The sequence below is a fragment of the Pelodiscus sinensis genome, chromosome 12 (assembly GCF_049634645.1).
Source record: "Pelodiscus sinensis isolate JC-2024 chromosome 12, ASM4963464v1, whole genome shotgun sequence".
Classification (NCBI taxonomy): Eukaryota; Metazoa; Chordata; order Testudines; family Trionychidae; genus Pelodiscus; species Pelodiscus sinensis.
Genome location: NC_134722.1, coordinates 212,489 through 282,031, shown reverse-complemented (window position 1 = coordinate 282,031; position 69,543 = coordinate 212,489). Strand labels below are relative to the sequence as shown.

General features: G+C 48.0%; 1 long non-coding RNA gene across 2 annotated transcripts; it reads left to right on the top strand.

Moving 5' to 3' along the window:
• Nucleotides 1–17,348: 17,348 nt before the first annotated feature.
• LOC142831027 (uncharacterized) lies at nucleotides 17,349–58,138 on the top strand. Of its 2 annotated transcripts, XR_012906616.1 has the most exons (5): nucleotides 17,349–17,455; nucleotides 19,771–19,843; nucleotides 22,735–22,883; nucleotides 56,219–56,350; nucleotides 56,733–58,138. It is a non-coding gene; the product is annotated as an uncharacterized LOC142831027 (long non-coding RNA). The 2 variants fall into 2 exon arrangements; XR_012906617.1 differs by lacking the exon at nucleotides 19,771–19,843 and having other exon boundaries at nucleotides 22,738–22,883.
• The last annotated feature ends 11,405 nt before the right edge of the window (nucleotides 58,139–69,543 follow it).

Below are 69,543 nucleotides of genomic sequence, written 5' to 3'. Positions count from 1 at the left end.
ACATTCTGATATCACACCACCTATCTGTATCAGCTTTGACACGTTCCTGCAGCTCCCCCTGACTGCAGTGCATCAGGGTTTGTCCCTGAGAGAGAAGACCCTTCTCATATAAAATGTGGAAGGTGTATATTTTAACAACGTCTCTTCATCCTTGGACTACACGTTGAAGAGGACTTCCTTTCTTTTATGGACACAAATTTCTAAGGAGAAACCTTTTCTGTTACGACCGGAGCAGTTTCTTAGCGACATGCAGGGTTCTCTTAGCACAGTTGTTCCAAAACTTTGCCTGTGTGACCCCATTTTTAGCCTCACTCTCTCCCCTGGATAACAGCCTATTGACCGAGGAATATACATCGAAAGTCCATTATTTAATACTCTTGAATGTGACCCGAATGGGAGACTGTGTTGCAAAACAGCAGCGGGGAGAAATTGCACATCTAATCTCCAATGTGCCATCAATGGCAGATTGATGCCAAGACTTGAAGGACTTAAGTGTGCTGAATCCAGCTTCACACAGATACATGCTCATGGATGGCACCATCATTTTCAAGGCATATGTGAATGTGCAGGCCACTGATTCTTGACAGTGAGCCAGAACTCCAGCAGGGAAAGTTGGGTGCATGTCCCTTGCATGAAATTTTGATGAGCTGTTCAGTTCAGCTGCTGGCAAATCCATGGCATCAGGGTTGCATTGAAAGGGTTTCACGCCCAATCATATGTCGTCATGTCTGAGTCAAGGAAAAGGATACAAGCTGTTCCTCCAGTCAGCTAAAACATTCCACCGTCGCCTGCGTAGGAGGCTGAATAATTCCATTGTCAGCCAGGAACTTGCAAAGCTGCAGGAAGGATGCAGAGTTTGTCTTCAATCGATTATTCTTCCAGAAAACCATTTTCTTTGTGAAGCCTGTGATTTGATCACTTAGCTGAAGGATGTGGATGTTCTTTCCTTTGCATGGATTCGATTCATTTGGTTTCTGATATGTCTGTGACACAAGCAGGAAGGCACATTTTCCATTGGCCACACAGAAAGTCAGTGAGCTCCCTCCTTTGTGGAGGCACACAGCTCATCTTTGTTCAGAAATCTGCCCCGTACCTTTCCTCTCGAGCCAGAGAACTGCAGGTTGGAGCACATCACGCCTTGGTGACACACAGGTTTGCAAACAGACATGCGTGAAAAGGCTGAGTGCAGGTCACAGCAGGCAAGACCCCCTGCAGAACTTCATCCAGATTCAGGCTCTGACCTTGCCATGCCAGCTGTTCTTCGTAAATAGTGGCGGGAGTCCTCATAGTAGGTGAAGCATGCTGATCTGCTTTGCGGCCTAGAGTTCCATCTGTGCAGAAGGCCACCATGTGACCAATGGATTGGTCTTGTATGTAGCACGTTGAACATTCCTTGTGCCTTGTGTTTGGGAAGGAGGCAGAACAGAATTCCTTTGAACATCGCACCTATCTATGCACATTTCACAAAAGCCAAGAAATGGGCATCACATTCTCCACCAGTCATGTGTTTTCCTGTGCTGGTACTGTCACAGCAGCCCTTCACTTCACTGTGCTGTTGCAGAGTGCTGTGCCTTTGAGTTTCTTTGCCCACACATACACACTCCACTAATGCCACATCAGGAATCTGCCATTTGGGTCCACCAATTGGCAGTCTCCACACACTGATCTTGCACGTATTGTGCATGCAAGTCACACTGTGCAAAGGTCACCACTGTACACAGCAAAACACAGCCTGCTGGTGCAGCGTTTGTGGAGCAAGACTAGAGACATTGGCTGTGTAGATGCCATCTGTCCCTTTACACCATCTGACTCTGCAAGCATCCAGCTCGGGAACTTGCATCCAGAAGATTCTTATCTGTAGGCAGAAGCCTTGTCCACAGAGTATCCTCCCTGCTTGGGCTTGTAGGAACCTCTGCTGGCCTTTTCTAAGGCCTGGTCTATACTCACATGGAGATCGATACTCCAGAGATTGCTCTTCCAGGGTTTGAGTTAGCAAATCTAGTAAGGACCCACTAAATCAAATGATGAGGGCAGCCCTATTGACTCCGCTAGTCCACGGGGTTGTGAGGAAAGTTTCTCCTGTTGACCTCCCGCAGTGGGGCTGCCCCAAAAATTCAGTTTAAGGTTTGTCGACTCCAGGATCCCAGGAGATGGGAGTCCAAGACCGTCCAGATAGCAAACTGGGCATCAGTTTGTGACATTCTAGACTTTGGGGGACACTCTGTAACCCCCACATTTCTCATTTTCATATCATTGTGATTTGACACACAAACCATGCCTTGTAAGGTATCAGGGAAAGGTTATGATCTGCTGACAGTAATTCCTCTCTCTAAATATGTCTATCATTAGCGCATATGGATTTATGAGAATGAATGTGTTATATGGTTGTCTCTAAAACTGGGTTTGAGAGATGCCCAGAGACTAGGTCCCCAGAGATAATGCCAAGTGAGGTAACCAGCACTAGGGTGGGTGCTGAACAGAAATCACCAGCCACTGTCCAGAAAGGAAGCTGCAGTTCAATGACTTACCTGCATGAGCCACCCCCTCCGTCTCCAGAAAGGGAATTGCTAGGGCCCTCATCAGTCAGAGCCTAGGACTGGAGTCTTCTTTGGAGTTCAACTTCTAGTGTTGACAACTAATATCAGGTTGGAATTTACTGACTCCTAAGAGTCCTCTGGCCCAGCGTTTGAGATCGGTGGTCACGGACACTACTAGAGTACAAATAATCAACCGAAAATGGAATTTTTCCATAAATGTACATAAAAATGTACTCATGTTTTCACCAGTAGTGTTGAATTTTATTACATTGTAACTATTTATTGTATGATGAAGAAAGTGTTGAAAGAGTTAACATGGTAATCTAATTCTAAATTCCCGAATATAATAGCATACTCTCACTATTTGGCTGTTCTTTTTTTTCCACCAGTAGTTTGCTGTCTAATTATGGGTTGCTACATTTTTTCCATAAACATTAGCTTTATGGACTCTTTATCTAGCACGCATAAGCCAGTAAGTGCTACAAAGTGTGTCACGGGCAAGGTTGGGGGAAAGACTGAAAGGGTGTGTCTAGACTACATCCCTCTTTTGACAGAGGGATGTAAATTAGGCACTTTGAAATTGCAAATGAAGACGGGATTTAAATATCCTGCGCATCATTTGCATAATTGCATCATTTCTAAATTGAAACCAGTCCTAGATGCTGTTCTTTCGAAAAGGGAAGCCTTTTTCAAAAGATCTTGTAAACCTCAAAAAATGAACAACTGTGGCTGTTCACCTTCAGCCAGAGGAGATTGAAGAGGTAGGTGACAGGGGAGGGATTGGGTGAGGATTCCCTGTTGTGATACCTCCTCCTGGGGAAAATCGTATTGGACACTGTCAGCTGAAGTTGTCAACACTTCTCGTGTGTTGTGAGCAAGACACGAGTAGTCATTCTTCCACTCTACTGTCAGAGTGGTTAAACACTGGAATAAATTGCCCAGGGAGGTTGTGGAATCTCCATCTCTGGAGATATTTAAGAGCAGGTTAGATAAATGACGATCAGGGATGGTCTAGACAGTACTTGGTCCTGCCATGAGGGCAGGGGACTGGACTCGATGACCTCTTGAGGTCCCTTCCAGTCCTAGTATTCTATGATTCTATGACCCAGTCTGGCCGTTCTTATGTTCTTAAGTGTTTGCAGTGACAGTGCAACGTGCTTCCTTCTCACAACACTTCTATCTTGCTCTGCCTCACCTTCACCCAGATGTCCTTCATGCAGAAACTGATCTCAGACAAGCACAGGGCCATCTAGGCGGTGAGGGAAAGGTAATATATGGTGAAGAGCAGGTAGACCTGCGTATCTTCTGCATATCATGGACTCTTGAGTCTGCACTGTCTGATCCATTCACCTAGTTTCTGCATGGGGATGTTGACTAGGACTGGCAACAGAATTGATCCTTCTTGGATTCAATAAGTGAGGGGCATAGAAGAAGAAATGGCAATTCCCCAGACTGCTTGTTGGGAGAATCCCTCCTGGAAGGACTCAATTTCAGTGCATTGCCCTGGATCTGTAGAATCATAGAATACTAGGACTGGAAGGGACCTCGAGGGGTCTGTAGAATCATAGAATACTAGGACTGGAAGGCACCTCGAGAGGTCATCGAGTCCAGGCCCCTGCCCTCATGGCAGGACGCAGTACTGTCTAGACCATCCCTGATAGACATTTATCTAACCTCCTCTTAAATATCTCCAGAGGTGGGGAGTCCACAACCGCCGTAGGTAATTTATTCCAGTGTTTAACCACCTTGACAGTTAGGAATTTTTTCCTAATGTCCAACCTAAACCGCCCTTGCTGCAGTTTAAGCCCATTGCTTCTTGTTCTATCCACAGAGGCTGGGAAGAACAAGTTTTCTTCCTCCTCCTTGTGACACCCTTTTAGATACCTGAAAACCACCATCATGTCCCCTCTCAATCTTCTCTTTTCCAAACTAAACAAGCCCAGTTCTTTCAGTCTTCCTTCATAGATTATGTTCTCTAGACCTTTAATCATTCTAGTTGCTCTTCTCTGGACCCTCTCCAATTTCTCAACATCTTTCTTGAAATGTGGTGTCCAGAACTGGACACGATACTCCAACTGAGGCCTAATCAGCACAGAATAGAGTGGAAGAATGACTTCTCGAGTCTTACTCACAACACATCTGTTAATGCATCTTAGAATCATGTTAGCTTTTTTTCCAACAGCGTCACACTGTTGACTCATATTTAGCTTGCGGTCCACTATAACCCTTAGGTCTCTTTCTGCCATACTTCTTCTTAGACAGTCGCTTCCCATTCTGTATGTGTGAAACTGATTATTCCTTCCTAAGTGGAGCACTTTGCATTTGTTCTAATTAAACTTCATTCTGTTTACCTCAGATCATTTCTCCAATTTGTCCAGATCATTTTGAATTATGACCCTATCCTCCAAAGCAGTTGCAACCCCTCCCAGCTTGGTTTCATCTACAAACTTAATAAGTGCACTCTCTATGCCGATATCTAAATCGTCGATGAAGATATTGAACAGAACCGGTCCCAAAACAGACCCCTGCGGAATCCCACTTGTTATGCCTTTCCAGCAAGATTGTGAACCATTAATAAATACTCTCTGGGAATGGTTATCCAGCCAGTTATGCACCCACCTTACAGTAGCCCCATTGAAGTTGTATTTGACTAGTTTATCGATAAAAATATCATGTGAGACCGTATCAAATGCCTTACTAAAGTCTAGGTATATACCATGTCCACTGCTTCTCCCTTATCCACAAGACTTGTTATCATATCAAAGAAAGCTATCACATTGGTTTGACATGATTTGTTCTTTACAAATCCATGCTGGCTGTTACCTATCACCTTGCCACCTTCCAAGTGTTTGCAGATGAATTCCTTAATTACTTGCTCCATTATCTTTCCTGGCACAGAAGTTAAACTGACTGGTCTGTAGTTTCCTGGGTTGTTTTTATTTCTCTTTTTACAGATGGGCACTATATTTGCCCTTTTCCAATCTTCTGGAATCTCTCCTGTCTTCCATGATTTTCCAAAGATGATAGCTAGAGGCTCAGATACCTCCTCTATCAGCTCCTTTGGTATTCTAGGATGCATTTAATCAGACCCTGGTGACTTGCAGACATCTAACTTTTCTAGGTTATTTTTAACTTGTTCTTTTTTTATTTTATCTTCTAAACCTACCCCCTTCCCACTAGCATTCACTATGTTAGGCATTCCTTCAGACTTCTCGGTGAAGACCGAAACAAAGAAGTCATTAAACATCTCTGCCATTTCCAAGTTTCTTGTTACTGTTTCTCCCTTCTCACTAACCAGTGTGCCAACCCTGTCCTTGGTTTTCCTCTTGCTTCTAATGTATTTATTAAAAGTCTTCTTGTTTCCCTTTATTTCCGTAGCTGGTTTGAGTTCATTTTGTGCATTGGCCTTTCTAATCTTGCCCCTGCATTCCTGTATTGTTTGCCTATACAGGCAGTCCCCGACTTACGCGGATCCGACTTATGTCGGATCCGCACTTACGAACGGGGCTTTCTCGCCCCGGAGGTCGGGGCGAGAAAGCCCCGTTCGTAAGCTGCTCTGGTGCCCCTGGTCTGCTGGAGACCGTCTCCAGCAGACCAGGGGCACCGGGCGGGTTCCCGCGCTTCTGAGGCTTTGCCAGAGCAAAGCCTCAGAGGCGCAGGGAACCACCGCTGCTGCGGCTTCAGTCCGGGAGCCTGTGGTCTGCTGGGGACCGTCCCCAGCAGACCACAGGCACCGGGACTGAAGCCGCAGCCGCGGCGGGGTCCCTCGCCTCTGAGGCTTTGCCAGAGCAAAGCCTCAGAGGCGCGGTACCCCGCTACCGCTGCGGCTCTGCTCCCCGTGTCCCTGGTCTGCTGGGGGGGGGGGGGGGGGCGCAGCTAGTGTGCTCCCCCCCCCCAGCAGACCAGGCTTTTGTTTTGGACTCTGGGGCAGAGCAGCTGGGGTGCTGCCGATTGGTCCTGCAGCGCCCGCTCTGGGCACTACTGGACCAACCCGGCAGCACCCCAGCTGCTCTGCCCCAGGTCCTGATTCAGCCGCTGCTGGTCAGTTTCAGCAGCGGCTGAATCAGGACTCCTGGGGCAGAGCAGATGGGGTGCTGCTGGGTTGGTCCAGTAGCACCGAGGAGCGGCGCTACTGGAGCAACCCAGCAGCACCCCAGCTGCTCTGCCCCAGGCGTCCCCAAGTCAGCTTCTGCTGAAACTGACCAGCGCTGACTACAGGAAGCCTCAGGCAGAGTTGCTCTGCCCCGGGCTTCCTGGAATCAGCTGCTGATCAGTTTCAGCAGCAGCTGACTTGGGGACGCCTGGGGTTCTTAAGTTGATTCTGTATGTAAGTCAGAACTGGCGGTCAGTTTCAGCAGTGTCTGAATCTGGACGCCAGTTCCGACTTACATACAGATTCAACTTAAGAACAAACCTACAGTCCCTATCTTGTACGTAACCCGGGGACTGCCTGTATTCATCTTTTGTATTTTGTCCTAGTTTCCATTTTTTATATGACTCCTTTTTTATTTTTAGATCATGCAAGATCTCCTGGTTGATCCAAGGCTGTCTTTTGCCATATTTTCTATCTTTCCTACAAAGCGGAATAGCTTGCTTTTGGGCCCTTAATAATGTCCCTTTGAAAAACTGCCAACTCTCTTCAGTTGTTTTTCCCCCTCAGTCTACTTCTCTGCAGCATTTAATGGTCACCTATGAAATACTGCTGTCCAGGAAGACTATCTTTTCTACAAGCTTGCTCAGGCATGAAAAATGGTGGCTTTCTAACTGGCTGGAATACATACATTAAAGTGTTAGTCCTGAAATCCTACTGGCAAAAAGGATTCCCAGACCCATGCCAGAACACACACCCATGCATTTCTACAAAACCATTTATTGACCTGTTCGTAGCTGGTGCACAATATCGTCCTGTGGCTGGGAATAGGGATCTTGTGCTGCAGAGCTTGTTTAGATAAGGTTTGATGGGTTGATGACTAGGTTCCACTGAACTTGATTTTGTTGCTTGGCCTGGAGATGAACTGCATGAAAGATTTTACATGTTGTCCTTAGTGAGAACGGCACTGTCTGTCATTTCATAAGCTTCTTGTGTGCCTGAGGCTAACTGGATTAGTGAAGGATTGCATGCCTGCATGTACGGTTTATAAAGTGCCTTTGATGACCAAGGCCAACATATTACTTTTTATTATAAAAGAAGTTTGTTTTTCTTAATTTTTATTTAAACAGAAGGCAAGATTCCAGACATTCTCTTGTGCTGTCACACATGCTTCCCAAAGGAGGTGAGTCTCCTCTGCTTTTTCCTTGATTAATTTTGTATCCCTTCATTTTCTTTGTAGTCTGTGCTGCACTTCCTTGCTCACTAACTTCATGAGCCACAGAGAGCCCTTCACACACATGGAGGCCAGCTGGTGCTACCTGTTCTGCAAGATATGTTCACAGACTCACAATCTCCCTGAGGTTTAGTCCTGCTGATTCTCTGAGTCCTTTTTCTCAAGATGCTCTTTCGTGGTTTCCTTAGTAAGACCAAGCACAACTTCATGCTGATCAACCCACTTAACACAACATGGGAGACCACAGAATCCTAGGGCTGGCAGAGACTTCAGGAGGCATTGAGACTAACCCCCGGCCCAAAGCAGGACTGACCCCCAACTCAGTCATCCCAGGCAGGGCTTTGTCAAGCCAGGACACAAAAACCTCTAGGGATGGAGGTTCCACCCCCTCCCGAGGATACCCATCCCAGTGCTTCTCCACTTGCCTAGGGAAATAGTTTTTCCTAGATGGCTGTCAGGAACTTCCAAATTTGTCACCATTTATTTATGCCACTTTGATTTTAAAAAAGAGTTGAGGCCATCTACTTTTCCATATAGCTGGGCTATGCTAACACATATGCTATTGCTGTTTGCCTGTGCTTAACTAGGCATTTTAAGCAGCTGGGATTTGAAAACATATTGCACCCTCTAGGAGAGCTTTTTGTAATGCCAGCAGACCCCAGACGTCTACAGGTGGAATCAAATCTGGGACCTCTAGAACTTAGTGCATGAGCCTCTATCACATGAGTTAAACGTTGCTGGCTCTGAGCTAAGGCTGTAGAGCAGACCCCTTATTCTCTCTGGGCTTATCTAGAATGCTTTCCTCTTCCAAAAGAAGAAATGCAAATGAAGCACTGATTAGCATTTTCTTGCACTTCATTTGCATATCCTTTTTTTGGAAGAGTGTTTTGCGCAAAAACAAGCAGTCTAGATGTGGCTTTTTTGCACAAAACCTCCCTTTTTCGAAAGAACCCTTATTCCTCAAAAAATGAGGCGATCCTGGCAATTACAGACGGGTAAGTCTAACTTCAGTACTGGGCAAATTAGTCGAAACAATAGTAAAGAATAAAATTGTGAAGCATGTAGAAGAACATAATTTGTTGGACAAAAGACAACATGGTTTCTATAAAGGGAAATCCTGTCTTACTAATCTATTAGAGTTCTTTGAAGGGGTTAACAAACAGGCGGACAAAGGGGATCCAGTAGATATAGTATACCTAGATTTTCAGAAAGCCTTTGACAAGGTCCCTCACCAAAGGCTCTTGTGTAAATTACATGGCCATGGGATAAGAGGGAAGGTCCTTTCTTGGATTGACAACTGGTTAAAAGGCAGGAAACAAAGGGTAGGAATAATGGTAAATTTTCAGAATGGAGAGGGATAACTAGTGGTGTCTCCCAAGGGTCAGTCCTGGGACCAATCCTTTTCAACTTATTCATAAATGATCTGGAGAAAGGGGTAAGCAGTGAGGTGGTAAAGTTTGCAGATGATACCAAACTGTTTAGGATAGTCAAGACAGAAGCAGACTGTGAGGGACTCCAAGAAGATCTCACCAAACTGAGTGACTGGGCAACAAAATGGCAAATGAAATTTAATGTGGGTAAGTGTAAAGTAATGCACATTGGGAAAAATAACCCCAACTATACGTACAGTATGATGAGGGCTAATTTGGCTACGACAAATCGGGAAAGAGATCTTGGAGTTATCGTGGACAGTTCTCTGAAAACTTCCACACAGTGTGCAGCTGCGGTCAAAAAGGCAAATAGGATGCTAGGAATTATTATGAAAGGGATAGAAAATAAGACCCAGAATATCTTACTGCCCTTGTATAAAACTATGCTATGCCCACATCTTGAATACTGTGTACAGATGTGGTCTCCTCACCTCAAAAAAGATATTTTGCCTTATTCTGAACCCTTTCCAAGGCCAACTAAAATGATTAGGAGTTTGGAACGGGTCCCATATGAGGAGAGGTTAAAGCAACTGAGACTTTTCAGTTTAGAAAAGAGGAGACTGAGGGGGGATATGACAGAGATCTATAAAATCATGAGTGGTATGGAGAGGGTGGATAAAGAAAAGTTATTTATTAGTTCCCTAAATAGAAGAACTAGAGGACACCAAATGAAATTAATGGGTAGCAGGTTTAAAATTAATAAAAGAAAGTTCTTCTTCACACAGCGTGTAGTCAACCTGTGGAACTCCTTGCCAGAGGAGGCTGTGAAGGCTAGGACTAAAATAGAGTTTAAAGAGAAGCTAGATAATTTCATGGAGGTTAGGTCCATAAAAGGCTATAAGCCAGGGGATAAAATGGTATCCTTGGCTTCTGTTTGTCAGAGGCTGGAGAGGGATGGCAGGAGACAAATTGCTTGACCATTGTCTTTGGTCCACCCTCTCTGGGGCACCTGGCATTGGCCTCTGTCGGCAGACAGGCTACTGGGCTAGATGGACCTTTGGCCTGACCCAGTACGGCCCTTCTTATGTTCTTCCGAAAAAATGGGATTTTGCGCAAAAAAGACGCATCTAGACTACTTGTTTTTGCGCAAAAGCCTCTTCTGAAAAAAGGATATGCAAATGAAATGTGAGAAAATGCTAATAAGCACTTCATTTGCATTTCCTCTTTTGGAAGAGGAAAGCATTCTAGATAAGCCCTCTGTAAGTGGTCTCTGTGCAGCTAGATGGGACAGTGCACCACACCAAACAAGGAGTGCAGGTTACACCTGCATGTGACTATTTCATTAATCCCACTCACATCCCCTCCCACAATGCCCACTCCCTGGCCAACCTGCTCCTGCCTTGTTGGTTGCATTTTTAGCCATGCCTATATGGGTGCATCTACATGGTAAGGCTTAACTCGAAGTAAGCTACGTAAATTGAATTATGTCAATTGTGTAGCTTATTTAGAAATTGGGAGCGTCTACACAGCACTTGTTTCAAAATGAAGTGCTTTTCCTCTGACTTCCCTTACTCCTTGTACAATGAGGGTTACAGGAGTTGGAGTAAGAAGTCCGCCAGCTTGACAGTATTTCGACATTATTTTGAAATAACGTTGCTGTGTGGACATGGACTAAGTTATTTCGGAATACTGCCAGTTATTTCATAGAATCATAGAATAATAGGACTGGAAGGGACCTCGAGAGGTCATTGAGTCCAGCCCCCCGCCCTCAAGGCAGGACCAAGCTCCATCTACACCATCCCTGACAGATGTCTATCCAACCAATGTATTTCAAAACAATGTTGCTGTGTAGATGTACCCTACGAGAGCCAGGGGTCCTGCAGGACCTGTGGAATCCCAGTCTCATTGCAGGGGTCCCGGAGGCAGAGAAGTATTCGTACAGTGCACAGCACTGTGAGATGGATCCCCAAAGGCTGATGAAAACAGTGGGTAAAGCATAAGCCTGTTCCTGATGGAAATGGTTAATACTTCCCTTTTAGAAGGCCTAGTGCCTATCAGTCTGACACAAGCCACAGTTGGACTATTCCTAACATCCTTGCCATTTTCCAACCTCTTGTTTTTGAGAAACTTGGTGGAGAAGGTAGAGGGATGGTGTGTCTCAGCACTAGATCCTTCAGTGTTGCCTGGCCCTAACTAGTCTGCAATGAAATAGTTATGGCACCTAGGTAGCATTAATATCTTCGATGAATCTTCCCAGAGATGGACATAGGCCAGGTGGCCCCTATGCCTGCATTTGTTCTTTAGATGCTTTTGATACAGATGACTCTGGTGAGGTTGACTCAACGAAGAACATGTCAGGACAACTTTGTAGCACCTCCGCTATGGAAAAGTGGAGCATAGTGCAGGACGTTTGCTCTGCGGCTCAGTGTATGTGTGAATGCACTGGGGGAGCATGCATGATGCACTGATATCCACGTAGTCAGCATACTGATGATGTTCAGCTCCATAGTTTTGCTGCATCTCCTAGATCTTGCAGTGTCTCATTTTTTTTTTTGAGGTTTACAGGATCTTTTGAAAAAGCCTGCTGTTTTTAAAAGAACTGCGTCTAGACCGTGGTTTTACTTTCGAAATGGCGCTTGTTTGAAAGAGCGCCATGAAGCGATTATGCAAATGAAGTGCAGGATATTTAAATCCCCACTTCATTTGCACTTTCCAAGTGTCTCATTTACATCTCTTTGTCAACAGAGGAACGTAGCCCAAGGGTCAGAAGTCTCTTACCTTCTGCTGTCTCATAGCTGACAACTTTCCCTCTTAGATGCAGACCTCACTATGGTCATCTGTGCATTTGCCATCACCAGAGTTGATTATTCTAAAGCACCCGGGACTTCTTTTGAAGATGACACGGAAGGTCCTGGTAGTGCAGACTGTTGCTGCCTGCCTTTTAAGCAGGGCACAATGACATAAACACAACACCACGTGCCATGCTTTGTAATGGCCTCCTCTTCGCTGTGGGCTGAAGCAAACTGGGGAGGATTAATTATAACCCCCAAATCACATGGGACCCATTTATTTCCAAGATTGCCTTCACTCTGACCCCATCATGGGGATTATGAATGGTGGAAGGTATCTTCTGTCTGTCCCAAAGGCTGAACCTCAGAGATAGTTGCCAGGACATTTTGATGGAGGATTTCAGAACTGGCCCATTTTGCTGTTTGCTCGGGTGGACTGTGAGTATAGGCCGACTCGGCCGTCGCCTAGGGCGCCGCCTTCAAGCCGATGATAACGTCATTCCATTGACGGCCGTGCAGGCGGGGGCGCCGATCGCGTGTTCCTCCTGGGGTGCCAGTTGCCGCAGCCCGCCTCGGGCCACCCCTGTGTTCACTACTGGGCCTTGGTTCAAGACACATCAGTTTGACTTGGCTTGGTAACTGGCAGGGAATTGCTGTTTCATTTGCTAGCTTGCATTTATAACAGAGAACAAAGCATCTGTGTTGGGCTCTATGCACCTTTGACATAATTTAAAATACAACATAAACTCAGTGCCCTCCCCAAAGCCAGCATAAAAGGAAATAAGTGAAGATACCTATTAAACCCAAGAGTGTCTGGACAGCAATCTCTCATGCCCTCAGACACTTTAGTGTATTTCTCCTTCCTCTAAAGCCATGATAACTAGACAAGTACTGCAAAGAGCCCTAAAGATCAAGAGATTTGGGCTATTTTGGATCAAGGTGGGGTAAGCTGATTTAAAAGCTGATGACTCCTCATGCAGAATGCTCTGCAGACAGCTCCCCTATTTTTATACCAAGGAAATAACTTCAGTTCTTAAACCCAGCAGAAGTTATCTATGGCAGTTCCAATCCACAAGGTGGGTTTGTGGGTCAAAACCAACAGCTGGAAACCAATCAATACCCATTGCAAAGTGGGCGGGATGGTGACCTGACAACTGGGAGGGCTGATGAGAAGAGATGAGAGGGGTGGGAAGGGGTTTCATTTAGTAGTCACTGATAGTGTTTTTATTTTGTGTTGGTTTACATCTATTTATGTAGTGACAGGCAGTCTAATCAGGTAACTATTTCACCTTTACTCCCAAAGATCATTCAAAATTATCCTGGTCAGTTTACATAACAATTTGTTTATATGAGGCAGTTTACAGAATAGGTCCCAAATACCTCCCAAAATTAAATAGAATTTCAGCAAGAAGAGAGGTAGAGGAAAAGGTGAATTCAGCGGAGATGAAGTGAGCTAGAGAGCTTGAGGCAGTCAGATGGGAGTCTGCTCCTATTGGCAGGAACTTCCATTTGAGAGACCCATTCAATCTCCACTAATGAAAACGCAGGAAGGGACAGAGGACAATGCTAGGCAAGAGGAGAGAGGCAAATGGAGGAACAGTGAGATGACAGATTTTGGAGCAAATCCATGGAGAATTTACATGGAGAAAAATTTTGAAGTAGACTCTGAAATGAGTGGGAATCAGCTAGAGAATACTGGGGTTGCATTGGTTGATACCTGTGAGGTGGACAGCAGCATTATGCATGTCCTGGAGTCCTGATGGATGAGAGTTGAGGCGGCCACCTCTTTGAGGGAAATCTCCTTATTTTTCTCCATGGGCCCTCAGTGCGCTAACACTTTGGGGCTGGTAAGTATGAATATTCCTTTTGCTTTATTTATGTGCCAGATAAATAATTGGTGAGACATACTTGTGCAGCACAGCAGTGACATCCAGTGAGGATTTCTGCTCTTCATAAAGGGTTGTTCTCTGAGGCAGCACGGACTCTGTAGGAACCCCCGTGTGACTCATTCTACACAGATTCTTATTTAAAGGAAATAGCCCTAATTTGAATGGTGTAGCCCCTCTCTATCCAGCCCTTTCTGTGGGGAGAGGGCAGCTGTGACTGACTGAGCAGATGCCACAGGTTTCCCGCCGTGCACCTGCCTGCTGGAGAATGCATTACTGAGTTCATTAATGTTTCATACTAATGTATTCTAATGTACTTCAATTTTTGATTTAATGAAAATTCTTACCTTCAGGCTTGGTCCATCAGGAAGAAAGTGTTGCTCTGTCCTAATTGAGCAGTGTACTCACTAGCAGGATGCTTGAATTAGAGCAAAATGTGATCAGGAACAATCTGGCTCTTTCCCAGGGAGAAGCTGAAATGTACCTTCTGTGGGTGTCTTGCTTCCTTCTCCTGTGGCAGAAGGGAGGATATGGATTCTGGCACTTGATGGACTCTGCCCCTATGCTGAATATCCAATAACTGGTAGAGAAATACTTTTACTGTCCCCACCCACCTGACCCTGTGGGTGAATGATAATAAAAGGAAGCCTACCAACTGTGTCCTCTCACCAGCTACTGTTTGGTAGGCGGCTGTATTTGTCAGACCTCTGTTTTCAGGAGAATGCTGTTTCAATAGCTTTTCCTATCCAAATTTTAGCTTTACTCCTTTTCTAGATCTGGTTGAGAACATAAGAATGGCAGTACTGGGTAAGACCAAAGGTCCATCTAGCCCAGTATCCTCTCTGCCCACAGGGACCAGCACCAGGTGCCCCAGAAAGGGTGGACCAAAGACAATGGTCAAGCAATTTGTCTCCTGCCATCCCTCTCCAAACAGAGGCCAGGGACACCAATTTTATCCCCTGGCTAATAGCCTTTTATGGACCTAACCTCCATGAAATTATCTAGCTTCTCTTTAAACTCTGTTATAGTCCTAGCCTTCACAGCCTCCTCTGGCAAGGAGTTCCACAGGTTGACAACACGCTGTGTGAAGAAGAACTTTCTTTTATTAGTTTTAAACCTGCTACCCATTAATTTCATTTGGTGTCCTCTAGTTCTTCTATTATGGGAACTATTAAGTAACTTTTCTTTATCAGCCCTCTCCAGATCACTCGTGATTTTATACACCTCTATCATATCCCCCCTCAGTCTCCTCTTTTCTAAACTGAAAAGTCCCAGTCGCTTTAACCTCTCCTCATATGGGAGGGTGGGGCGGGGGGAGGCAGTGGGCCCAGAGGGGCCGGGGCGGGGGGGGGGGGCAGTGGGCCCAGCGAGGGGCAGGGGAGCAGAGGAGGGCAGGGCGGGGGGGAGCAGAGGAGGGCGGGGCGGGGAGCAGAGGAGGGCGGGGTGGGGAGGGCAGTGGGCCCAGAGAGGGGCAGGGGAGCAGAGGAGGGCGGGGCGGGGGAGCAGAGGAGGGCGGGGCGGGGGGGGCAGTGGGCCCAGCGAGGGGCGGGGGAGCAGAGGAGGGCGGGGCGGGGGGGGCAGTGGGCCCAGAGGGGGGCGGGGGAGCAGAGGAGGGCGGGGCGGGGAGGGCAGTGGGCCCAGAGGGGGCGGGGGAGCAGAGGAGGGCGGGGCGGGGGGGGGCAGTGGGCCCAGAGGGGACGGGGGAGCAGAGGAGGGCGGGGCGGGGGGGGGCAGTGGGCCCAGAGGGGACGGGGGAGCAGAGGAGGGCGGGGCGGGGGGGGCAGTGGGCCCAGAGGGGGTGGGGCGGGGGGAGCAGTGGGCCGAGAGGGGGGCGGGGGAGCAGAGGAGGGCGGGGCGGGGGGGGCAGTGGGCCCAGAGAGGGGCGGGGGAGCAGAGGAGGGCGGGGCGGGGGGGGGGCAGTGGGCCCAGAGGGGACGGGGGAGCACAGGAGGGTGGGGCGGGGGGGGCAGTGGGCCCAGAGGGGGCGGGGCGGGGGGGGCAGTGGGCCGAGAGGGGGGCGGGGGAGCAGAGGAGGGCGGGGCGGGGGGGGGCAGTGGGCCCAGAGAGGGGCGGGGGAGCAGAGGAGGGCGGGGCGGGGGGGGGCAGTGGGCCCAGAGGGGGGCGGGGGAGCAGAGGAGGGCGGGGCGGGGGGGGGGCAGTGGGCCCAGAGGGGGGCGGGGGAGCAGAGGAGGGCGGGGCGGGGCAGTGGGCCCAGAGGGGGCGGGGGAGCAGAGGAGGGCGGGGCGGGGGGGGCAGTGGGCCCAGAGGGGGCGGGGGAGCAAAGGAGGGCGGGGCGGGGAGGGCAGTGGGCCCAGAGGGGGGCGGGGGAGCAGAGGAGGGCGGGGCGGAGGGGGCAGTGGGCCCAGAGGGGGCGGGGGAGCAGAGGGGGGCGGGGCGGGGGGGGCAGTGGGCCCAGAGGGGGGCGGGGCGGGGGGGGCAGTGGGCCCAGAGGGGGGCGGGGGAGCAGAGGGGGGCGGGGCGGGGGGGGCAGTGGGCCCAGAGGGGGCGGGGGAGCAGAGGGGGGCGGGGCGGGGGGGGCAGTGGGCCCAGAGGGGGGCGGGGGAGCAGAGGGGGGCGGGGCGGGGGGGGCAGTGGGCCCAGAGGGGGGCGGGGGAGCAGAGGGGGGCGGGGCGGGGGGGGGCAGTGGGCCCAGAGGGGGGCGGGGGAGCAGAGGGGGGCGGGGCGGGGGGGCAGTGGGCCCAGAGGGGGGCGGGGGAGCAGAGGGGGCGGGGCGGGGGGGGCAGTGGGCCCAGAGGGGGGCGGGGCGGGGGGGGCAGTGGGCCCAGAGGGGGGCGGGGGAGCAGAGGGGGGCGGGGCGGGGGGGGGCAGTGGGCCCAGAGGGGGGCGGGGGAGCAGAGGGGGGCGGGGCGGGGGGGGCAGTGGGCCCAGAGGGGGCGGGGGAGCAGAGGGGGGCGGGGCGGGGGGGGCAGTGGGCCCAGAGGGGGGCGGGGGAGCAGAGGGGGGCGGGGCGGGGGGGGCAGTGGGCCCAGAGGGGGCGGGGGAGCAGAGGGGGGCGGGGCGGGGGGGGGCAGTGGGCCCAGAGGGGGGCGGGGCGGGGGGGCTCTGCCGGGGGCTGCTGTTCCCCGCCCGCCCTCTCCCACTGGCTGCGCTTGTTTGCGAGGCGCGGCTGTCCCGGCCCGTTGCTATGGTAACAGGACGCTTGGCGTCCACCCCGCCGCGTTCATCAGTCTCCCCGAATAGCCCCGCCTTTATCCCACTGCTGCCCAATAAAGAGGGCCCATGAGCAAGCTTCGCAGCGCTATTGGGGGGAGCATCTGCTGCTCAAACTAAGCACCGCCCAGCTGCCCGCGGGTTCGAACGGGTCAGACTCCGCGCGCCGCCCACTTGACCTTTGATTGGACGGACGTCACGACAAGGGGCGGGAGGAGACGTGCTGGGCCGGAATGCGAATGGCAGAGAGAGGTGTCAGTCAAGCGCTGGGCGGGCCTTAGGGCTGGCGGCCTCGTTCGAACCGCGGAGCCGGGAGCAGCGAGCAGCATGGCGGGGCGGGGCTGTGCCGGAGTGCGGCGCGCGCGGGGGTCGCCCCAGGTGACGGGGGGGAGTCAGGCCGGTAACGCCCTGTGGGGGGGCAGGGTGCCCTGCTGTGGGGGCGGGGCCTATGGCACGGGGGCAGGGGGCCCTGCTGTGGGGGCGGGGCCTATGGCACGGGGGCAGGGTGCCCTGCTGTGGGGGCGGGGCCTATGGCACGGGGGCAGGGTGCCCTGCTGTGGGGGCGGGGCCTATAGCACGGGGGCAGGGTGCCCTGCTGTGGGGGCGGGGCCTATGGCACGGGGGCAGGGGGCCCTGCTGTGGGGGCGGGGCCTATGGCACGGGGGCAGGGGGCCCTGCTGTGGGGGCGGGGCCTATGGCACGGGGGCAGGGGGCCCTGCTGTGGGGGCGGGGCCTATGGCACGGGGGCAGGGGGCCCTGCTGTGGGGGCGGGGCCTATGGCACGGGGGCAGGGGGCCCTGCTGTGGGGGCGGGGCCTATGGCACGGGGGCAGGGGGCCCTGCTGTGGGGGCGGGGCCTATGGCACGGGGGCAGGGGGCCCTGCTGTGGGGCGGAGCCTATGGCACGGGGGCAGGGTGCCCTGCTGTGGGGGCGGGGCCTATGGCACGGGGGCAGGGTGCCCTGCTGTGGGGGCGGGGCCTATGGCACGGGGGCAGGGTGCCCTGCTGTGGGGGCGGGGCCTATGGCACGGGGGCAGGGTGCCCTGCTGTGGGGGCGGGGCCTATGGCACGGGGGCAGGGTGCCCTGCTGTGGGGGCGGGGCCTATGGCACGGGGGCAGGGTGCCCTGCTGTGGGGGCGGGGCCTATGGCACGGGGGCAGGGTGCCCTGCTGTGGGGGCGGGGCCTATGGCACGGGGGCAGGGTGCCCTGCTGTGGGGGCGGGGCCTATGGCACGGGGGCAGGGTGCCCTGCTGTGGGGGCGGGGCCTATGGCACGGGGGCAGGGTGCCCTGCTGTGGGGGCGGGGCCTATGGCACGGGGGCAGGGTGCCCTGCTGTGGGGGCGGGGCCTATGGCACGGGGGCAGGGTGCCCTGCTGTGGGGGCGGGGCCTATGGCACGGGGGCAGGGTGCCCTGCTGTGGGGGCGGGGCCTATGGCACGGGGGCAGGGTGCCCTGCTGTGGGGGCGGGGCCTATGGCACGGGGGCAGGGTGCCCTGCTGTGGGGGCGGGGCCTATGGCACGGGGGCAGGGTGCCCTGCTGTGGGGGCGGGGCCTATGGCACGGGGGCAGGGTGCCCTGCTGTGGGGGCGGGGCCTATGGCACGGGGGCAGGGTGCCCTGCTGTGGGGGCGGGGCCTATGGCACGGGGGCAGGGTGCCCTGCTGTGGGGGCGGGGCCTATGGCACGGGGGCAGGGTGCCCTGCTGTGGGGGCGGGGCCTATGGCACGGGGGCAGGGTGCCCTGCTGTGGGGGCGGGGCCTATGGCACGGGGGCAGGGTGCCCTGCTGTGGGGGCGGGGCCTATGGCACGGGGGCAGGGTGCCCTGCTGTGGGGCGGAGCCTATGGCACGGGGGCAGGGTGCCCTGCTGTGGGGGCGGGGCCTATGGCACGGGGGCAGGGTGCCCTGCTGTGGGGGCGGGGCCTATGGCACGGGGGCAGGGTGCCCTGCTGTGGGGGCGGGGCCTATGGCACGGGGGCAGGGTGCCCTGCTGTGGGGGCGGGGCCTATGGCACGGGGGCAGGGGGCCCTGCTGTGGGGGCGGGGCCTATGGCACGGGGGCAGGGGGCCCTGCTGTGGGGGCGGGGCCTATGGCACGGGGGCAGGGGGCCCTGCTGTGGGGGCGGGGCCTATGGCACGGGGGCAGGGGGCCCTGCTGTGGGGGCGGGGCCTATGGCACGGGGGCAGGGGGCCCTGCTGTGGGGGCGGGGCCTATGGCACGGGGGCAGGGGGCCCTGCTGTGGGGGCGGGGCCTATGGCACGGGGGCAGGGGGCCCTGCTGTGGGGGCGGGGCCTATGGCACGGGGGCAGGGGGCCCTGCTGTGGGGGCGGGGCCTATGGCACGGGGGCAGGGGGCCCTGCTGTGGGGGCGGGGCCTATGGCACGGGGGCAGGGGGCCCTGCTGTGGGGGCGGGGCCTATGGCACGGGGGCAGGGGGCCCTGCTGTGGGGGCGGGGCCTATGGCACGGGGGCAGGGGGCCCTGCTGTGGGGGCGGGGCCTATGGCACGGGGGCAGGGTGCCCTGCTGTGGGGCGGAGCCTATGGCACGGGGGCAGGGTGCCCTGTAGGGGGAATTGGGCTATAAGAACTCCATTACTGTGAAGTGGGTCCCTTTAGCTTGCTGTAGCAGGCCCTACATGGGGCACATATGTCCACCGCAGATGGACTGAGGCTATGATGCTTGCTCCACCGATTTAGCCAGTCTAGTGAATACCGACTGCCATACATGCTCCTGTTGAAACTTGTTCTCCACTCCAACAAGAAGCTTATAGTAAGTTGATGGCAGAAACTTTCCCATCAAACCCGCATGGTGTAGCCACCACAGTAAGTTGACCTACAATAAGTTGACTCCAGCTACATTATTGTATTGTAGCCCTGCCCCTACAGGGATTCAAGAGCCACATTAGTATTCCACATTACTCAAAAAAACTAACTTTGTCACTTTTTCCATTTTTGTCCTTGTCCATCCCTCCATGAACTCAAGTCAATGCCACACTATTTCATTTTGTTGTCATGACATTATTTTCATTTCTGGCCAAAGAGTGTTGTCATTGATTGACCCAGAGTGTTTTCTTTCTGTCCAGTGGTCGATTGTAATCTCTTAGAATCTAGTCACTAATGCACATTGTCCACCTATTGTCTTGTCTACTGACTATGTGACCCACCCTTTTCCATTTTGCATCTTACATCATCTGCCCTACATCAGTCACCTCTGTATGCCTTCTGATCTTTTCATTCAGTATGTGATTACAGAACAATATCTTACACATTTACCTTTCCATTGCTCTCTGGGCAGCAGCAAATTGTTCTTCCTCTGCTTTAGTCATTGACTAGCTTTCTACTCATATAATATTGCTGGCAAAATAGTGAAGTTAAACTTTTTTTTTTCCTTTTCTTTATGCGCAATTCATCATCTGTTAGAGATGTCTTTGTTTTGTTGAAACTTGACCAACCTACTTTTCTTCTATTGCATTTCCCGTTGTGTGAGTTGTCTCTGTTCAGATGCTGACAAAGGCAAATATATTTGTCAACCGCCTCGATTATTTTCCCATTTGTAGTGCTGATTCCTGCTGTGCGGTGTTTATTCTGTATTCACCACCTTGTGCCTTGTCAACGTGTTCACTTCCAACCCGATATCCTGTGAAAGTGTTTACAGTTGCTTCAATTTGTTCTCCAGTTCTACTGTGTCATTTGCCAATATTACGCACTTGTCAGCGAATGGAAGATGCCTCAACTATACTCTGTCAATGCTAATTCTGTCTTCCCAGTTCTGTTTTTTGAACAGCGACTCCAATAAATAGCTTTTGTGAAATTGTGTTGCCTTCTCTGACTCCGCTACATAAAAAAATAGTGCATGAAATTTTGAATAATGTTATCTCTGTCAAGCCATTGGGGTTGATTCCAATTGTGTTGAGTACAGTGTTAATCTCCACAGGGTCAAATGCTTTTTTATCGTCAATAAATGCAAGACACAATGGCACTTTGTATTCCTTACGTTTTTCAGTGAGCTGCCGAACTGAGTGGATATAATCAATTGTTGAATACCCTGAGTGAAAACCAACTTGTTCTCTATGTTTGTGAATTTCAGTATACTGTACTTCTTAATCTGATTGACTATGGTGCAGATGGAGACCTTAATACATTTGTGAGAGGAGTGTGATTGGATGGTAATTGCTCAATTATTCTGGATTACCCTTCTTCATCAGTAGTATCACTTTTTATTTCTTCCATGCCTCTGGAACATGCTTGTTATTGATGTAGATGATGAACCATGGCGCTAGTGCTTTAAAGAGTGTACAAGAGTGTTTTGAGATAGTCTGACCAAATATCACCCACCTTCCTCTCTTTATTACCAACTGCATCTTCAGTTTCTTCCTGCATAATGTCAGGAACATCTTCTGTAGCCTGACAACATACGCTGGACATTACAATGTGAGGTATACAGATCATTGTAGAATTTTATGCATATTTTGTTCAACTTGCTCCCTTCTGATGTCCTTTCACTGTTTTCATCTTTCAACGTTGCCAGGATAACTTGTTTCAGCCTAACATCTCTTTCTGTCTTTTTTTCAGACTCTTGGTTTTTTTTTTTTTTTTTTGACTGCCTCTCTCAGCGTCTTCTTTCTGAAGTCTTCGTAATCTTCTTTATTCCTTATGCAAATTTCTTTGCGCAGTGTTCTGTATTCTTCACCCATTTTCCTCTTCTAATTTCATGTGTACTCTCCTCACCATCAGATTTGTAGCTTCCTCACTGATCTTCTGCTTGTATCCCATTGCTTTCAATGCCTTTGCCTTCATTGATGTCCTTGTTGACTTTATATTCAAGATCCATTTCACTCACTTCCTGTGCAAATGCCTCTTTATTGAGGCGTCAATTTTGCTTCAGTTTCTGGTCTCTCTTGATGTGGTCTTTGTAAGTATTGTCAATGCATAGTTTTGAGTGCAACATATAATGGTCTGAGCCTGTGCAAATGATTTGTTCGCCTATTGTCACATCATTGAAGATTCTTTGGTATCCATCAATAATTCATAATTCGTCTGACTCAGTGTGATTCCATCTGGGCTTTTCCATGTCCACTGCCAATGTTGTTCTTTTTGAAATATTGTATTCATTATTTGGTGATGGTTTGCTTCTATGAATGCAGCTAAACGTGCTATGCAATCATTTCTTGCCCCTTTACGAATTTTTCACAGCCATGAGAATTATTTCATTTTCTGTGTGTGTGTGTGTGTGTGTGTGTGTGTGTGTGTGTGTGTGTGTGTGTGTGTGTGTGTGTAAAATTCTCACAGCAAAATAACTGACCAAGTGTTCTGTAACTGATTAATAACATAGCAAAAGCATCATGATTGGTTAATAATTAAATTGCACAATGTTTTAATATCATGTGCTGCAAAGAGCTATGAGAGACACATTAAAGAGCTACCTGTGGCGTGTGAGACTCAGTCTGAATATCACTGTGTTAGTGCATGCTACTACTCACACCCACATAGCCCAGACTGCGGGCTATGCATACAAGCAATGTATGATGGATGTGTTCTATATCACTTGAAGTATTTATTTGAGGTGGGTATGCTGTAAGGGTCCACCCAAAAGCTATGCTCTGTATCATACATGATGTTGGATTAGTAATCTAACCTTGACTGCTGCTTTGCGCTTTCCAGCAGGAGTTGGTGATGAAAGTGAAGCAGATGCCCATGGTCCCTGTTGCTCTCTCGAGATAAAGCAGCTCTTGGGAGAGTTCCATATGTTGTATCAGGAGCAGCTTCACCAACTGGAAATCATGGATGATGCACCAGAGGAAGTCCTCAGAGTGAGTCTTTCTCAATGGCACTCCTGCTTGTCCCATCGAGCAGCCTTCAGGGCACATCAGGCTCATCTTATCTATTTCTCCCAATTATACAAGGGGAGGAGCAAATGGAGGAATCAGAAAGGAGGGGGGCTGGTAGAAACTCCAGCTGTCTTGTTGCTGAGCTCCACTTACAAAGTATTTTACTGTATTGGCTTTGTCTCGTGTGTTGCGATTGCCAAAGATTTTTAATGGGATGGATATGAGGGACCAACGGTTCATAGTTTCTCTAGAACTTAAGACCAGATCTTAATGACTCTTAGGAGGTAATGACTCTAGGAGTATGTTAGTGTTGTCCTCATGCCTAGTATATTAATTTAAGTATTGTGGCTTACAGGGACAATGAGGAGGTGGGTGAAAGATACACTAATGTGATTATTCTTTAATCTCTATGCATTTTCTCCTCAGTTGCATCACCTGTTATTCATCACACTCTGCTAGCCCCATACATTGTGCTGACATTCTGTCTTCTGATGTCCTTCCTGGCTGATGAAAACCAGGGGGGAAGTACTGCATCCATTGTTGGCTGGAGTTTCCCTATTTGAGGGGATAAAGGGGCTGTGATCCTTGTGCTTTTTAAGTGATTGTGAGGCCCATTCTTAAGAATTGGCAGCCTTAAGAGTTGGTTAATTCTCAAGTGGTGTTCCATCTTTGTTGGAGAAAATTGGGTAGGTATCTCTGGCAATTTCTTGGTTCCTCAGCCTACCTTGACCTTGGTCAATCTGATTACTGCTATGGCTGTGGTTGTGTTCTTGGATGGTCTCTTTCTCCCAGTGTTCAGTGGATTTTCCTGACACATTTGTGGAGCTGCTCTTGAGTGACTCCATCCTATCTTTCTGAAAGCATCCAAATGGCAATGGTAACAATTGTTCTTCTGCTTCAAGCTCTCTTTCCCTTATACAAGGGGCTGAATTTGGATTCTAGTCCAGAACTCAGTTTATTTAAAAAAGGGACGTTAGCTGTCACCCCTTAATTTATGCAATAATTCAATGGGATTACTTCTAATCAGCCAAGCCCAGGCTGGTCTCTTACAGAGGCATATTTGACAGTTACCATTTATTCTATGCGATTAATTTAGTGGGGTAACTGCCAGTATACTTTTAAAATAATAGATTGTTTTACCACTGCTTGAGCCTGCAAACTTTTCTCTACATATGGTGCTTGCTAGTGGGTATAATCCCACTGAAGTCATTGGGACTGCGTTCACTAAGCACTCTGCAGAGTGGAACATTTTGTGCTAAGTGTATAAACACCATAACAATAGCTGAGTGTACTTTGTGAGTTTATTTTATTGGTTGTAGTTTAGATTTATAACACTGTGCAGTGTCCTTACAAATATTCTATAGTACAGTTTGCAAAAGCAGGAAATTCTCAGTAATACAAGACTTCTTTGCAATGCTCTACTACTAAATCTTCGTGAGAGGTAGAAAGCCTTCATCAGTTCTTAGTATAAGGAAAAAGACACGCTTCTGAATTTTAGAACTGGAGTTTTATTCTTTACTTGAACTACTTCATTGTGCAAACGCTTAGAGTTTTAGACATAACAAAATCCAATACAAAAAGCTCCATTAACAGTACATTAAAGCTTCATGGTTAAGTGCGCAAAAAAAGTCAGAGAGGCCCAAATTAAGTTTTTATATTTGCTCTTAAGTCTGATTGTTGGCACATAAGAATAGTTACAATGCAATTTTAAAATATACAATTGCATAATATTGCAAGAAATATTTTTAAATAATAGAATTAGCTAGAATTTCCATGTCTAGATAATGGATGCCTAATTAGGCCCCCGGCCTCTGATCTCCATTCCATTTGGGGATCTGTTTCACAAAAAAGTGCTGAGAAACAAGGTGGTTTCTCTTCTCAGTGGGAACAACTGAGATTTCTAAATGGTATAGAGGGAGGGTTTCTGTTTCTGTTTCTGTTTCTATTAATTTCTTATTCCCAGAAAAATAGAATGCCTTATTCACGTATTGAATCTTCAAAAGTATATTCAAGTACTGAGAGTGCATTTTCTCCATGTAGTCATATAGATAGCATTAAACTGAGATATCTGGGATTTCCTGGGCATTTCATAGTCTCAGCACTACACAATTAGTGCCATTAGAGGATGCTCATGTGGTCACAGGAGGCAATGTTTCCTAGAAGTTTCAAAAGTGCTGGTACCCACGTGCTTTCTGTCACTAGTGGGAGAAGAAAGCCCTCTCACTGCCTGGAGAAATCAATTGGGGGGTTTTTACTTCAATGTTCTAAATTAGTTTGTTAGAAACAAAACTTCCCAAGTGTTTTGAAAGTACCTTGAACATAGTGAAAAAAGCGCCAAGGAGTCCTGTAACACCTGATAGATGTATTGGAGCACAAACTTTCGTGGGCAAAGACCCACTTCGATAGATGCATGCGTCTCTCAAAGTGCATCTTTGCCCACAAAAGCTTATGCTCCAATACATCTGTTAGTCTATAAGGTGCTTCAGGACTCCTTGTCGCTTTTGCAGATCCAGACTAACACGGCTCCCCCTCTGATACTTGAACATAGTGAGTGTCACAGTTCCAGTTAGGTGCCCCCTTCCCGCCATCCACTCAGTTTCTGTGTGGGGAATCCAAGTCTCTGGATCCCTGGGTGTGTTAAGTGTCTGCAGCCTGAATGGAGCTTAGCCCCTGGCCTGATCTTGGGTCCAGCTTTCTAGGGGTATGTCTACACTACAGCACTAATTCGAACTAACTTAGCTTAGTTCAAAATAACTAATTCGAACTAATTCGAATTAGCGCATCTAGACTTAAAAACTAGTTCGAATTAGCGTTTTGCTAATTCAAACTAGCATGTCCACACTGAGTGGACCCTGAACCGAGGTTAAGGACGGCCGGAAGCAGTGCCGGCAGGGCGTCAGATTAGGACTTAGAGCGTGGAGCTGCTGTCTCAGGCTAGCCGAGGGCTGTGCTTAAAGGGACCCGACCCCCACCCCGGACAGACAGTTCTCAGGGGTGCCCCACTTGCAAAGCAGTCTTGGCTTGGAGTGCCCTGAGTGCCCACACTCGGCACATCACAGCACTCGGCCATCAGACCGGCTGCACTTGCCACAGGCTGCCATCCGGAGGGGGGGGGGTCAATCAAGGGGCTTCAGGAGAGCTTCCACCCCAAGGAGCCCGCAGAGCCAGCCCAGTCCTCCCCATCAGGAGCTCGTGCCCCATTCCTCCCTCACCTCATTCCACTTACCCTTCCCTATCCCCCCTTCCTGATGTACAAAATAAAGGACACGTGTGTTCAAAAATAGAAACTTTCTTTATTGAGCAAAACTCGGGGAGACTGGGAGAGGGGAAGAGAGAGGCTGGGAGAGGGGAGGGCAACTAAAATGATCAGGGGTTTGGAACAGGTCCCATATGAAGAGAGGCTAAAGAGACTGGGACTTTTCAGCTTAGAAAAGAGGAGACTGAGGGGGGATATGATAGAGGTCTAGAAAAGCATGAGTGGTGTGGAGAGGGTGCATAAAGAAAAGTTCTTCATTAGTTCCCATAAAGAAGGACTAAAGGACACCAAATGAAATGAATGGGTAGCAGGCTTCAAACTAACAACAGAAAGTTCTTCTTCACAAAGCAAAGAGTCAACCTGTGGAACTCCTTGCTGCAGGAGGCTGTGAAGGCTAGAACTAGAACAGAGTTTAAAGAGAAGTGAGATCAAGTCATGGAGGTTGGGTCCATGGAGTGGTATTAGCCAGGCGGTAGGAATGGTGTCCCTGGGCTCTGTTTGTGGAAGGCTGGAGAGGGATGGCACGAGACAAATGGCTTGGTCATTGTCTTCGGTCCATCCCCTCCAGGGTCCCTAGGGTTGGCCGCTGTCGACAGACAGGCTACTGGGCTAGATGGACCTTTGGTCTGACCCAGTACGGCCGTTCTAAGCTCAGGGTCGGGGGTCTCAGTGGACCACCTTGATTTTCATGCAAACCTGCTCCTGGGTGGCCAGGCTGGCAGCTATCCTGCCCTAGATGGCCACTTTCCTGTGCCTAGTGCGGAGGTTGTGGATGAGGTCCATGATGTCTGCACTAGACCAGGCTGGCGCCCGCCTCTTGCAGCCCTGGGCAGGCTCCCGGGAGCCGCCAGCCTGGTCCTGGGAAGAGGCGGAGGGCTGGGTGGCAGCGGGTGGCTGGCTCGAGCCGTGCCAGGAGCAGGGTCTGCTGGCTGGGTTCTGGCAGGCTTGCACCTGGCACGGGCACCGTTGCCAGCTCATGCCCCTTTAAGGGGTCCAGGGCCAGGAGGGGGGCAGAAGAGTTTCCCTGGTGGTGCCCAGAGTGGCCACCAGGGAAAGCTGGGGAGGGCTAGCCTCCCACTAGTTCGAATTAAGTGGCTGTACAGCCCTTAATTCGAACTACTTAATTCGAACTAGGTGTTAGTCCTCGTGGAATGAGGTTTACCTAGTTCGAATTAAGCGCTCCGCTAGTTCGAATTAAGTTCGAATGTGTAGCGCCTATCAAAGTTAGTTCGAACTAATGGCTGTTAGTTCGAATTAACTTTGTAGTGTAGACATACCCTAGGTTCCCTTTTGAAGTTAATGCTCCCTTCTGAGAGCTGGAATGCACTGTGCAGTCTCTCTGGGTGAAGCATTGGCCTTTCAGATTCCCCTGCGCTTAAACACATTGGCTGCGTCTAGACTGCATCCCTTTTCCGTAAAAGGGATGCAAATTAGACATATCGCAATTGCAAATGAAGTGGGGATTTAAATCCCCCCCGCTTCATTTGCATAAACATGGCTGCCGCTTTTTTCCGGCAAAGGGATCTTTCAGAAAAAGCTTTATTTTCCGAAAGATCCCCGTCTAGACTGGCGCTTTTTTCCGGCAAAGCTCCGAGCCGGAAAAAGCGGCAGCCATGTTTATGCAAATGAAGCGGGGGGGGGGATTTAAATCCCTGCCTCATTTGCAATTGCGATGTGTCTAATTTGCATCCCTTTTACGGAAAAGGGTTGCAGTCTAGACACAGCCATTGTTTCCTAGAATTCCTCCCCAATGGCCTGATACTTCTGGCTCCAGCTTACGTCTCTCAGGAGGCGCACAGTAGTTGTGAAGCAGTTTACATACTCAGAAACACTTTGCCCAGAGTTAAACATTTGGGGCTACATCTACACTGGCATGATCTTGTGCAAAAACTCTTCCAGAAGAGAGTGTCTACACTGGCATGTGCGTTTGCGCAAGAGCATCCGTGCCAGTGTAGACGCTCTCTTGTGCAAGAAAGCTCCGATGGCCATTTTAACCATATGGCTTGCTTGCGCACGAACTTCATGTTGCCTGTCTACGCAGGCCTCTTGCACAAGAACAGTTGCGCAAGAGGGCTTATTCCTGAGCGGGAGCATCAGAGTTCTTGCGCAAGAAGCACTGATTTCATACGTTAGAATGTCAGTGTACTTGTGCAAGAACTCATGGCCAGTGTAGACAGGCAGCAAGCTTTTGCACAAAAGCGGCTGCTTTTGCGCAAGATTGCACCAATGTAGACACAGCCTTGAGGTTTTCCTTAAGCACAGGAGAGGGTACAGATCTTATACAGCAATAACCCTAAGGCATTTACCTGCCTCAGCTTCCTTGCCTCTCCTGGGCTTCATGTAGGCTGGACCAGAATCCTTTGGATTCTCCAGCGTGCTTCTGCTTTAGTGCACCACTATTTGTAGGCTGGATGTGGAGCTTTCTTGCTTGACACTTGGCTAGGTCTTACTCTTTTTCCTTGCCCCACTCTGGCCCTGTGTGCCTAGCTATTTAACCCCCTATCCACCTTGAGTTTCCTTGGCTTTGTCTTTTGGGTGCTTTTGCTACTGCTCTCTTCCCCACCCTCCCCTAATTTGGGTGGAGATGGGTAGGCTGAGATGGGTTTTCCAAGGTTGCAGTTATTTGTAGTGTAACTTTTGTGTAGCCATAATTTGTTAAGTATTCCCAAATCACCACGGTGGGTGCTACTCCAAATACATAGTACAGGTTGCACCTCAAACTGGAACTCTCTGCTCCAGCAACATCCGTGGTCTGGAAGGACCATGGATGTTCCAGGATCAGAGAGTCCTGGCACACTGCAAGGGACAGGGGGCTGGGAGCCCAGTGCTATGCAGGAGAGGGGTGACGTGCGGCTCAGCTGGGCTGCGGGGTAGGGGGGAGCAGCTGGGAGCTGGCACGTGGCTCAGCTGGGCTGCAGGGTGTGTGTGGGGGGGCGGGGCAGGAGTCCGTCACTGTGTGTGGAGCGGGGGACACACAGCTCAGCTGGGCGGTAGCGGGAGCGCAGGTGGGAGCTGGTGCTCACAGGAAGCTGGTTCCACATGACCACTGGCTCCTGGGGAACAGCCTTGCCCCCATCGCCGGCTGCCACCTCTGTATCAGAGGCAGTAGAGTGAGTGGGGGGGAGGGCGAAAGGAGCCGGTGCATGAGGGGAGCTGACTTTTACGCTGGTTCCGTGCACATACAGGCTCTCACAGAGCTGCCTGCATCCCTACCTGTGCACTGCTGTCTCTGATACAGAGGCAGCAGCCGGAGGGGGTGTGGCAGGCGGCTCCACGGGAGCTGTCTCCTCACCACATGTAAATGTGTAATTGCTGAAATTTTCAGCTGCTACACGTTTATCTGAATAAATACATTGTAACAGCTTAGTGTTAGAGCTGGTACGCAGGCGTTACCACTAAGGTCGCCTTAGGATTTCTAGTCACGACTTTACAAAACCTTTACAAGAAGTGGGCCTCTTTTCCACTTCTGTTAAGGGGGAGAGGGGACCCACCTTTCAAGTCTGAGGAAAGAACAAACGGGGGGAAATGTTTGTCATATTATTAACAATTCTGTGCATTTTTAAACTCACTTCTGCTAAAATAGCAGAAAGTTGAGAGGCGAGACAAGAGTAGTCTTTCAGTAAAAATTGCTTTTGATTTGGCCTGTTTTTGAGGATGTGAATGGTATATTCAGCCTTGTTGGTTTACTGATAGTGCTTTTGAATTAACGTGTACAGTCGTCTTAGTTGTTTACAAGCATATCATTAAACAAACATCTCCCAACATGCAAAAGGAAATTAAGCTGTGTATGCATGTGCAGCTAAATTAGTGACCCAGAAAAAATTGGTGAAACTGCACGTAGACCTTTGATTCCTTGATTGTGCAATTGTAGGATTAAGTAAGTCAGAAGACAATAGGCAGGAAAGTGTTCAGTGAATAGCATGGACTTGGGGACTCTTAAGACATTTTAACTAAAGCAAAGACAACATATTTGTTTCTGTGGTCATTCAGTGTTCATTTTCACTCACATTTATTTCACACATTTATTTAATACTTATGGATCAAAATTACTGTCCATTTTTACCTCATGTTTTTCCTTAATCTAAAATTAAAAAGCTTCAAAGGGGTAGCCAAGTTAGTCTGCAACAGGAAAAACTTAAAAAAATTCTGAAGAAGTGGGGTGCGCTCACGAAAGCTCATGATACAATCTACATGTTTTGTTAGTCTTCAAGGTGCTACTAGACTATTTGTTGTTTTTTACATTTTTCCTAAAATTTAAGTTACTAGATTACAACATTACAGTCTGAGACTGAGCTCTTCTTGTACCTGGAAGTAGGTGGATTCCACAACACTCAAACAACATATTTCAGGAAAACACTTATTTTGCAGGGTGGTTTAAAAAGGGATGTTCTCTGAAGTCACTCCTAAATTTGGAATAAGTCCCAGAGGAAGAGAGCAAAACTAGTGCACAGAGTGCAAGTGAAGTAAGCAAAGGTGCATAAATTGGAAAATCCTCTGGTAGACTGAATTTATAAAGTGAACATCACCAGTGTGCATGTATAATCTACTCCTGGGGGAATTCTGCTGCTCTGCGTGGGCACAGAGTTCATATCCTGCACATAGAAGCAAAGGGAAGCCACGAGAGTGGTCACGTACCCCTCCCTACAGTGTGGGCATGTTGGAGAGATAAGTCACTGGGCCCAGAGTACCACCAGAAACTTTCCCTAGCTCTGCACCTCTCCCTCACTTCCTGTTCCAATTGCACCGTCTTAGCCGTGGGACAAGGGGTCACTGTTCAGGGAGCTGCTCTGCACAACCCCTGTGTATACAGACCCCCCCCCCCCCCCCGCTGAGCCCCTCCATGCTGCATCCAAAGCCCTTCCACCCAGACGCTCATCCCTGCACTCAGTCCAAGAGTTTCTTGCACTTAACTCCCACCCTGAGGAGCCCCAAACCCAATGTACCTGGACCACCCTTGTTCCAACCAGCTGCACTTGGACTTCCACTGTGTCCCCCACAGGACACAGATCCCCTGATAAGCATCCACACACCCCTGCTGAATCCTACCCCCTCCTTAGTCCCAGTCCTACTGAGCCCCAGTTAGGGATGTGAAGGACTAGTCGACTAACCAATAAGCAAATGCTTATCTAATAGTTGACAGGATATCGACTGGTCGCTTCCCCCCCTTGCTGCCTCCATCAGATAGAGGCAGCAAGGGGGGAGAGAAGAGTGAGGTACTTCAAAGCGGCAGCGCTGCAGGGAACCCGGATTCCATGCTGCTGCTTTGAAACACCAAGACGGTGTTTCTAAGGGGCAGCACTGCGGAGCCTGGGGTCAGCAGGGGAAGCCCCAGCTGACCCTGGGCTCCATGTGGCACTAAGCCTGGGATCAGCTGTGTGGCGCTGCCCCTTTGAAATTCTGCAGTGTCGCGGAGGTTGGGGTCAGCTGGAGTCTGTGCCCTTCCACACTTGGATCCTGCTTTCTGCTCACGCCTGGTGTGGAATTGCCAGCCCTGGCGAGTTGCTTCCTGATACTCCCGAGGGAATTCTGCACCCAAAAACATTGAAAATTTCTGTGCACAGTATTTTAAAATTCTGCAAACATTATCCATCAGTCAATACGTGTGGAGGCTCCAGCATGACAGCGGGAAGCACGTGCCACTGCATGGAGGTGGAAGATCAGCTCTCCCCTGGGTCACAGACCTTTGGGCAGGCCTGACCTTTGGGCTATGTCAGGGTTGAGTGCAGCCTCATGGATGAATCCTTGTCCTGGGGTGGTCTCCCATCTCCATGCAGCAAGTTGCTTGTGCTCTTCACTGCCATGCTGGAGCCTCCACGTTTATTTATTGACAACATTTGCAGAATTTAAAGTATGCACAGAATTGTTCATTGTTTGGCACAGACTTTCCATAGGAGTAATAGTGAAGATTCTGGTTGTGACCAGTGCAATCAGGCATTTATTAAAAGTCTTAGTTTTATCTCCCCCTTTTCTGATATGTGGGTATGTTACTAGGCAGGAGTTTGGGGGTAGTCACACCTTTATCCCTTATCACACAGACATCAGGTATCTGTTTCTGTACTTGAATTAAAATAAATAAGAGGGTCTTTGGCACTGGAGTTGGTTCACTGCGTAGTTTTTAGTTAGATACGATCAGGTTATTTTCTTTGTTTTGTAGTTTGGTTAAATTCCTCTGTGCTAAGTACATGTGCCTACCACACCCTGTTACCCTGTAACTAAAGCTGAATCCGAGGAAGCAATTCTCTGTGCTTTAATCTGCTTTTTCTCGGTTACTCTATATATAACACCTAGCAACCAATTATGCGTTAACCAACCAAACAGATATATTTGGTAATAAAATCACCTTTTTAAGACTATGATGTGATTCTTGTGTCCTGGGAGGTAATAGGAGGTCTGTGTATGCATGCCTAAGAGTGAGAAGTCAGCTGTCAGCGATTACAGTTTTTCTTTCTTCAAGCTCTCTTGTGGTAAAAGAGCTTGGGTACCCATCTGGAAGAAACTTCAAAGTGCATCTTCCTGAGTTCAAGAAGAAAAAGTTGTATTTTTTTTTCTACTGGGGTGATGGCAGCATACCTCCCAAGGGTCAGGGAATCTGTGATCTTAGGGAGTGTTTACAATAGAAGCCTCTAGAGGCAAGGTATTTTTAAGGTAACTTGCAGGCCCCCACCTTCTGCACTGGAAGTGCCAGAATGGGGATCAGCCTTGACATACCCTTCAATTTTGAAAGGTTGAGAACCTGAGCTTTTTGGCTTGATACTTTGTACTTGGATACTTGAACAGTAGTTATTACACTTTGCTTCATTGTTTACTACACATTATAAAGATCAGTTTTTAAAATGAGAAACAATTTACTGAACAGCACAGCAGCTGGGTTGACATAAAAAGCTGTAATCTAGTAAATCATATGTTTCTGGAAATTAGAACATGTACTTGAATATGTATTTGTTCTTTTCATTGCAACAACTGTGACAGAGCCACTGTGAACTCTCTGGTAAATAATAGCTAGAAAAACAATTTCTGTTAAACAGGTAGTTCATGTAGCTTGTTTGGGAGAGAATTTATTTTGACCTTACAGTACCTTCCACAAATATTTTTCTTATTTTACTGTTAGAAATAATTCTGCTTAAAAATAACAGATGCACAGAACTAAATAAAGATATTGTTTATAGTGTCGTAAGACTGACATGGTAAGCAAAGTCAAGAAAATACATCCCAAAGGTGTCCAAATACAGGTGAGGTGATCAAGGCGGAGTCATGTGTCAACTATAAGATTCGTACTCCCCTACACCTGCTCTGCTGCCATCACCAGCTGATACCACTAAGCTATAGAGCCCTGATACTGCTAGGCTGTGTCTACACTGGCACCCTTTTCCGTAAAAGGGATGCTAATGAGACACTTCGGAATTGCAAATGCCGCGGGGGATTTAAATATCCCCCGCGGCATTTGCATGAACATGGCTGCCGCTTTTTTCCGGCTCAGGGTTTTGCCGGAGAAAAGCGCCAGTCTAGACGGGATCTTGCGGAAAATAAGCCTTGAAAGTAGGACTAAGGGATCTTCCAGAAAAGGGCTTATTTTCCGCAAGATCCCGTCTAGACTGGTGCTTTTCTCCGGCAAAACCCCGAGCCGGAAAAAAGCGGCAGCCATGTTCATGCAAATGCCGCGGGGGATATTTAAATCCCCCGTGGCATTTGCAATTCCGAAGTCTCATTAGCATCCCTTTTACGGAAAAGGGTGCCAATGTAGACACAGCCCCAATGTTTATTCATGCCAGTAGTCTCATTGAGTTCAGTTAGCTTGCTTGTGTGACTAAGGGCCACTTGTGCAATTAAGGGCTTGCAGCTGTATTTACAAGCACAGGAGATATTTGTTACCTGAAGAGCATTAGCTACTTGGAGATATCTCTAAACAATAGCTGGTCTAGGTTACTATTCTTCTAATCTTGGCTTGGTTTTTGTCTGCATTATTAGTTGACATGGCTAGGCAGGTCATGCTGTTTGGGGGTGATCTAGTAACTGTGGAGAGATGTCTTTATAATTGTATGTTTAGTAATGGATGCAAAGCAGTTGTAAACACGGTTGAATAGAATATCACAAAACCAAGGTAACCACTTACATTATAGGATGTGTTTTTTGGTTTATTTGAGTTGGGCTCTTATATGTTTAAGGATTTTGTACAAAAATATACTGTTAATTTCACTTTCTTGAAGTGCCCCCATGTAGTCCCTGCTGTGATTTCCTGAAGCTTACGTTCTGGAAGTTAAGGCTTATCTAGACTACACTAAAGTGTCAAAAGAGGATCTGCAAATTTCACAGGAATTTTCATATCTTCTTCCAATCTCACTTTTGAAAGTGAAAGTAGTTTAGATGTGGCTTTTTCGGCGACCCCCCCCTTGTCGAAAAGCTATGTAAACTTCAAAGGCCCTTTGTCAAAAAGCTGCATAAACCTCAAAGGTTTACGCGGCTTCTCAACAAAGGGGGGGAGGGTTCGCCGAAAGAGCTGTGTCTAAACTACTTTCACTTTCGATAGCTCCACTTTTGAAAGTGATCGTAAGAAGATACGCGAATTCCCACTGAATTTGCATATCCTCTTTTGGCACTTTGTTGTAGTCTAGATAAGCCTAGAGTGGCAGCAGGGAGTGCTAAGCTAGAGTACAAAACAAGTTAGAACAGAAATACAAGGAGCTGCAGATACTTTTATTGGGGCTTGTCTATCCAGTGAGTTAGTACGAAAATAAGAATGGCCATTCTGGGTCAGACCAAAGGTGCATCCATCCCAGTATCCTGGTGCCCCAGAGGCATGAACAGAACAGGTAATCATAAAGGGATCCATTCCCTGTCGCCCATTCCCAGCGTCTGACAAATGGATGTTGTCCATGGTCTCTCTGTCCAACCTTGCTAATAGCCATTGAAGGACTTTCTGTGAACTTATTTCTTTCTGGAGCCCTATTATAGTCTTGGCCTTCACAGTACCAAGCCAGGATATGACTCTATAAGGCACTAACTTGCTGTGCACTAACTTCCTGGATGGACCCTGCTACAGCCCCTAACAGTTCCAGAGTGTGATCATATGTCAAAGTACACTCTGAAGCTTCTGGTGTGCGGTAGCAGGGTTCATGTGGTGAATTAGTGCATGGCGTGCTACTGGGTTATGGATTCACATTCCAGCTTTCACTGAACTCATTTGCAGTGCAAACAAGCCCTTAGTCATAACTGAATGTGCTCCAGCTTATGATTTGATATCTGCCTTTTTTGTTTCTAGTCAGAAACTTATTTTACATTTGCATTTTGGTAGCTTTTCCTTTTGTGTTATCACTTTGTAAAAAGGAATTGTTTTCTTCTTGGTTTTAATAAGTGTGACTTATACATAGTCTTGCCAATTTGTCCATGTAAGACGTAGCTGAAGAGAAGATATAATATTATCCATGAATATTTCAGAGACTAAAATATGTAAAGTTGTATGCACCCATTCCTCAGCCATCATCTTTTACTAGCCCCCGTAAATAGCCCACTACTCTCCCCATTAAATCTCTCAAAGATGGGATTACAGAACCCTTTTCTCTCCTTCATATTTTACTGAAGCATGGATTTGAAGTGGTGCTGAACAGTTCATGTTTGCATTTCATTCGAGCAGAGTAAATGCAATCACCGATATTGCTTAGAATCTCTGAAGAGTTGGTGTACTTGAAGAGATTCACATTATCTGTAGAAAGGTTGAGACTTGGGATAGAATTGGGTTATTAAAAATTGTTTTTTATTTCTGAAAACTATAAACATAGAACAACACTGTGTGCAATTCATCCAGCTTCTATTCCTCAGCCAGTGCTGATTAAGAGAAAAGTGTGATCATTTGTGAGGAGAATAGAACACAGGTGGGTAGATTTTTGGTGGCAGTGCCCCATTTGGAAAGCTAGACTCATAGAACTGGAAGGGATATCTAGAAGTCATCAAAAACCATCCAGACTATCCCTGACAGGTGTTTGCTTAACCTGCTGTGGAATCTCTGTCATTGTAGATTTTTAACAACTTCCCTGGGCAATTTATTCCAGTGCTTAACCACCCTGACATGAAGTTTTTTCTTAATGTCCAACCTAAATCCTTCTGTGCAGCTTAAACCCATTGCTTCTTGCCTATCATCAGAACTTAAGAAGACTAAGGTTTCTCCCTCCTCCTTATAACAACCTTTTAGGTACTTGAACGTAGTTATCTTGTCCCCTCTGTCTTCTCTTTTCCTGATTAAACAAACCCAATTCTTTCAGTCGCCCCCTCATAGATACTATTTTCTAGACAATACAATCATTGTTGTTACTCTTCTCTGCAGTTTCTCCAGTATGTCCACATCTTTCCTGAAATGTGGCACTGAGAACTGGACATAATACTCCCGTTGAGGCCTAATCAGTGTAGAGTAGAGGGAAATTCCTTTTTTTGCTCAAACACTCCTGTTAATGCATCCCAGAATGGTGATTGCTTTTTTTGCAAGTGATACATTGTTGACTGATAGAATCATAGAACCCCAGGGCTGGCAGAGACCTTAGGAGGCATCGAGATATTTAGATCCCGGGCTTGATTTGCAATTTCGAATGCCTACATTTGCAGCCCTATTTCGAATTAGGCTGCAAGTGTAGACATACCCTATAACTCCTAGTTCCCTTTCTGCAATGCTCCTTCCGTGACAGTCATTTCCCATTCTGTATGTGTGGAATGGATTGTTTCTTTCTGAGTGGAGCACTTTGCATTTGTCCTTGTTCAATTTTATCTTTTTACCTCAGACCATTCCTCCAGTTTGTCCAGATCATTTTGCATTTTCATCCTAACCTCCAAAGCAGTTGCAACCTGTCTCATAAGTGTGCTCTCTATGCTATTATCTAAATGATTGACGAAGATACTGAACAGAACCAGCCCCAGAACTGTTATCTATGGAACCCCACTAATTGTGCCCTTCCGGCATGACTGTGGACCATTGATAACTATGCTCTGGGAACGGTTATCCAACCAGTTATGTACCCACATAATAGCTCCTCTAGGTTTATTTCCCTAGGTTATTAATGAGAAGGGCATATGAAACTATATCAAAAGCTTTATTAAAGTCTAGATATACCGCAGCTATCTACCCCCCCCCCCCCCCATCCGCAAGGCTTTTAATGGTGTCAAAATTAGCTATAAGGTTGGTATGACCAAAATTTGTTCTTGACAAATCCATGCTGACTATTATTTATCACCTTATTATGTTCCAGATGTTTGCAAATTGGTATCTTCAGTCAGGGATGGGAACCCTAGGGCCCATGGGCCAGATCCGGCCCCTGGCTTGCTCTGGTCCAGCCAGGGGGCTTGGGACTCCTCAGCCCCTGTAGTGGGATGTGCCAGCAGTAGTGCTCTAGCCCTGCAGCATGTTTCCGAGCCTCGGCACCTCTCCCCACATGGATAGAGCTTTAGTGCCAGCTCCCCACTGCTTAGCTAGCGCTCAAGCCCCTGTGTGGCCAGCTCTGCCTGATGGGGGGGGGGGGGGGGGGGAAGGAAGCAGCTCTGCACACTGCCATTCCCCGCTCCCGCACGGCTGGGGGAACGGGCGCACAGGAAAGTGCTCACCTGCAGGCTCCATCCCCATTGCTCCATTGGCCAGGAATCGCAGTGTGTGGGAATGGTGTGGGGGTGGGGGGCGCGGAGGATGCCTGCAAGCTCAGAGCAGCATGGCGCCATGTGTGGCACAGCTCTTGGGGGGTCAAGTAATCGCCCCAGTCCCTGGCCCCTTCCTGTATCCTCCCAGCCTCACTCCCAGCTGGCTCTCACATTCTACCTCCTGTCTAGATCCTGCATCCCCACCCTGAGCCTGCTCCTGTACCCTTTCTCCAGCTCAGACCCTGCACCTCCAGTCCGCTCCCCAGTAGCCTCTTCCCACATACCGAACCCCTAATTTTTGGCTCCACCCCAGAGTCAAGAGGGGGCTTCACAAAATCTACTAGTTCTGAGCCCTCAGAAGAGATAATGCAGCCCTGAGCCTCGGCAAAGGGAACCTGACAGCCTGAGTTGCCTGAGTGAGGGGGGTGGTGTCTGTGTCTGTCTGTGTCTGTGTGTGTGTTTCTCAGTTGGGGGCTACATTAGTGAGGGTTTTTTCCCCTCTTCTCACTTGCTTCTGCTGGCCAGTCTGGGGCTCCTTAGGGATGAGGCAACCTAGCTGCCACCAGCCCTACTGTTGCTGGCCTGCTGGTTGGGGCTCCCAGCTGTGCTAGCCCGTCTGCAGCTGCCTGGTCCCCCCCCCCATCCCCCTCTGACCACCAGACTCCCAGCTGTGCTAGCCCGTCTGCAGCTGCCTGGTCCCCCCCATCCCCCTCCAACCACCAGACTCCCAGCTGTGCTAGCCCATCTGCAGCTGCCTGCCTGCCCCCCCGACCACCAGACTCCCAGCTGTGCTAGCCCGTCTGCAGCTGCCTGCCCGCCCCCCCGACCACCAGACTCCCAGCTGACTCCCTGGCCCCGGTTAGGGCTCCTGGCCACTGGACTCCCAACTGGCTCCCGTTCCCAGCTGCCAGGGCTCTTTGGTCCAGCGACATCTACCTGACCACAGATGTTGCTGCACCAGAGAGTCCCGGATTTCAGAGGTTCAACCTGTATTTGTTGAATGGTTTCTTGTTACCCTTTATGTCTTTAGCTAGATCGACCTCATTTGGTGCCTTTGCCTTTCTGATTTTGCCTCCTAATTTTATTAATCTTTTGTGACTCGGTCTAGTTTCCACTTTTTGTTGGACTCATTTTTTTATTTTTAGATCATTCGAGATCTCCTGGTTAAGCCCGGGTGTCTGTTGCCAAATTGTCTTATCTTTTCTATGAAATGGAACAGTTTGGTCTTTTGCCCTAACAACATCTCTTTGAAACACTGCCAACGGTCTTCAGTTGTTTTTCCACTTAGACTTGCTTCCCATGGGATTTCACCTACTAACTCCCTGAGTTTGCAGAAGTCTGCCTTCTTGAAATCCATTATCTTTATTTTGCTGCTTTCTCTCCTGCCATTTCTTAGAATCATGAACTCTCTCATTTTATATTCGCTTTCACCCAAGCTGTCTTCCACCTTCCAATTCCCTATTTATCAAATTTAAATCTAGAAGAGCCTCTGCCCTTGTAGCATTCTCCAACTTCTGGGGGAAAAATGCCTCCAATGCATTCCAAGATCTTGTGGGCTAATCTGTACTCTGCTGTGTTATTTTCCCAACAGATGTCTGGGTAGCTGAAGTCCTCCAAGTCCTCTGATGTGGATGTGTTTTAGTTGCTCAGAGAAATCCTCATCCACCTCTTCTTCCTGGTTAGGTGATCTGTAGTAAATCTCTACAATGACATCACCCTTATATTTTACCCCTTTTGTGTTTACGCAGAGACTTTCAACAAGTCTTGTCTCCTATTTCCATCTCAACTGCCGACCAAGTGTATATAGATCTAATATATAAGGCAATACTTCTTTCTTTTCCCCTGCCTGTCCTTCCTGTGCAAGTTATGCTCTTCTGTACCAATAATTGAATCATGTGTATGATCAATCTCTATGATACGATGTCCTAGTTTTAGGATATTTTACTATAATTAGCCAGAGGCATTTCTTGAGCATGTTGGGTGAAGGTGTGGGGCCCTGTGAAAGTTATTGTGACTGGGGAAGCAATAAGAAGTTTAGTTTAATTCTTGGATAATTTCATTTGTGGGCTTTAGGATGAAATAGATGTGGGGGAAAATTAAAGAAAAACTGAGTCTTATTAGAAATATTAAAACTGGTGATTGTATCTTGGCCAGTGTTCCCTTTTTTCCAGTAAGCTGTCTGGAGGTATATAACCCTAATGGCTTGTTGTATGCCATTAAAAGGTATTGTACACTCATAAAAGAATGACATTTTGATCAATGCTGTTAAGAGAATTAGTGTCTTGACACAGAAAAGCTTTCCTGCTGCAAGTTTAAAAATATGCCTTTAAAAGCTTTTTATTGAATACCTTTGCATCCTTCAGAAATGTGCCATTTTGGCATGAGGTTGCTCTGAAGTATTGCATATTGTAACTTAAATGCAAAATCTTCTATTTACCATCAGAAAGGCACCAGGCTGGTCACGTATAGTTACTTAACTACCATACAGGAGACTAAAGAAAAAACACTGTAAACTATTGTGTGTGGTCTAAAAATACAAACTTTTTAGTTTTAAAGACTACAGAATCATTTTAAAGCCTTTTTTTTGTTTGGTTTTTGTTTGGCATTGATTTTGTCAGTGCTGTTTGAGCGCCCCTTTGTGCTTTAGTCATGCATTTTACACCTACATATGGGGTACAGTGTTTCCAGCGTATTGGAGACTGGCCCTCAGATGCACTGTATGTACTCAGTGGGATTTGAATGGAGGACTTCTGGTTGCTTTCTGTGCTAGTGAATTTGTTTCTAAGTCTATTTCCTTGCTGTATGACTTCCAAGATCGTTTACCAAAGCTACTGATTAACCATGGTTGCTGAAATGGACCTGCACATGGTTCTCTCCTTCCTCCTGTCTCTATGTGTGCGTGTGCAAAGGAGTGATGCTGGGTTGTGTGTCTGTGCCACAGGTGCAGGACTACTTGTCTTCCGAATGGATAGGTAGGTTAGGTTGCATGTCCTGGGATTCAGCTATCTATACAACACTCATTCAAATCCTTCCCCTTTTGGGGGTAAACAACACACCCATGGAACCAATAAACACAATACTCTTCTAGCATCCCTCTGGCTCCTTAGTCCTTCTTCTCTGTTGGTACAGAGCACAGCTCAGCCAGCCTGGTTGCATTCAATGCCAGAAAAGAATCAGCAGATGGTAAACTGGGCTTCATGCATTCCGCTCATCTTGTATGGTCTTTTAAGATGAGATACACAGACAAACACAATATTTCAGGAATGCAGTTTGGCAGAAGAATGAATTAACTTGCCAAGCTAAACCCAAGCATGCTCAGGACACTGCTTTTCCACAAAATCCTTATCGCTGCGTTCTTTGGCTACTGTTCCTCTTTGTGCCCTCTCTTGGATCCTTCTGTCCATTTTGGCCTTCTGCAGACTCAGTAATTTATCAGCCTCACTGACACTGGGCCAGAGAAGGGGCCATTTCTCCCTGTCTTGCTGGAAATCACAGCCTGGGCATTTAAGTAATTGCTGCAAGTCTCACCACCATACTACGCTACACTATCTCAGCCTCTTCCTCTCCTTTTCTTACCCTGCTCCTCAGGCCTTTCTACATCCTCTCTGTAGGCTCCTTTCTAGCCCATTTCAGGTTCCACTCCACCAACCTCCTGATTGTTTCCCAGTGTTCATGGATAAATTAGTGGGTCTAACGGATTGTGATCTAGTCTAATCTCCTGGCTAACACGGGCCATAGGACTTCCCTGAATGAATGCATGCTTCTGGCCCAATAGGTGTGGGTGAACTACAACAGTTTCTCAACTGTTTGTGGACTAGCCCTGGTCCCAGAGATCTCCCTGACACAGTTTAGGTAGGCAGCAAGCCTGAGCCTTGTTTTCACAAAGGTTGAGAAACAGTGAATTAGAGCATATCATGAAGAATGCATCAGAGGCAGCAGCATGCAGGGTAGGTGGTTCCTTGGGAGCTGGTACATGCAGGGACCCTGCTTAAAAGCCTGTTCCCCATGAACACCGGCTCCCTCTTGTTCCCCTCCCATGCCCCGCGCCTGCTCTGCCTCCTTTTGTGAGGAGTAAGGGAAGCCGAAGGGAGCGTTTGCTCCCCTCAGCCTCCTGCGGAGCATTTTGCATAGCTGGAGTTGCATACCTTGGCTTACGGTGACTTTGCAAGTCCAGTGTAGACGTGGCCTGAAGAGGGGCCTTTTACTGCAACCCCATCAGAGTTATCAGCCAAACTTGTAGTCTCATCAAATTATATAAAGTTAGTTTGACAGGTTCTATTTTCCATAGAATCATGTGTGATGGAGCATGCAAGCCCTACACCCGAAAGGAAGAGGTTAAGCAGCTGCTCCTGACTGGGTAACTCCTCCCTACCAATCTACAAATTAGCTTTCCTCCCATCTGGAGCTTCCAGTTTTCCAAGACTTATTAAAAATCAGCATCATTGCCTGAATTCTGCAAGAGTCCTAGCCCAGCTGTCTGCTGCCCATTACTGTAGAAAGATCAAATTCTAGGGCTTACCTCTATCCCTTCCTTCCTAGACTGAGCTACCAGCACAGGCCCATGGCTTCCACATGGGACTATATCTCTTACCAGTCCTTCATCAGTGCTCCATTGCCCAGAGCTCCTTTGTGTGAATGGGCCAAACCCCCAATCCGTATCACTGGGCTTGTAGCATCCTCTCTTAAAGGGCGTGGTATGTTCTGTTGCAAAGTACCTCCTTCACTTTTGCCTTCCCTTTCTTGCCGCAGTTCCCAGCGCTCAGCACCCAAGGCTTCCCTTCTATCTGCCGGTTAATACTGGCATTTCAGATGTCACTGGGAAGCTCTAGATGTCTCCCATGAAAAGAGCCAGGGTGGGAATAAGAGCTCAGCGCTCTGAGTCACTACTGCAGACTGCCCGCATTGCTTCGGATTACGCTCCATTCTCATGGAGACAGCGCTGCTGGCCAGAGCGGTCGGCAGAGTGAACAGCGTGAGAGAGGGAAGTAAGTGCCACGATAGTTCTGGATTTATTTACCCTTAGCTAAATGGGAATGGAAGGGAGTGAGGGGCACAAGGAGGGTGTGGAGAGAGTAAGAGGGCGGGGGGAGTGAAGCTGGGGAGGGAAGTAGGGATGTTAGATATCAGTTACTGAATAGTCAATTAACTACATGAATTCTTACTGGTTACTCGACTATTCTAGAGTCCCTGGGGGTGGGGCCAGCAGCCAGTGCACCCTGGCCCCACTCCTGAGGAGCCCCCTGCCACTCGCGTTTCTGCCTCTGGATCCTCTCGCGGGGTGCCAAATGGGAGCTGGTCCATGATGGGAGTCAGTTTAAAAACCAGCTATCCCTGCAGACAGGCTGCCTGTCACCCTGCACTGCCGCCTCTGATACAGAGGCAGCAGCACAGGGTGGCAGCAGCCCCTGTCCAGGCAGGAGGAGTCTGAGCTCCCGGACCCTGCGCGAGCTGGAACTGAGCTGGGCTGCCTGCCTGCCTGGCTCCTAATACACTTTAAATGCAGAGCCACAGCAAGTGTAGGTCGTGGACCCAGCGCAAGCCAGGACTGAGCGAGGCTGCTGGCCAGCCTGCTAAACAATGCACTGGCGGGGGTGGGGAATGCATGTCATCTATAGCACAACCTATAAGCTTTTGCTTGTCGGTTAATCAACTACACTATTACATCCCTAGAGGGAAGGGAGAAGGATTGAAACAAACAGCCAATCATCACAGGACTGAGAAAGTCTGGTCAAAATTGCAGAAAGATCTCTAAGGCTTTGTCTACACTACACTTTTTTTGGCAGAAAATATGCTAATGAGGGACTCATTAGCATAAGTCACGATATCATTAGCATATTTTCTGCCGCAAAAACGTGTAGTGTAGACATAGCCTAAATGTCCAGAGCAACAAGGTTGCTGCTTTGGCTGCAACTGTGTCTATGGGCTGGAGGCTAGCTGATTCCATTCTGGAGTGTTCTGTCAAGGGCACATCCTATTGCCCCCTGGGAACACCCTTTACAGTTTTGGGTCCAGGAAAGGGTAGCCCCAGCTAAACCCCATTTCATCCTCCCCTCATCAGTACAGCAGCCCCTACTAGTTGTAGTCTCTTTCTTTTTAAGCATAAGGGCTAGAAATTTGCCAAGCTTCTTGAAGAAGAGTCTGCAGAATCTAAATATGCCAGTGAGCCACATGGCATATCTATATATGGTTTGTGGGCTAGGTGTTTGACACCCCTTGGCTAATTCATACAGATCTTCTGTATCAAACTGGGTTGGGCATACTTTTGGTGGATATTAAATGTTTTACAAAATTCTAGGCTGTTAACATGTTTCTTGGAACAGGGGTCTGGTCCCCCATTCCTGCATGATTTGTTTCAGTATTGTTGTCAAGCAAATATTTGTTTTTCCTTTTATTCTTATGGCCATGTCCCTAGTGGAATAATTCTTTGGTATTGAGTGTTCACTTTGAATGCATAAAAAATGAATATTAGAGAGGGAAATAAATTGACATTAGCCATGTGTTTCTCTGATCCCAGTGTAACAGAAGAAGGGAATGCCATAAACTGAAATGGTGTCTGGAAAGGGAACATATTTCTAAGAAAGCACCCGCTATTTAAATTTATGTTGCAGAAAACAGAAGAGATGATTTCTACTTACAAAACAAACCATTTGGAAATGATTTGAACAATAAAAACCAAAAGATTGACTGGGAGTGAGGTATGGTTTTCTTATTTGGTTGAACCTTGAGATGAACCACCTATATGCAATAAGTTGAGCTTAGGAAACATGATCTGAAATCTGGAAAACCTACTAAGGAAAGGTATTTTAAATCGTCTTAAAATGTTCGAAGTGGAACAAAACATTGGGTGGCTTATAACACCAGATTCTTAATATATGGCGCTAGCTTTCAACCATTAGCTGCTCTAATGGTGTAGTCTCTTGATTTGGCCTTTGCACGAGGAGTTGCAATGCAAACTATTATCCAAGAACAATAGAGCCAGTTAGTTCATTAGTTTCTTTATATTTTTAGGAACTCATCCTTTGAACAGCATTGTGAGGTTTATATTTTTATATATATATATATTGTAGGCAGTGTTTGGGCCACAGGGAATTCAAGATCTTGCAGGAAAAAAAACCCAGCCTCAAATTCAGTACAGAGACTGATATTTGTCTGTTTTATTAGTGGAAAGCTCAGTCTCCTGTGTTTTCCTCATTCTAGATAACCTTTTCATGTCATCTAAGAAATTAATTTCTTCGTTGGAATTGTTGCAAGTAAACTTGATAGCAGGAGTGCTGTTATTGAGGCAGCTTACACAGTGATTTGCTAAGTACAGCCACTTCATATAAGGTGAAGCAAAAGTCGATTTATCGATCACTGCTGGGATTTCAGGAACCTGTTGAACTCGCTGTTTGTTTTTCTCTCATAAAACTCGCTACTTGAATGCCTTTTTTCTTGCCTTCTTTTCTAAAGGGTCTTCGTTCATGCACATTCATACAATGTGTAAGAACAATCAGTCTGTTTGCTAGTTGTGCTTCTCTGCTGTAGAGTTGGACTTTCTAGTAAAGTATTTATAGGGTCACATAGTGCAACTTTCCTGCTGTCAAGGTTCCTGCTTTTAGGAAAGGCCTTTGCTAAAATATTCTCCCATGTATACAGAAAAATAGGGATAGTTGCTCTCCAGACTGTGAATGTACTTCACTCTCTCAGGGTATGTCTACACTACCCCGCTAGTTCGAACTAGGAGGGTAATGTAGGCATACCGCACTTGCAAATGAAGCCCGGGATTTGAATTTCCCGGGCTTCATTTGCATAAGCCGGGCACCGCCATTTTTAAATCCCGGCTGATTCGAACCCCGTGCTGCGCGGCTACACGCGGCACGACTAGGTAGTTCGGACTAGGCTTCCTAGTCCGAACTACCTTTACTCCTTGTGGAATGAGGAGTAACGGTAGTTCGAACTAGGAAGCCTAGTCCGAAGTACCTAGTTCTTGCCGCGTGTAGCCGCGCGGCACGGGGTTCGAACCAGCCGGGATTTAAAAATGGCAGCGCCCGGCTTATGCAAATAAAGCCCGGGAAATTCAAATCCTGGGCTTCATTTGCAAGTGCGGTATGCCTACATTACCCTCCTAGTTCGAATTAGGAGAGTAGTGTAGACATACCCTCAGCCCTCTTCATCTGAATGTGCTTAAAAAGAACAAAATAGCATGAAAAATATGAGTTTATTGCAGGTGCAATGTTGTTTGTGCTCAAACAACCTTCAATATAGACCATCTCTTCCGTACGCTTCCTGGAGTCTGCATTGCAAGAAGAGAGTCTAGTCTACATTATGCAAACTTATCTGTTCACAGTTAAGAACGTTTTACAACTTTACATGGAGGCTGTTGTCATGCTGCAATGTGTCAGTGGCTGCCTTCAAGTGGTTCTTACTCTCTGTATAATCACAGACTGGCTTAAAGCTGCTGCCTCTGCTAACCAGATGCCAGGGACTCAATATGCCCCCCATTTCTCCCTTTTGGTTTTTACTATTTTCACTGAAATCAGAAGGCTTCTGGCTGCTGTTGCCTAGAACATTCCCTGAAATGTCTGGAGTTGATCAGCTGTAGCTTTCAAAAATGATCATGTTGCAAACAGACAAACAGAAAAACGGTGTTGAGTGTAAAAACCTCACTTCACTGGCTAGGGAGGGTTTATCAGACTGTTTCTGTCAATGTATCTAATAGTGTTCTGTGCCTGGTAGGCTCAGGTGTAGTCCTGTGGTCAGATAGGAAAAGATCTTTTTTTTGCTGTAATTATTTGGGGGTGTTAAAGCAACCCTAATATAGCAGAGCGCTCTGCTGATCTGAGGGCAGGTACCTATGGTGGTGAAGTGTGTAATAGGGAGGGTGAGTTATTTGAGTAAGAAAGAAGTGGTACATTTTCATCATGCCAAAAGGTTAACAGGGGATGCCTTATGGGTGTGTGCTAAGCCTGGTACTGCTTAATACATTTATTAATGAGCTGGAAAAGAGAGTGAGCAGCGGAGTGGAAACATTTGCTGATGACTCAAAATTATGTAAGTTATTGAAGTCCATAGGAGATGGAAGAGCTTTAGGGGACCCTCATCAAGCTAGGTGAATGGGCAGCATGACGGCAGGTGACGTTCAGTTTTAATAAATGCAGAGCAATGCACATTGGAGGAAACATGTGAACGGCTTTTACCGCAGATTAACTCTCAGCTTAGAAAGGGACGTGTGGGTATCATGGTGTCAGCTCAGTGAAGACTCCTACTGAGTGTGCAGCTACAGTTAAAAAACAAAACCAGTCAACACAAAACAAAACTTCTACCTAAATGTTAGGCTGCATAAGGACTTGAATGGAGAATAGTAAGGAAAATAAAATAATCCCATTATATAGATCAGAGAGTTTCAAGGGGTAGCTGAGTTGCTCTGTTACAGAACAAAAACAGCAAATGGTCTGGTAGCACTTTATAGACTAACAAAACATGTAGACGGGATCATGAGCTTTCGTGGGCATAGCCCACTTCTTCAGATGACCGGAGAGTTAGTCTGATTGGGAAAAGTGTGTGCGCTGAAGTTGTAATGCTTTGGGGAACCTATGTGTCACTTATGAATGTTGGTTGATGATATAAAGTTGTTACCATGAAAATTCTGTATTGAGTGACCCTTTGTCTGTGTGTTTCCTCTGTGGGCTGGTAGGGCCGAGTCACATCTCTGCCAGAAAAGGGGCAATGTAGGTCCTTAGAAATAAAAAGAATCTGTTTGTGGTGAAGCACCTTGGGACAGTAGGTTTGCTAAGGTGTTTAGCTGGAGCTGGGAGAAGGTACTTTGTCCTTTTGTGTAAGTGGAGAGGGCATTTTGCAAGCAGTTTAAAGGAACAGTGTTGATAAGGGAGAAGGATATAAAAACTTTTGGGTGAAGAGATGCGTATAGGAAGTTTGGTTAGAGCAAGGCAAAGAGAAGGACCAGTCTGCCAAGGTTAAGGAGATGAGGAGGCGTAGGAGTGGTGAGAGGAGGCTCCGTGTATCAGAGCCTAAGATATGCACTGCAACAGAAAGACACCGGTCTAACCCAGATAGCCCTGGCCCCAGCCCAAAGCATGCTATGGAGTGATGAGGAAACAGGCAGGGAAATGTATGTAGGGTTTATGAGAGTATAGATCGTGATATTTTTCATGCAATTAAGGAAGGTTTGTTAGAATGCTGTGCCAAGTGTCTGTGCCTTTCATGCATTACACTTAGGTGTATCATTGAAGAGGTAGACTACAAAGATCAGCTCTCAGGTGTTCTGGAAGATGGTGTGTTTAAGCGCTGAGGGTAATTCAAACGCTCAACACTGGTTCTAGCGGCTGGGTGGAGAGATGCATGGATACAGCTCTTAGGGGGTAGGAGAGAGAGCTAGGTAGAGGCTCTGCCAATTGACAGTGTAGTAGGACTCTGTTTAGACACCAGAGGCGTAAAACACACAGCATCTAGCAACTGTATCTCTTCAAAACAGTCTGATGAGTAACTGTGGGGGAGAACTTGACTGGAGCTGTGACATGCTTGAGAGGTATAGTCAGGAAGGCCAAAGCGCAACTGGAATTGCAGCTAGCAAGTGATGTGAAGGGTAACGAGAGGTTTCTACAGGCCTGTTTAAAAGTCTGAGGGGGTAGCTGCATTAATCTGTAACTGAAAAAACTTAAGAAACAACGAATGGTCCTGCAGCACCATAGAGACGAACGAAACATGTCGATGGGATCATGAGCGTTTGTGGGCACAGCCCACTTCTTCAAGTGAATGGAGCAAGGAGTCCAGAGGTACAAATAAACAGCAAGAAAAGAGGGGATGAGGAGGGAAAAAGAAGGAAGGGGGATTTGATAGCAGCCTTTAACTACCTGAAGGGGGATTCCAAAGAGGAAGGAGAGAGACTGTTCCAGATGGCAGAACAAGGAGCAATGGTCTCAAGTTACAGTGGGGGAGGTCTAGGTTGGATATCAGTATAAACTGTTTCCCTAGGAGGGTGGGGAAGCGCTGGGATGGGTTTCCTAGGGAGGGGGTGGAATCTCCATCTCTAGAAGTTTTTAAGTCCTGGCTTGACAAAGCCCTGGCTTGGTTGATTTAGCTGGGTTGGTCTTGCTTTGGGCAGCAGTTAGACTCAGTGACTCCTAAGGTTTCTGCCAGTCTGGGATTCTAAGGGCACATTTACACTGCAACACTATTTCGAAATAACTAGCACTATTCCAAAATAGTCTGTGTCTACACAGCAGGCAGTTATTTTGAAATAGTGTCAAAATACTATCAAGCTTAGGTCTTCTTACTCCGACTCCTGTAACCCTCATTGTATGAGAAGTAAAGGAAGTCGGAGGAAAAGTGCTCTATTTCAACATAAGTGCTGTGTAGACACTCCCTATTTCGAAATAAGCTACACAATTGACTTAGCTTAATTGGCATCGCTTATTTCGAGTTAAGCCCCGCAGTGTAGACACACCGTATGTGGTCACCCCATATTTGAATGAATATTGCAGAATTAAGAGGTGTTCAGAGAGGGAGGATAATAGTGATTTAAAAGCATGAAAAATTCTGTGTGGAGAGAATGAGTAAAAAACATTAGACTTGTTATCTTGGAAAGGAGCTGTACGAGAGCAGCTATGATAAAGGTACTGATGTGACTGGTCTAGAGAAGGTAATTATAGTCGCTAATGCTTCAGAAAATTACAAGTGTTGTAGCCCTCATGCTTTAGTGCTTAAGCCAATCTCTAGCTATTGGGGTTAGAATGAGACCTTCATGGGGGCAGATTACCACACCTGACTTCTCTGGCATTTCATGCATCTGCCTCAGAAGCAGCTGGGCGATGGTTTCTGTCAGAGAGGCAGTGCTGGACTAGCTTGGCCCAGGGATTTGACCCAGTCTGGCAATACCTCTGTTTCTAAGCTATAAGGGTATGTCTACACTACCACCCTAGTTCGAACTAGGGTGGTTAATGTAGTCAATCAAAGTTGCAAATGAAGCCCGGGATTTAAATATCCCGGCTTCATTTGCATCTTGCCGGCGCCGCCATTTTTAAATCCTTGGTAGTTCAGACTCCGTGCCCGCGGCTACACGCGGCACGGAGTAGGTAGTTCGAATTAGGCTTTCTTGTGGAATGAGGTGTAATGGTAGTTCGAATTAGAAAGCCTAATTCGAACTACCTACTCCATGCCGCGTGTAGCCGCAGGCACGGAGTCCGAACTACCGGGGATTTAAAAATGGCGGCGCCCGGCAAGATGCAAATGAAGCCCGAGATATTTAAATCCCGGGCTTCATTTGCAACTTCGATTGACTACATTAACCACCCTAGTTCGAACTAGGGTGGTAGTGTAGACATACCCTAACATAGCAGGCATGGATACTTGAAGGAACTCACTTTGGTTTAGATGCATCATTAGAGTTGTGGTCAGGCATCTAATAGTACAATTTGGAATTTTGGAAACTACATTCCTGTGACTGGAGAGTTACTAGATACAGGTTAGAAGTGGAGGGGAAAGCTGGTATTGAAAAGAAAAACTTAGAATTTCTTGTGAGGAAGGAAGGGACGACCCAAGGAAATCAAGTAGTACGACATAGTTGTATTCCAGTTCCAGTCATGCAGTACACTGTCCACCAATAAAAATGCCTGAATGGTCAGGAGTCCATACAGTTGTTCCATCCCAGGCTATGTCTACACTATAGAGGTGTTTTTGGAAAAACGGCCATTTTTCCGAAAAAACTTCGCTTACGTCCACACTTCAATTGTGTTCTTCCGAAAGAAAATTGAAAGAACAGAGGGGTTTTTCCGACATTGGTAAACCTCTTTCTCCAAGGAAGAAGCCTTTCTCCGAAAGAGCTCTTTCAGAAAAAGTTGTGTATGGACGGGGAAGAGGGAGTTCTTTCACAAGAAGAGGAAAGAGGAAAAAGCACAGGTGCCCTGGTGGCCACTCTGTCCATAGTGATCACAGCTTAAATGTGAGATAGCATCCAGTCAGTGTGGACGCTATCTTTCGAAAAAGCAGATCGCTTTTTCGATGCACTTTGGCATTGTGGACGCTCTCTCTTGGAAGACTTTTTTTTCTGAAGATCTCTTCCGGAAAAGCTTCTTCCAAAAGAAGCCTGCAGTCTAGACGTTGCCCTAGATAAATAGTATCATTTTAGGATAATTAATAATTAATGTTAATTCAGACTGGAAATAAGGTATACATTTTTAAAAGTGAGAGTAATTAACTATTGGAACAATTTTCCAAGGTTAGTGGTGGATTCTCCATAAATTTTTAAATCAATTTTTTTATAATGTTGTAGGAATTATTTTGAGGAAGTTTTCTGGCCTGTATTATGTGGGAAGTCAGACTAGTTGATCGTAAGGGTCTTGTCTGGCCTTGGAATTTGTGAAGCCATGAATTGATGAAAATGAGAGAGAGGAGTGTTTTCCAGATTCTCTTTGTTGCTTGAGCCCAGGAATCTGAGATTATCTCAGAGGGAGATCTTGATATTTACGATTAGCTGCATTGCTTGGACAGTGACTGACATTCTGAGCTTATTTGACTGGCCCAGAGTTTTTTTTTTTTTTTTTCCTTTTGTGGACTGCAGAGATTAACGAGGCTCAATCAGACGCAGAGAATTTGCAGTTTAGACTGACAGTTCTGCTAGGTCAGACTGCGATTATCATACATAATACAAATATACTGTTAATGCCAAAACACTTTTTCCTCCTTGTAATCTACAAGGAAGCTTTTGTCTCTGAAGGTGAAAAGCTGGAATCTCTTTCTGCCATCCCAGCTTGGCGTTAGTTTTCAGTATGCAACTTCCATTGATGTGTGCTGCAGTTTTCCAGTCACAGACTCAGTGTTTTCCACTAATGCATTGCTGGAAAGAGAGTTGTCCTCTTGGAGAGACTAAAATGAGTAATAGTCTTTCGACACTATTGGCAAGTGGCTTTCACGGTCCATGGCAGATCTAATGAACTACAGCTGCTGGGCTGGAAAATTCCGCTTTCAATTGTCTAAAAGGACCTCTGGAGTCCAGACTTGGTTTCAATGAGTTTAAATGGGCATTTTTTTCCCCCTTAGGAGTGGGGAAAAGAGTTCTCTTGCTAAGGTCCTTCCTGACCCAGGATTCATAGATCTGAAATTTAGAGCAGTATTTATAAATTGGAAAGATTATAAAATAGACATACACCGTGTTTTCAGAAGAGTCTTCATGACACAGTATAACACATCTCTCTAGAGAGAGGAAAGTACATATGCACACAGGACCACACCCTAATGGCTAACATGCAGTGTGTAAGAACACTCAATAATGCAGATGCAGACACTTTGTATCCCAAATGTGGGCACAGTGCAGTAGCATACACAAATGGTACAGCAGATGCGCATAGACCAGGCATGTCCAAAGTCCGGCCTGCGGGCCAATTGCGGCCCGTGTTCCGGTTTAATACGGCCCCACAGGTAATTTGGCAATATCTATCTTTTATGGCCCCCAACGAATCCATATGTATTGAGATGAATACATTGTAAAATCTCAGTTAATGTCAGTTGGTCTAAATCAGTTATAAATATATTTGGACACAACATATATACTTGGTGTTATGTTCCTGTTCATATTTTTTGAACTTAAAAGTTGACAGACAACCTTTATTACCAATAATATGTAATGTACTTTAAAATGTTCCTGACATATATTTCAGCTTCCTGGATTTTTTTTTCATCTGGCCTTCAGATATGAAAGGCAGAGTGATTTAACACCTGTTTAGATTTGTCATCCATGTGACGAAATGAAAAGTATGCTGTTTGCAATAAACTTTGCATAAAATAGTTAATTTGCGTTTAATTTTAATGGTTCAAAGAATGTCAGGCAAAATGGTCGGCCCTCACGCATGTTCACTTCATAAAATCTGGCCCTCTTTGAAAAAAGTTTGGACACCCCTGGCAAAGACAGATCAGTATGTGCACACATACAAGGTAATTAGTATACGTGAACCACTGACAGAGGCAGCAAATGCAGTATAAATAGGGCTATATTTAAGGGCTCAGCACACATTGCATGAGATTTTTTGAGTGACTCTGCAGTCAGAATACTGAGGTCTTCTGAAAACTTATTTGGATGTCTAAACAGGAGCTGAGCTTTTTGACAATCTGATCCATAATTTGAATTAGGGATATTAAATTTCGATTAACTAATCGAATAGTCAGTCAGTGGGATTTCCGTCAACTATTTGGTTAGTCGATAAGGACCATTGTGGTGTTCTGCCTTTGAAATGTACAAGAGCTCCAGCAGGGGCTCTTGTGCATTTCAAAGACTGAAACAATGTGTGGGGCCCGGGACTCTGACCCCCCCCCCCCCCCACTGACTCTGGGCTCCACGTGGAGTTTCAATCTTTGAAATGGACAAAAGCTTCTACTGGGTCTCTTGTCCATTTCAGAGCAGAAGCACCTGCATGGAGCCTGGGGCCGGCGGGGCACTCAAAGATCCCGGCTGGCCCCAAGTTCTGCACTGTCTCTGCCAGTAGTTCCAGCGGGGACTCTTGTACATTTCAAAGTTGGAAAGCTGCTGCTGCGCCCCTGCCCCCTCCCACAGAGCTGGAGCTGGGGGGAACTGGCTTTTAAGCTGGCTCCCCCCAGCGCCCCTCCTCTTATCCCCCCTTGCTACCTCTTTGTGATAAAGGCAACAAGAGGGGGGAGCGGCTAGTTGACTAGTGCGTCGACTATCCGAGAAGCTTTTGCTCATCGGATAGTTGATTAGTCGCTTATGTCCCTAATTTGAATGGATATTTAATTTACTTGGAAAATAGAATATGGTTTGTATCTATAGCTATATGTTTTAGAGAGCTCGTGTGTCTCTCTGTCTGTGAGTCCGTCTTTCTGAGAGTCTCTTTTTTTCAAGAATTCCTCCCAAATGGAAAGCTCTAGGACCACCAAATTTAGTACTCCGCTTCCTCTTATCCTAACTTAAAAGCAAGGTCAGGGTTTGGTTGTGCCAGGAAAACGGGGTGTGCCTGGAATGGGACTGTTTTCCATCACATGGAATGGGAGGAGGCTGATAGGCTGTACAGTTAAACTGCAGAGTGTCCATTGGGGTAGCGAGTGTGGGGAATAGCTCTACTGCAGAGTGACCAAGGGGGAGGGGAAATGCATGAGGAAGAGAGTGGTCAACTGGAGTCAGGGCTCTCCATCTTGCAGGCCACTGGCCCAGGTAAGTGGCCCTTTGCCCAAATTCTTCCCCCCAGCTCTCAGCCGCAGTACTGGATGGGTGTGTGCGTGGGGGGTGCCTGCCAGCAACCCCACCTCCCCAGAGGAGCTCTGTCAGGGGCTGGGTTTCCCTGAGGAACCTCTCCAGGTACTGTGGCTGGGCCACACAGCCCTGCATCCCCAAAGGAGTACTGTACCCGAAGAGGCCAGGGCTGGGCACTGAAGACCTAGTTCCCCCCAGGAGGAGCCACAGGACTGGCAAGAGCATCGCTGTCCTTGCTGGTGCAGGTGGGCCTGGTGAGGCCCTCCAGACCTCCCCACTCCCCTGCCCTGAGCCCCCCACCCCTTCTCCTGAACACCCCAGACCTCCCAGCCCCCTGCTCTGAGCCCCCTACACCTCCCACCCTTCTGCCTGACTCCTGCACTCCTAACCCCTGCCCTGCCTCCTGCACCCACCACACCACCAGCCCCTCCCTGAAGGGCCCAAGCAACGTGGGGTAAATCTTCTAGTATTGTATATATTGTCTGGGAAAGAGGCAGAAAACAATTGATTTGAAATGTTTCCACAGAGTTTTTTGGTAAATTTACTTCTTTGGTTCTTTGCACCTTCATCCGAGTCTCTCAGGGTATGTCTACACTACCCCGCTAGTTCGAACTAGCAGGGGTAATGTAGTCATCTGCAGTTGCAAATGAAGCCCGGGATTTGAATTTCCTGGGCTTCATTTGCATGAAGCCGGCCGGCGCCATTTTTAAATGCCGGCTAGTTCGAACCCCGTGTCGTGCAGCTACACATGGCACGGAGTAGCTAGTTCGGATTAGGCTTCTAATCCGAACTAGCTGTACGTGGAACGAGGAGTACAGCTAGTTCGGATTAGGAAGCCTAATCCGAACTATCTAGCCCGTGCCACGTGTAGCCGCGCGGCACGGGGTTCGAACTAGCCGGCATTTAAAAATGGCGCCGGCCGGCTTCATGCAAATGAAGCCCGGGAAATTCAAATCCCGGGCTTCATTTGCAACTGCAGATGACTACATTACCCCTGCTAGTTCGAACTAGCGGGGTAGTGTAGACATGCCCTCACTCTTCTCTTGGCCCGTTGAGAAGCTTGCCTTGCCAAGTGACACGCTTTAGCAGAGTGTAGGTTAGAGCTGCCGGTGGCTCCTGATTCAAGGTAGGAGTGAGGCTGTGGTGGGGCCCTAGCACCACACTGATGTATGAGGGATGAAAACTGCCCTGGGAGCAGACTGATACTGAGAACCAGTCTGGGCTGGCTTGGGCTCTCTGAAAAAGGGCTACAAGGATGAGAGAGACACCCACTGCCTACACAAATGGGGGCCCCTGGAAGGGCAGGAGGAGCTGGAGAGCTCTGGCCTGGTGAAATCCCAGGTTGAGGCTTTGTGAGGAAGGCCTGAGGGGTCAGCCAGCACAGGAATAGGCAGCAAGTCCAGCCCCTCTTGCCAGTGCTGAAGTGGCCATTTCAGACGGCAGTTAGCCCCGAGGGAAGGGGCTAGATGAAGAATTGCAGTGGGTCACCGAGGCAAGGTGAGCCTAGGGCTAATGGGGTCTCCTGGGAGGGGAGGACCTTGGACCTGTTATCGCCAGGCGGGCAGTGCTTTGAAGGAAGGACACTGGGGCCTGGGTGGGACACGGGGCTTGTAGAGGTGGAGACAAAGTACACCTAACAGCGGGCAAGACATCGGTCAGCAGAAGGTGCTCCAAGGGTGCAGAGGAGCTAATTCCTGGAGTGATCAGCAGACGGTGCCCTGGTGGTGAGTCTTGAAGTGGTACAGAGTAGGGATGTAAGTGACTAGTTGACTAGCGTAAGCTTATCGGATAGTTGGCCAGTGACTCGACTAGTCGCTCCCCCTCCCCTGCTGCCGCTATCAGAGAGAAGCAGCAAGGGGGAGCAAGCAGGAGCTGGTGCAGGGGGGAGCCAGCTTAAAAGCCTGTACCCCCAGCAACGTCTCTGGGGTGGGTGGGGGTGGGAGCAGGGTTGCAGCGGGGAACTGGCGGCGCTTCCGCCTTTGAAATGTAGCAAGAGCAGGGCTCTTTCTATATTTCAAAAGCAAGAGTACTGTGGGGAACATGGGGCCAGCAGGGGACTCAAGCGGTCACCCTCTGGCCCCATTCTCCCCACAGTGCTTCCGCTTTTGAAATGTAGCAAGAGTCGGCAGGGCTCTTCGAAGGTGGAGGTGCCCTTATCGACTAATCAAATAGTTGATGCAAATTCAGATGCATATTCCTCTTTACCTTTTTCATGGACTAGAAAGTACTAAAAGTAAGCTACTTTTCATTTCATAGGAACCCATGATTCAGCCTTAGTGTCTGGAATGGTCCCATTGCCAAGTGTGCAGATGAACTTCTCTGATGCCGTTTTAACTACAAGTCTGGATTATTTTCATGCTGGAAAAGTTAAGTTCATGACTTGAAAATGTGAGTCACTGAGCCGACTGAAAAGTGAGGCCTCTGATAAGTGATTTCAAATTCTTCTTCTGAAGAACTCTGTTCCCCTAATAAATGTGTGTCTCTTAAGAATCAGCAGCAGAGCCAGTGGTTGGCGTACACCTGCAGTGGAGCCAGGCCTGGGGGAAGGCGGGCGCGAGGGTGGCTGTCAGACGGAGGCCAAGAGAGTCTTGGAACGAGCAATGGGTAGAGTTCTGGGTTGGGGGGGAGAGGTTGTTGGAAGCAGAGAATGGTTGGGGTAGGGATAGGAATGTCACAGGCGAGAGAGCTCAGCGCTTTCCTTTCGGGGGTGGGCAAAGGGCCGGGAGCCAGTCTCCTTTCTGCTCTCCTCAGCCCTCACTTCCTTTTGCAGATGAGCCTCTGGGATAGCTGGCTGTTCCGGGCTCTCCAGGGCAGAGCAAGAACTTGCTATACTTAATCCCTGCACCAGCCTGACCCCCGGTTGCCAAAGAGGGTGAATTGCAAGAGGATCTCTGCGGGATGCGTGACTCTGAGTAAGAACACCCCATCGAAATATGCATCGTGCTTGTGATGCTCTTTGTCAGTGAGGGCCAGAGGTCACCGGTGCGCTGTCCTGACAAGTATCTTGCTCTGTCCAATGAGAACCATTCACTTGTGTGCATCTCCTCCCCCCATAGCTTGTGCTGGCTCTGAGCAGGTAGCCAGCACAGGAGACTCCGAGGGAATCCCCAAAGACCACAGAATCAGATAAGGTGCCAGGCCAGGTTTATTGTGAACAGAGCTCTGTGATAGCGCCTGGCAGACTCTATAACAGGAGTGGGCAAGATATGGCCCGTGAACCACGCATGTGACCAACTGCTTTTGACACATGAAAGCTAATGCCCAGATACATCTGTTAGGCTTTAAGTTGCCACAGGACTCTCATGTTTCTTAGCTTGGAGTATTTCTGCAATGTCAGCCCTGTTTGTGCCAACTTCTGTGAGCATAGCCTGCCTCTTACTCACAACTTACCGTTGCTTTATATTACCAAAGGCTTGACCGCTGTTCCTTAGGTCTGTGGTACATGGGCTCAGCCTTCATCTCACTACAGTCAGCAAGAGTATGTGACATGGTACACTAATTACAATGTGTAACCTTTCACCTTTGGAGACTTTGGCATCAACTGGCTATAATCACGGGTGAAGTGAGTTTACTCTCACAATGCTGTTGTTCATGTCTGTATACGAGTCTCCTATGCATTCATTGCTTGATCCTTATCAGGGATTTTTCCTCAGAAGAACCCCAAAACTGCAACAGCACTGGGCTTTTCTGCTAGTGCTTCACTTTCGTGAGCACCATACATTGACTTAAAAAGCAAAGTGTGAAATCGGGGTATTTGTTCTCATTTTGTCTCACTTCTCCAATGCTGATCTGAAAATGGGAATGTTCTCTCCTGTCTGCTCAAAGGTATCTAAGGAGGAAATGTTTCCTGTAACGCAGTACGAGTGAGCACGAGACTGCGCAATGAGTCCTTGTGGCTCAGACAGCACGGTGCAGCTTTTCCGCTCTGTCTTTAATTAAACTTGGTTTTTTCTGTTGTTGTAGCTGGAAGCAGTGTGCTGACACAACTCACTCTTGTACAGAACAGATTAAAATGTCAGAGTTTTAATGTTCTCATCTGTGGGAAAAAGAAATAGTTGGAGTATTTTATTTATAACTTAAACAAGAGACCCTAGTATGGAAAAAGATGATTTGTGTGAGAGGGAGCAATCCTTCAAGCAATTAAACAGACAGAGTCCCATTTAATATTAGAGCCAGCCGAGGGGGGAAAGGATAAAGTTTTAAAGAAATGTCTCTTTAGAAAATAGGCTGGAATTTGGGACATAGCAAGTTAGAACAAAATATCGTTAACTCAGTGTGTTTTTTAAACTGTCGTGCTGATGGCCGAGTGCTCTGTGCCTGCACCTATCACAGGTTAGTTTACCATAGATAGATGTGTGTGTTAGGGGAGTGGAGTGAAAGGGCTTGGGACTCGTAACTGAAAATTGTTACCTCCTGCCCTTGGGACTCGTGACCGAAAATCATTTCCTCCTTATGCTGTTTGGCCCATAATAGGAGCAAGGATCTCAGTCCATTTCCTAGAGAAGCAAAATTCATATTACAACCTGCCTTCCCCTAGTATATTTAGTACTACTTGGGTCCCCTCTTTCCATCTCAGCAGGAGGCCAGCGATTAAATGGACGTGGAGATCTAGTCAGTTGTGCACGGCATGTCAGGTCTGAAGATCCTTGTCCTGTCATTCCCATGCTGAATCTATTCTGTGGGTAAATGAGGACTTCATGTTTCACTATCATGGAAATCAAGGTGGGGGGAGGGAAGACTGTCCTTTCAGTGTGCGCTTCCAATCTCTTCATGTGCTGGTCCTTAAATATGTCTGCAACGAGGAAGGATCAGTTATCTGTCATTTTTGTATATGTGTAAGTGATGGATTTCCTATGTAATAATCAGGTGAATGTAGAGCATTGCTTGTTGGACTGGAGTATAGTTGGCAGCTGACAGGCCCACTCCCAGTTTTGGAAAAAATGCTGCCTTTCTTCAGAGTGCACTTTTCAGGCCTTATTTTGAGATCTGCTTAATTTGGGCTGTCCTCTGGGTTAACAGCTGTGGAATCTGCATTTCTCTGGCAGTGGTATCTCCCTTGTAAGTAAATTACAGATGTTCACCAATGCACTTTAGAGTTCTTCCTGCGAAAGAGGAAGAAAAACATCTATACATTTTAAAAATAAGGAAATAAAAAGAGCTCCACCAGAACATTTTATTTAAGAAGAGGAGCACAATACTTTCAAAGTCTTTTTCCTTTTTGTTTCCTTCACTGTTTAAAACTTGCTCTTGCAGCCTTGCTATTGGGGGCAAGGGTTTTAAAAACATTAGCAGAAACTTGTACTCCAGTACTGAGGCCAACAATAACAGCTCCGGTATGGGAACCAATGCACGGTATTCAAGTCCAACTGTTCTTGGTGGTCTGTACTTTACTACAATGAAAAAAAGAATGGGCCTTTTCGCCATGGTTCTCATTATTTACCAAGCATGGTGTCTATGGAGGGATGAGGCAAATATACTTTGGAGGCATTCTTTGGTTTTCCTTCCTTCCCTCGCTGTTGATTAGGGTTTTGTGTTGCCTGGGCTTCCCACACTCCCTTATACATTCTTGATGTGAGAGGGCACGATCACAGAAGACTCTTTGGGGTGCTTCCCGGTGTGCTGGTGAGGCCACTGACGTGCACCACCTTGCTCTCTGGGGCTCCTCACCACCCTGCCCTGTTGGGCCAGTTCTACCTGATCTCTCCCAGCCCAGGCACAGAACTGGGGCCACTGCCTACCCTGCCAAAGAGCAATACAGACATTGAAACTCTTCAGGTCTGAGGAGAATGCAGGTTAGGGCCCAGCTTCCAGGAAACCCACTCTCCAAATGGGATCAGAGCCCCAAATAAATCTTTCATTTAAGCCCCTTTTAAAAATGAAAGGGGGATGTATGCACTAGTTGCTCCCCCAGGTAACAATTACTTACACGGGGCTTAATTGTAAATAGAAGTAATTTTATTAGGTACAAACAGTAGGATTTAAGTGGTTGCAAGTGAAAACATGCAGAGCTAAATAAATTACACATTTAAAATAGCAGAAAACACATAGCAAGTTCTAACACTGTAAGACTTATTGCAAACTTACCCTAAAACTGTTCTCATTTCAGCTAAACCTCCAAGCCAGGGCAGATCTTTCCCCCTGGGGTCTCTAGTTTGTTCTCTTGGGAGTGACACGCTAACCAAAAACAAAGAGCCTGAAAACTTTGCATCTTAAGTAGATTTCCTTTTGAGTGGGAATTCTGTTTCTACATTCTCTTCTTCTGTGGAAAATTACCTGGTCAGACCCTACCAGTTGTGGTGGCCACAATGAGAAGGTGCAGTAATCACTAGAAATTCCTTACTGCCTGTGCTTTTTAATGTGAAAGCCCAGAATGCCGGGGTAAAGTGGTATCTGCAGGCTTTGAAACTTTCTCTAACTCCCTGTTCAATCATGACTGCATCCTGAAACATGACCTTCTTCCAGGGTCTTGGGGATGTTTTGCAGGCTTTAGTCAAGTGCTTTGGCAGGAAGTGAATGGTATAAGCCTAAAACCTGGAGACTATCTCTGTAGTCAAAGGGTCTAGTATATATCTTTGGACTGGATTATAAAACTCCAGTCTCTTCTGAATTGCAACTTCTGCATACCCCATATTGTTCAAGTTACAGTTCTGTCTCTAGAACTGCCAGGAATACATTTACTTCGCATGGATCATTAACTAGATTGGATAACAAAAAACACCCAACATATTTTGTTTCCATACTATGATATAATAAAGTTGTCACCACTTTTGGGTTCCTTGATATTACCTTAGTAGGATATGTCTTACTTTTTTTTTTCCTTTTCCTTTCCATTCTCCCCTCCCTCTCATGCAGTGTATGCTGTGGCTGGCAGGTGGAAGCTGTGAAGGGTTTGAAATCTAGGAGCCTCTGCTCACTGGTTGAGCCTTAATCAGGGGGAGGAGCTATCAGGCAGTCCAGGGCTTTATAAAGGAGTGAGTCAGCGAACAGGGACAGCTGAGAGGGAGTTTGGAAGGGGAGTGGGAAGGGGGTGAGATACACTCGCCATTCTTTAAAATCTTTTCACTACACTCCTGCCCTTCAAGGAGGCATTTAATAACATCTGAGGAATCTGTCAGAAGGAAGGCAGGTATGGATAGTGATAAGTCTGCTGCTGCTATCTGCACAACATGCACCATGTTTGTCTTCCTCCTGGAAGAAAGAAGGGATTTCATCTGCACCAAGTGCAAGCTGGTCACCATTTTGGAAGAAAAAATTAGAGGACTTGAGGCCCAAGTATCGACTCTACGTTCCATCAGAGAGGATGAAGACTTCCTCGATAGAAGGCAGCGTTTAATCCTGCAGGCACAGTAGGCTGAAAAGCCAGTGAGGGCAGTACAGGACAAGGAAGAGAACTGGCAGCATGTAACCTCTAGAAGGAGAAGAAGGTCAACTCAGGTATCCCCCATTCCTGTAGAGGTAAGTAACCGCTTTCAGGCTCTCTGCACAGGCATTGCGGTGGAGAATGCTTTGGCAGGGACCTCTCAGGGTAGAAATCAAAAGGGAACATCATCTACCGGAAGGCATGTCCATGACCACACCCCCAAAAGAAGAAGACGGGTGGTGGTGGTCAGTGACTCCATCCTAAGAGGGACTGAGTCATCCATATGCCGTCCAGACCTGGAATCTCGAGAAATGTGCTGCTTCCCAGGAGCTCACATTCAGGATGTGACCAAGAGTCTTCCAAAAGTGAGCAAACCTTCGGATCGCTACCCCTTCCTGCTTCTCCATGTAGTAACTAATGATATGGCCAAGAAGGACCTTGAGCGGATCACAGCAGATTATGTAGCGCTGGTAAGAAGGATCAAGGAATTTGAAGTGCAAGTGGTGTTCTCGTCCATCCTTCCGGTTGAAAGAAAAGGTCCAGGTAGGGCTCATCGAATTGAGGAAGTAAATGAGTGGTTGCGCAGGTGGTGTCGGAGGGAGGACTTTGGTTTCTTCGACCATGGGACTCTGTTCCGGGCACAAGGATTGTTAGGAAGAGATGGGATCCACCTAACCAAGAGAGGAAAGAGCATCTTTGTGGGCAGGCTTGCAAACCTAGTGAAGAGGGCTTTAAACTAGGTTCGTTGGGAGATGGTGACCAAAGCCCTGAGGTAAGTGAGGAAGTTAGATACTGGGAAGAAACACAAGGAGGACCAAGCAACAAAGGAGGACCCCTGATTCGGATGGAGAGGGTAGGGCGATCAACTGGTTATCTCAGGTGTTGGTACACAAATGCAAGAAGCCTGGGCAACAAACAGGAAGAATTAGAAGCCCTGGCCCAGTAAAGAACTATGATTTGATTGGAATAACGGAGACTTGGTGGGATGACTCACATGACTGGAGCACTGTCATGGAAGAGTATAAACTGTTCAGGAAGAACAGGCGGGGGAGAAAAGGAGGAGGAGTTTCAGGGTATGTCTAAACTGATCAGCTGTTTGTCGGCTCAGCGCAGCAGCCATTTAAATTTAAATGAAGCCGTGATTATTTAAATCGCAGCTTCATTTCCCTTTGCCGATCAGCCTAATCTACATGGCTCCATCGATGGAGCCATGTAGTTTAGACACACCCTCGTTGTATGTTAGAGGACAGTATGATTGCTTGGAGCTCCAGTATATAGAGGGAGAAAAGCCTGTTGAGAGCCTATGGGTTAAGTTTAGAGGTGGAAGCAACAGGGCTGATGTTGCAGTTGGTGTCTGCTATAGACCACTGGATCAGGTGGATGAGGTAGATGAGGCTTCTTCAGATAACTGAGAGAACTCGGGCTCTGATCGCAGGCTCTGATTCTCATGGGGGACTTTAATCACCTTGACTTCTGTTGGGAGACTGCAACAGAACAGCAGTACCCAGACAATCCAGTAAGTTTTTGGAGAATGTTGGGGATAACTTCTTGGTACAAGGGCTGAAGGAACCGACCAGGGGCCATGTGCAGCTTGACCTTCTGCTCACAAACAGGGAGGAACTAGTAGGGAAAGTAGAGGCTGGTGACAACCTGGGAAGCAGTGATCATGAGATGGTAGATTTCAGGGTCCTGACCAAAGGAAGAAAGGAGAGTAGTAAAATACACACCTTGGACTTCAGAAAAACAGACTGTGACTCCCTCAGAGAACTGATGGGCAGGATTCCCTGAGATGCTAACATGAAGGGGAAAGGAGACCAGGAGAGCTGGCAGTATTTTAAAGAAGCCTTATTGAAGGCACAGGATGAAACCCCCCCATGCTTTATGAAATGGACTCATGGACATGAATATACATAACTCAAAGGTGGTTTGAGCGAATTATTTCAGTTACAGTTACAGTAACATGTTATTTCATGTAACCCATCGATCTTCATGTCGTGATCTGCTGGTTCTGTTTATCTTACTCTGTTCTATGTCTTATTTGTGTGTGTAAAATTAGACACATGGAGTGGGGAATACTTGGTGAGTTTCAAATGTGTGAATGGGAGACACGGAGGGTGTTACCTGTAACTTCTAGATGAGCCACTGGTAAACAATCTTTTGTCCTTCAGTCTGAGCAGTGCTTGGTAGGGAGTGGCCTCAACTCCTTAACTAAAGAAATAGGAAAGCAGAGGTCTTTTGGCTGGGCTGCACCTGAAGGAAGGGGCCAGGGACCCCAGGGCGTGGAAGAGGGCCCTGGTTTAGTGTGGCAGCTGGAAAAGAGGTTTTAGGGTGAGTTTGATTAAATTTGTACTGAGGTTTCCCTGTAGAATTAGCCAAGGGGTTTTGTTTCTTTTGATTTGTAACCTACTTTGCTCTGCCTGGTCTCACTTATTACCACTTAAATCCTACGGCTTCCACTTCATAAAACCATTTTTATTTTCTATCAAGCGCAGTGTAAATAATTGTTACCTGGGGTGGGGGCAACCGGTGTGCACATTCCCCCTTTCATTGCTAACGGGGGCTTAACTAATTCTTTGGGGTTTGATTCCATCTGGGGAGTGCTACCTCAGGAGGCTGGGCCCTAAACTGCACTCTCCTCGGACCTGAAGTGGTTCAGTGTCTGTACTGCTTCTCAGCGGGGGCAGGGATCTCAGCTCAGGGCCTTGGCTGGGGGAAACCAACAGAGCTGGCCCAGCAGGACCGGGCGGTGAGGAGCCCCAGAGAGCGGGAAGGCGAGTGGCAGTGGCCATGTCAGCACCCCGGGGGGCACCCTGAGGGGTTGTCTGTGACTGCATCCCGTCACATACTCAATGCTTTCTTTGCCTGTGTCTTCATGGACAAGGTCAGCTCCCAGACAAATGCACTAGGCAAGGCAGTATGGGAAGTGGGTGGACAGCCCTTGATGAGGAAAGTACAAGTTAGGAACTATTTAGAAAAGCTAGACATACACAATCCATGGGGCCGGATTTAATGCCTCCAAGGATGCCGAGGGAGTTGGCAAATGTCATTGCAGAGACTTTGGCCATTATCTTTGAAAACTCGTGGAGATCGGGAGAGATCCCGGATCACTGGAAAAAGACAAATGTAGTGCCCATCTTTAAAAATGGGAAGAAGGACGATCCAGGGAACTACAGACCAGTCAGCCTTACCTCAGTTCCCAGAAAAATCATGGAGGGGATCCTAAAGGAATCCATTTTGAAGCTCTTGGAAGAGGGGAAGGTGATCGGGAATAGTCAGCATGGATTTACAAAGGGCTTGACCTTACTGATTAGCTTCTATGATGAGGTAACTGGCTCTGTGAACATGGGAGACATGTGGATGTGATATACCTTGACTATAGCAAAGCCTTTGATATGGTCTCCACAATATTTTTGCCAGCAAGTTAAGGGAGTATGGATTGGATACATGGACTGAAAGAATGTGGACACATTGGAGAGGGTCCAGCAGAGGGCGACCAAAATGATTAGGGGGCTGGAGCACATGACCTATGAAGAGAGACTGAGGGATTTGGGTTTGTTTAGTCTGCAGAAGCGAAGAGTGAGGGGGGATTGATAGCAGCCTTCAACTTCCTGAAGGGAGGTTCTGGAGAGGATGGAGAGAGGCTGTTCTCAGTGGTGACAGATGGCAGAACAAGGAGCAATAGTCTCAAGTTACAGTGGAGGAGGTCTAGGTTGGATATTAGGAAAAACTATTTCCGTAGGAGGGTGGGGAAGCACTGGAATGGGTTCCCTAGGGAGGGGGTGGAATCTCCATCCCTAGAGGTTTTTAAGTCTCGGCTTGACAAAGCCCTGGCTGGGTTGATTTAGTTGGGATTGGTCCTGTGTTGGGCAGGGGGCGGGACGTGATGACCTCCTGAGGTCTCTTCCAGCTCTATGATTCTATGACTCCTTTCTGAATTCAAACACCAGCATGGAGTTTGCCTTTCCAACATGGATGGGTGGTTATGAGAGAAGCAGAGGGGTTGTTTTTTTTGTTTTTTTTGACTAAGTACTTTTTTCAGCACATAAATGATTATCTTCATCTCTGTTCCACCCTTCCACCCTGCAGACTATAAATTCCCAATCCCTTAATGACAAGCCAAAGGTCTGGATTTATGGTCAAATTGGGGTTGAAATGTGTCTTTGTGGTGGAAATCCTCTAAATGAAATTTCTGCATGATTCTATAGCGATCAAAACAAGACTGAAAAGCAGCATGACTGTTTGAAAGTTCCCAGACTCGCCCCTTTGTGGGAATAAATAGAATGCCCACTTTTTCCAGATATATGAAGGAAGTGAATGATGACTGGATCCACCAAGTGGTTATCACAGGGATTATGTCCCATGAGAAGGAAAAAACTGAGACTCCGTTGTGAAGATGCTGCACTTGTGCAATCATACACATCTTATCAGATATTCCTTTGATCTCGTTCGGGACCTGCCACCTCCTTTTGCCATTGATTTTCATCCTCCCACTCCAACGTACTTTATGGTTGCCTCTTCCTCCTCTTGGCTGAAGCTGTGTAAGCAGGAAACTTTCCTCTGTAGCCGTGTCACATCATACATGGCCCTGGTGAGAGGATTTGCTAAGGACAATAGGAGGTATGCTTTGCCTCACATGCTGCATAGGCTACCTCCCCATGTGGGCTTGGGGAGTGAAGCACTGAGCTCAGATTTCTCTGTGCCTGCTCATCTTGATCACTAGCCTGCTCTAGCGTATCCGTTGGCACTCCCTTTGCCTTACTCTGTGTGCAGAACAGGAGCCTTTTGGTTAAGGCACAAGATATTATGATGTAGCCGATTCGGATTCAATTTCTGGCTTTTTTACAATTTCTTATGAGACCTTGGGCAGGTGTTTAACCTTTCATGGGCTGTTTTCCATTTAGAAAAGGCCAGTATCGCTATCCCCATATTTCACCCAGGATTGCGAGGGCAAACTCTTTTGTTTGTGAGGTGCTCGGGTGCCCAGTTCAGTGGCTTTCAGTACACTTGCTACTTTTATTGTAGTCATTATACGAACCAATATCAACTGGCCCTCATGCTGTACATTCAACAAAGCTAGATTTCATGTACTCAGAGCAGTGGCAGACTTTGAGAGAGAGTTTGCATGAGACGAAGGTTGTGGTTTTATGATCAGCCGAAGGAAGAAATGCATAGGAGGGAGCACAGAAGGAAGCAAAGACATTTCTGGGAGAAGTGGACAAGTTACAATTTAGACTGGACTCATTGGTAGATGTGCATATCTGTATGGTGGAGAGTGCTGGTTCTCCAGCCATCTAGCTTGTCCATCAGTCAACGTTACCTTCACCACTTCACTGATCTCCTTTGCCTCATGGAGGTTAGGTCCATCAGTACTTATTAGCCAGGCTGGGCAGGGTTGGTGTCCCTAGCCTCTGTTTGTCAGTCGCTAGGAATGGGCGACGGGTGGGATCCCTTGATGGTTCCCTGTTCTGTCCATTCCCTCTGGGGCCCCTGGCATTGGCTGCTGTCGGAAGACAGGACACTGGGCTGAGCCAGTGTGACCATTCTCATTTGTATATCATTTGGCCCTCTAGCACTCATCACATAAGAACGGCCAGACTGGGTCAGACCAGGGGTCCAGTAGGCTATCTGGGACAGTGCCTGGGGAAGATGCTTCAAAGAAATGAACAGAATAGGGCAATTTTGAGAGACCCATCCCACCTTCTGGCAGTGGGAGGTTAGAGACACATGGAGCAGGGGGTTGCACCCTGGTTCATCTGCTAATAGCCATCAAGGAGCCGATCTGATCTGAGTGTGTCTCACTCTTTTTGAACCCAGTTATAGTTTTGGACGTCACAACATCCCCTGGCAAGGAGTTCCACAGATTGACCGTGCACTGCCTGAAGAAGTACTTCCTTATGTTTGTATTAAACCTGCTGCCCAGTCGTTTCTTCGAGTGACCTCTACTACTTCTCTGAGTGCTTGCTCACGTCAATTCCAGCTAGGTGTGAGCATGTTGCGTGCATGCACATTGGGAACTTTCCCCCTACCGGCATCTGTTGGGTCAGCCAGGGAGCCCGCAGAGTGGTGCCAGTACAGTGTGCTATATATGGCCCTGCAGACCCGACAGCCCTTCAGTTCCTCCTTACTGTCCGTGGTGGTGTTGGAACACCGGTGGCTAGTTCGCAGGCGCACCCTGGCCTTGTTCTAGCTTAGCAGTCTGGCCTTAGGAGAGAGGTGTTTCGAAATGTGTCAGTCGTGTGGCAGTTAGCTCACTACTGCCTACTCAGGGTGGGATGCTGTGCCACAGTTGTGACCCCACAACTCCTGTCTGCGTTGTTTGGGGGAAGCTCAGCAGGCACCTCGCTGAGCTTCGTTCAGAGAAGGAAAGGGACTGTCGCTTGAGGCACTTGCTGATGGAAGCCACTCTTCAACCAGCGGGGCCCAAGCGCCTGGGCCTGACTTCCTAGCTGTGGAGCGCTCCGACACGGCCGTGCAACACGCTGCAGGCTAAGGAATCTGCTACGATCCCCACCACCGACAATCCCTGGCCCCTCACCGGGGGGTGCAGCCTTGGCCACAGTCAACCTCCCCAGCCCCGAGAGGCTCGAGAGAGGACACAAGTCCAGTGAGCCCCCCATGCAAGAGAGGAAGTGGCACCATCGACTCCAGTAGCTCAGTCACCGCCGAGTCTGGCACCAGGCGGCTCCCCCACTCAACGTGAAGAGGTGGAGTTGGTTGAGCCCTCAATGCCCAATACATTCGAGGCTGCCAGAGACTTACCTGAGCTGACAGCACCTCTGGCCAGGACAGAGATCCCTAAGCTCCGGTGCTGGCCAGGCAACTGCTCTGGCAAGGGAAGCCTGCTATGATGAGGTGCTCTTCCTCCCGAACCAGCGCCGGTCAAGGCGCTACTCTGACTTGATTTCTTGCACCACTAACCAGCACGGGCAGTGCTCAAAGCTCGCCCAGCACGGGGGCATTAGACTCAGTGCTCCCTGGCACTGAATCACTGGTGCCATTCCTTAGTGGGTTCTGACACATGGCACTGTTAACCAGCACCAGATCCGCTAGCCCCCTGCCAGGACCAAGAAACAGGCATCATTCCCAATCAGGTAGCAGGTGTTGGTCTCTACCTTGCTCCTCCCAGTCCTTTTCTACATAAGAATGGCCAGACTGGGTCAGACCAAAAGTCCATCTAGCCCAGTGTGCTGTTGGCCCAGAGTGACCAATGCCAGGTGCCCCCGAGGGAGTGAACAGCCAAACACATCAAGTGATCCCTCCCCTGTTGCCCATTCCCAGCCTCTGACAGAGGCGAGGGACACCATTCCTACCCTCCTGGCTAGCAGCCATTGATGGACCTAACCTTCATGAATTTAGCTAGTTCTTTTTTGAACCCTCTTAAAGTCCTGGTCTCCACAGCCTCCTGTGGCAAGGAGTTCCACAGGTCGACTGTGCACTGCATGAAGAAAAACTTCCTTTTGTTTGTTCTAAACCTGCTACCTATTAATTTCATTGGGTGACCCTTAGTTCTTACGTTATGGACAGGGCTCGACAAATATGCTTATCTACTCACCCGTGGCGAGTAGATTTCAGCCGGTCGCCCTGTTCACTGGTGGTCCGCACATGCGCTGTGCGGGGCTGGTGAGTGGTTTTCTCCACAATCATCGAGCCCTGGTTATGGGAACAAATAAATTACTTTTCCTTATTCTTTTTTTTCCATACCTGTCATGATTCTATAGACTTCTATCCTATCCCCCCTTAGTCTCCTCTTTTCTGAGCTGAAAAGTCGCAGTCTTTTTAATCTCTCTTCAGATGGGACCCGTTCCAAACCCCTCATCATTTTTGTTGCCCTCCTGCAGGGCTCCTCAGCACCGCTTCTCTCCTATTTATTTTGGATCTGCACATCCTAAACTTAAAACTCCGGTCATCTGAAGAAGTGGGCTGTGCATCGACATGTTTCATTAGACTTTAAAGTGCTCCCAGACCATTTGTTGTTTTTTCCGGTACAGACTAACTCTGAAACTTCTTGGTTCTTTCTGTCAGTGTCTTCGTCCCGGCCAGGGGCACCAGGCATAACTCCAGGTGCAGAAGTGGCCAGCACATGCCGTGGCAACCCCAATGGCCACCACTGCCTCAGTGGCCCTTTTGGATGCCTGCCCGCATGGCTTCTTGATAGGCAGTCTCAGCCCCTCCCCACTCCAGCTCTCCATGGACCACCTCTGCCCCTCGCCCACCAGAGGCT